Source organism: Chionomys nivalis, chromosome 5, assembly GCF_950005125.1.
Source record: "Chionomys nivalis chromosome 5, mChiNiv1.1, whole genome shotgun sequence".
NCBI lineage: Eukaryota > Metazoa > Chordata > Mammalia > Rodentia > Cricetidae > Chionomys > Chionomys nivalis.
This window is the reverse complement of record NC_080090.1, coordinates 51042509-51103456: the sequence shown is the minus strand read 5'-3', so window position 1 is coordinate 51103456 and position 60948 is coordinate 51042509. Positions and strand designations below refer to the sequence as shown.

The following is a 60948-nucleotide window of genomic DNA, read 5'->3' as shown; positions in this document are numbered from 1 at the left end:
GACCAAGGAAAGGGAGAAGAAAGTGTCCTCTTTGGTCATCAGTCCACGTAGCCAGTTGAAGAATCTTTTGATCACTCAGTGAACCTCTTGGTTCTAGGGTTCCCTGCTACATTGCTGACATATTGAAGCTGCCCAGATAGTGCTTGCAAAACCTTTTACAGTCTTCCAACTCTAGACAGTGTCCTAGAGCCACTCCTTTCATTGCTTCTCTCTCTCTCTCTTCTCTCTCCCTCTCTCCTCCCTAGGTTTTGCTGTGTAGCCAAGGATAGTCTTTAACTCAGTGTGTAGCCTAGGTGCTGACCTTAACTTGTCCTTGATTCTTCTTCCTCAGCTTTCCAAGTGCTATAGAAATTTAGGTGTGAACCACCATGGCTGGCACAGCTTTCTTCTTCTGCAAGGAAGTGAGGAAGGCAAACACAGAAAGAACCAGCAGTGTGGATCAACACCTTCCACCATGTTCCAAGTCTGATGACAGCTCTTGCTTTGATGCCAGCTCTGTGTTTCTAAATGGGCAAAAAATAAAAAGTAATGTTTTATATTATCTGTTGAATTTAAACTGGACTTGGAGCTGTAGGCTTTTGGATGAAATATTATTTCCATTTTATAGAATAGAAAAATTGATACTGAGTAGGATAGGGAACCCATTCAAGGCCATACAGCAAATGGTGAGAGCTTGGATTTGAACACCAGGTTCTTGCCTATTGAAATTGAAATTACAGGTGGGTCTATACACTTACAACAGGCATTTATGTGGGTCTTGGGGATCTGAATTCTAGTCTTCACACATGTGTGGCAAATGCTATCTTCCTAGCTCTCCCAACATACACATACACACACAAACACACACACATTTTTTGAGACAAGATCTTACAGTGATGCCTAGGTGTTGTGGTGTACGCCTTTAAACCCAGCACTTGGGAGGCAGAGGCAGGTGGATGTCTGAATTCAAGGCCAGCTGGGCTGCAGGGGACCTTGTCTGGTGACAATACAAAAAGAAATGAAAAAGGGAAGGACACGATGGGGCTTCTGAACCACCAGTGATGTTTTATTTCTTGACTGTGATTATAAGGGCATGCTCACTTTGTGAAATGTTATTAATGTATTCGTTTGTGTTTTATGCATATTTCTTTTTCGAGTCTATCCCCATAACAAAATGTACTAAAAAATATTCAGCCAAACGAGGATGTCATTCTCCCAGTTACTTCTTAAAGTAGTTAATGAAGCTGAGTTATTACTTTCCTTCTTACTGTTTTGTGTAATTCCGTCTCTCTGACAACATAGTTTTATGATGGTAAGAGTTCAGGTTTTGTGTGGCTTACTTCAGAGAGAGTTATAAAAAGATACATTTCTCTAATCACAGAAGGACCTCAAGAATGTCAGTGGAAGCCATTGTCCCTTAATTATTCATAGCAATTATCAACACGGACAACATAACAGTCAGTATGCAACCAAAATAAATGGATGTTTCAAGAGGTCTGGTTGGAAGAGGCAAGTCATCAGTACCTCTCAGCCTAGTCCCCCTGCTGCCTGCCAAAACTTCAATTCTATATTTATCTTCTCAAATCAACAGCACAGCAATTAGTTATTATAATAGAGCTACCAATTTACTGTGCACCGACTTCATGCCAGGAGCTGCATCACCAAAGTTTTCCATACCTCAATTGTCCTATTTGGCAGTCAAAGCCATCCTGGAAAGGAGTTGTTTATTCTGTTCCCCAGTTGAGGAAACTGAGTCTGATAAGGCTTAGAAGTGGGTCCGATCTGAAGTGCTGATGACAGAGGCCGAGGACAAGCTGGGATCGCACCTAGTCATCTCAGGTTTGATGTCAATAACAGGGAAAAGGGGACATGTGTGAGATGACGCGGAAACCCAAAACATCCTTCTTCACACGGTTACTATAGTTACTGTACCTCATGATGTTCTCATTGCCTGCGGAGATGACAAAGGATCCACTGTTAGCCATTGAGGCGCTCAACCCCCATCACTCTCAAGAATCCTCAGGGACATTTTAATAGGCGTAAAATAGCCTTCTTGCCTTGCCATTGTACTTTTTCTTTCAGGGACTCCTGGAACACTGACAGTCTATGCTATGACAGCTTCACAAACATTATCTGTTGCACATTGTGGAAAACATAGGTGGCTGTAGGGGAGGAAAGCTCCTTTTTCTTCTGCCCTTTGTAGCAAAAGACACACTGACAGGAAAAAAAAAAAAACCCGAAACACAAATTTATTTCATATAAGCTTTCTTTGGTGGAGGGAGTCACTGAGAAATGAAGACCCGAAAGAATGATTAAAGCTGAATTTCTGTGTTGTTTGTTGTGTGTATTGATTGTGTGTGCATGTGTGTAGGCAAGAGGCTGATGTTGAATGTCTTTCTGAAAGACCTTTTGTTTTCCTACCTTTTTTGTTTTTAATATCTTTTAAAATTTATTCTTTGACAATTTCATGCATGTACGTACAATGTATTTTGATTAAAATTACAGCATCTGGTTTCTTATCCCCCTTCAGTTAGCTCTGGAATTCTTCCCAATACATCCCCTTTCTGTTTTCATGCCTTTTAAAAACACAAAACAGATCAACTCACCAAGTTTAACTGCTGTTGCTTATATACATGCTGTAAGGTTCTTTATTGACCCATGGGCAACTTGCCGGTGGCTACATTCTTAAAGAAAAATGGTTCTCCCTCTGCAAGCCACCATTAACTACCAATAGCCCCTTAGCTAGGGGTAGACCCTCATGTGCCCCACCCCAAACCATACTGGAAATTTCACTGGTTTGATTGCCTGTGACTAACCACAGCTGCTGTGGGTTCATAGGCGAAAAAGCCCTGTAGTGGCCAGAGCGCAGTATTTCCCAGTAGCTCCCCATCCTGCAACTCTTAAATTCTTTTTGCTCATTTCCAGGGTGTCCCCGAGCCTTGAGGGTGGGGTTTGCGTAGATGTCCTGTATAGAGCTGAGCACTCAACCATCATAATTCTCAGTGCTTTCACTGGTTTTGAGTCTCTGCACCAATCCCCGCCCACTGCGGAAACCAGCTTCTGGACCAAGAGTAAGAACAGCACTGAGCTGTGATCGATGGGTGTTAACATGAACGTTGGAAGGCAGTTCTGCGCAACTTTCAAAACAGCAGTAGATTTCCCGCTATGGCCTATGACCTCTCTAGCTGTGGGCTTTTGATCTGGTTTACAGTACCAAGCATGATTTCCCTCTTGCAGAGGGGCCCTAACATCCAATCAAAAAATGGTTGGCTAACCCTATACCTTTCAAGGTATTTTTCACCAACTGATACACCTTGTTGGCAGGCCTGTGTTGTAAAATGCTGGGTCCATGTCTGAGTAAAACCACTGATGACTTTCCCCCTAGTGGTCTTCATAGGATTTTCCAGAACTGTGAAGTCTAGCCAACAGGATAGTTTCCAGATTAGTTCCACATCGATTTCTCTTACCATTAATTTCTGGTGGGCAACCGAAATGATAGCAACCTATATTGTTAGGGGGCCTCCCTGACCAGTAACTCATACTGAGGTGTCCCATGAGTGGAACTTTTTTGTTTTATTTTTTTAATAATGTGGGAAGATATTATCTACACATGATGATTGTCTCCATTTAAATTCCTCTAAATTTTTTAAAAATTAGTTTACAAGGTAGTGGGTTTTCTTAGAACTTCTCATGCAGCCTTAACTTGGTTAATCCTTCCCCTACCCCTTCTTCTTCCTATTCCATCTCATCCCTGATTAAACCTTTCAAACCTCAGTATTTTCCCCAACTCCATCCTGTCCCCACTACCCCACTCCCACCCTATCCTCAGATTCCCTTTTTACTTACGTATTACTTGTTTTCTCTTCCCTTCCCTCTTACGGCCTCGTTCCCCTCCCACTCTTCTGGGCCTTTCCTAGCTTCTTGACTTCTATGGATAGTCTCAGTTAGGACAGCATTTTCCAGTTCCGTCTAATTTCCTATGAATTTAATGATTTAATTTTCTTTGCATCTGAGTTAAAATTCCATTGTATATCTATTTATCAGCTGATGGACACTGGTGGTTTGAATGAGAATGGTTCCCATAGAATGCTTGCCCCAAGGGGAGTGGCATTATTAGGAGGCATTGTTGGAGTAGGTGTGGCCTTGTTGGAGGAAGTGTGTCTCTGTGGAGGTGGGCTTCCAGGTTTTATACGCTCAAGCTATGCCTAGTGTGGGCTACAATCTCTGCTTCTGCTGCCTGTGGATCAAGATGCAGAATTCTCAGCTCTTTCTCCAGCACCATGTCTGTGTGCACGCTGCCATGCTTCCCACCATGATGACAATGGACTAAACCTCTGAACTGTAAGCCAGCTCCAATTAAATGTGTTTCTTTATGAGAGTTCCTGTGGTCATGGTGTCTCTTCACAGCGATAAAACCCTAACTAAACAGACAGCTAGGTTGATTTCTTTTTCTTGGTATTATGAACCAAGTAAAGTAAAGGTAGATGGGCAAGTATCTCTGTAGCAGGATATGGAGTCATTCAGGTATACATGCTCAGAATGGTATGCCTAGGTCATAGAATGGTTCTGTTTTTAATTTTTTGAGAAATATCCACACTGATTTTTTTTTTTTTTTTTTTTTTTTAGGATTTTCAAGACAGGGTTTCTCTGTAGCTTTTTGGTTCCTGTCCTGGAACTAGCTCTTGTAGACCAGGCTGGCCTTGAACTCACAGAGATCCTCCTGCTTCTGCCTCCCGAGTACTGGGATTAAAGGCATGCACCACCACTGCCCGGGTCCACAATGATTTTTTATAGTGGCTATATCAAGTTAGTTCCGTCATCAGTGGGTAAGGGTTTTTTCCTTTTCATATCTTTTTTTTTTTACTTTCATATCCTTTTCATATCTTTGTCAGAATTTGTTTTCCTGGTGATGGTCATTGAACTTCAGTGAATTGGTATCTTAAAGTAGTTTTAATTTGTGTTTTATTAAAAGCTAGTGAAGTTGAACCCTTAAAGAAAATGTTTATTAGCTATTTGCATTTCCTTTTTTAAAAAACTTTTTTTAATTTTATGTGTGTGAGTTGTGGTTTGAATGAAAATGGCCCTCACGGGCTCATGGGGAGTGGCACTATTAGGAAGTGTAGCCTTGTTGGAGGAAGTGTGTCACTGGGGTGAGCTTTAAGGTTTTAGATGCTCAAGGCAGGCCCAGTATCTCACTCTCTTCCTGTTACCTGTGGATCCAGATGTAGAACTCTCAGCACACCTCTCCAGAACTACATCTGCCTATATGTCACTGTGCTTCTTGCCATGACAAAAATGGGCTAAGCTGCACGCCTTTAATCCCAGCACTCGAGAGGCAGAGGCAGAGGAGTTCAAGTGAGTTCAGTGAGTTCAAGGTTATCCAGGTTACAAAATGAGTTCCAGGACAGACAGATCTGTTACACAGAGAAACCTTCCTCAAAACAAAGCAAAACAAAAATACTAATAATAATGCACTAAACTTCTAAACCATAAGCCATCCCCAATTGCATGTTTTCCTTCAGATTGGCAGAGGTGGCACACACCTTTAATTTTAGCATTCAGGAGACAGAGACAGGCGGATCTCTGAGTTCAAGGGCAACCTGGTCATTAGAGAGAGTGAGTCCCAGGACCATCAGGGCTGCACAGTGAAACCCTGTCTCCAAAAACCCAAAACCAAACCAAACAAACAAACAAAAAATGTTTTCCTTCATAAGATTTGGTCATGGTGTCTCATCATAGCAATAAACTGTAGCTAAGACATAAGTGTTTGCCTGCGTGTATGTATGTGCACCATGTGCTTGCCTGGTACCTACGGAGACCAGTCTCGATCATACAGTGAGTTTGAAGTCAGCTGGACTACAATGAGACCTTATCTCAAAAACAAAACAAAATGAATCCCCTCAGCTAAAGTGCTGTGCCCTGAACTCCACTATAACAACGGTGTTTGACACTGTCATGAAGAACTCCTGCAACTGAGATGGGGGGCACATATGGATGACTTAGACACACAGGCAGGAAGAAGCATGAAAAGGGGGATTTTCAGGCCTGGAGAGATGCAGCCTGAGAGGGGCTGGAAAGAACAGGCAAAGGCAGGGCTTTGCAAGAGAACTTATTCTTTCTAAACTATCAGACATGTGCAGAAGCATTTGGGTTGGGGAAGCAGCAAGAAGGCAAAGCAAGACTGAAAATGTGGGACTGATGTGTGTGGGTTCTAGAGCAGCCAGAGAGGACACTCAGAATTCGCAATTTTCACAAGCCTTCTGCAGGCCAGCTGGTGATGCCGTGACCAGGCAGTTTCGGCGACACAGAAGGCCTGTCAGGACCAGGAAACTTTTTAAAGCTGACATGTGGAGACAGTCACGGGGCTCGAGACAGAAGCCGGATCTTCTGAGTCCTGGGCAGTCTCTGTAATTATGGAAAGTCATAATGGTGAAGAGGCTGATGGCATCCGAGGACACCCACAAGCCTCGCTATCATACCGGTGAGAACCAGATTCCTGTCTTTGGTTCTGTTGCTCCCAGCTGAGTTCTGGAAGCTGATTAAAAGAGAAGGCCAGGAACAGCAGGTAATTAGAAATCTTATAAAAAGGAAAAACACTCTTGTCAAACTTCCCTAAGTGGCTCTGTGGCTGGAAGTGGGGGAGGTGTTGGAAACACTGCTGTTACCAGGTCCCTTCTGCCAAAGGGGTTCCCTGCAGGCTGGGACACGTCTAGGAAGGGCCTGGAACCAGCAACTGGGTACGAAGAAGAGGAGGGGTCTGCTTAAGAAATTTATTTCCGAATTGGAGCAGCTAAAAGGGAACACTTACCAACCTTTCCTGGAGAAACCAGGAACAAAGAGATTGGGGAGAAAGGGGTGCAGGTGGGATCAGTGTGTGTGTGTGTGTGTGTGAGAGAGAGAGAGAGAGAGAGAGAGAGAGAGAGGAGAGAGCAGAAGAGCTACAGAGTGAACATGATTTTCATGCTTGGTTGATGGGGAAACAGAGCTATTCAGCCAAATCTGAGTCCAGAGAATCCACACAATCAGCTGCCTTAGTGGAGCGTCTACCACTGGGGTCCGAAGGGACACCTTCAACTCTGAGGGACTGTGGGAGGTAATGTGAGTCGCCACGAGTAGTGTGGCTTCAGCCCTCAGGTTACTGTCTTGGATTTCCACAGCAGCTTGCCCCCCCCCCTCCGCCCCCATGCTCACCTCTGAGAGAGCCTCCCTGCATCCTTAAGACCTTGCTCCTTTTGGAGCCTAGCATTCTGACGCTCATGTGGCTGACTTTGAAAACGGAAGGGACCTAGACACATTCTTTTTGTGTCATTTCTGCTTCACAGGTACCTTGATGCTCTGAGGTGGAGGGCGGTGGGACTAAGAAACAGACAAAGTCAGGAGAGGAGCTCTCCACTACAGGCAGCTGTTCAGAACATTCTGCCTGCTTTGTGTCTTCTTGGCAGCATTTCATTTGTGGTTTCTTTCCCATCTCCTTAACTTCGTCCTTTTTGCTTTTATTTATCTTTTCTTTTGTTTGCTTGTTTATTTTGCTTCGTGTTGCTTTTTTATGCTTCCCCTCTATGGACCAGGTTGTCCTGGATGAAAGAGGCTCCGAGGGAGACTTAACACGGAATCCAGGCTATCAGATCTCACTGGGAACAGATGATGTCAGCTCATAGGCAGAGTTTGGGCTTGGCAGGGGCAAGGAAGGGGGTTAGTAGAGGGCGAGTAGAGGGTCCATTTTCCGTTTTCCTCTTTACCTCTACTGCCATTATATTAGCCAAGCTGCCAGTTTGGAGGACTGAAGAGTTGTTGATTCCTGAGGCGGCTGCCAGATGGAAGACAGGATGTATTTAGTATAGTAGTTGGGCATACCTGTGTTATAAAGGTTGTTTAGCTCAACTCCAAATTGAACTGAGTGTCCTGTCTTCATTTGCTAAATCTGGCGGTCCACACCGCTGATGAATGGATAGGAGTTACCCGAATGAACAGAGGGAAGGGTATGTCTGCAAAGGAACAGCATGTGCAGACCCGGAAATGGAAGTGGTGGAGGTGGCCCAGGACACATCTAACGAATGGGCGCTGTCTACTCTGCTGGGGTGTGAGGCACCTGGGCGAAAAGAGCAATGCTGAAAACGCCCCAAATGGTCGGATCACTGCCGAGTATGTGCTAAGTACTCGGCACTTGTGTGGCTTAATCCGTTTGTGTGGTGCTGCCCTAAGTCACACAGATGCTGCCTTTCCTTTAGGGAGTTTACAGTCCAACTGAAAAGCAGGGAGGCAAAGAGGGGGAAGACAGCTCATTGCAACTTAACACTGGAGGACCCGAGCCTCTTGGGGGAGGTCAGCAAGTGACAGCATGCTCGAGGGAGAAGGAGGAAACAGATTCAAATGCTAGGACACAGTGTTTTGGAGACAGGGGACTGCAGATTAGTCCATAATGTCCCTGGCATGGACATGTGGGCAGTAGGTCCGAACTGAACTATAAGAGAGGTGAGGGCCCAACCAGAAGGAAGAGGATCAGTAGAGGAGGCTGGACAAGTGACCAGACTATATGCCAGGGGACCAGGTCTGGGAACCACTGCAGGATATGAAGCAAGCAGGAAGACACAGCCAGCTTTGAATGACTCACACCGAAGAGAGAAGGACAGATGGAGGTGTGAGGCAGAGAAAAAACGAGGGAGACCAGCGAGAACACTTCCGTAATGAAACTGTTGGTGGCATGGCCTGGCGCAATTGGTGATGCATAGGCAGGGGGAGGAGGAGAGATGGATTCTGGCTGTGCTTATGGGGAGACTTGGCAAGCCTGTGCTTCCTGGCACTGGGGAGTGAGGGGGAAGGAGGAGCAGGCATGACTCAAAGCTGTTGGTTTGGGCAGATGGTAGGACAGTGGTGCCATTTGCTGAGCTGAGTTGGGGCTGAGGAGGTTGGAGGGTAGTGGGAGAGTGTGGTTTGAAGTTATCAAGGATGAAGCTGGGGGTGGATTGGCAAATGGTGGGCTGTGAGCAAGGAGGAACCACGGAAAGCTAAGCAGTGGCACGTGTGAACCTCCCTTCATGTATCTTGTACAGTGGCATTATCCATGATTTCATCCCTCCCATGTAGTTTTCTAATGTGTAGGGTGGGAAGGGGAGGCCAGTCGATCCTCAGAGTAGGTGTGGCAGCCTGCAGAGTGGGCCCTAAGGACCTTTGCTTCCTGCTATTCACACCTCCCATATTGTAAAAGGTTTGATCTGTGAGACCAAAACAATATGGGCCTGTCACTTTTGAGGTTGGCTTACAGGGCTACTGTCTGGTAGGTCACTTATGCTGAGGATGCTGGTCACCCTTTGTCAGGGGCAGTTCATGTACAAAGAACTAATGCTTTGTGCTAAAAGTCACATGAGTGAAGGGGTGAATTCTCTAGTCTTCTGATGACTGTAACCCCTGAGGACAGTTGAACTGTAAGCTCTCAGCTTAGAAACCACGAACGATAAATAGTTGCTATCAACCCCTATGGTTGACAGAGCTTTCTGTTCCGGCCTGGTTCCACAGCCATTCAGTCCCAAAGAAACACACAGAGGTCTATATTAACTATAAACTGGTTGGCCTATTAGCTCAGGCTTCTAATTAACTCATATTTTACATCTTAAGCCATAATTCTTGCCTGTGTTCACCATGTAGCTTGGTACCTTTTATCAGCAAGGCATTTTCATCTTGCTTCCTCTTGGTCTGGGTGACAACTGCAGACTCAACCTTTCCTCTTCCCAGAATTCTCCTGTTCTCGTCACCCAGCCTCTATTTCCTGCTTGGTCACTCTGCCTATACTTCCTGCCTGGCTACTGGCCAATCAGCGTTTTATTAAAGCAATACAATATAAGTGACAGGGTACAAGACCACTGTCCCACAGCACCCTACATTTTAAGATGATTTGTTACTAAATGAGGGATGACTAACTGTTGCAGAGGATGAAAGCACTGCCATAGGGCTTGGCACATGTTGGGGCTGCCATGCATGCAGGATCTTCCACTCTAGAGGTCAGAAGGAGCTTGGCTGGAGGTATGGACCTGGGAATGTTTAGCTTAGAAACATCCATGAACGTCATAGAAATGGCTGAGCCAGTCTGAGGAGAATGATGCGGAGAGAGTGGAGGTTGCCATTGAAATGTGGGTATAAAGGATGGAAAAAGTGGGGGTAGCACCTCCATCTTTAGAGGAGGAGATACCAAGGGAAGAAAAACAGAGAGCATGGCACTCGAAGCGCTGGGTACCTATACCTCTGTTGAGGCCTGGGTCATGCTTATTCAATTCCAAGGAAGGTCCTACTAGTTTTAGCAAGACTCGTTTAAGTAAGAGGTGGTCCTTATGACCAGATTGAATATTGTGGGTCATGGATTCATAACAGAAAGATGTATCACAAAAGAAAAAGGGAGGGGTCCCTAGGTCAAAGGAGAGGTCTGTTGGTCAGCATCAGATAGAGTTCTGTGGCTGTTTGTCTGGAGAAAGTCGGCAGAGGCAGAGTGGAAGAGCTCATTCTAGGGAGAGTAAAGGGCTAGAAACAGGGATGGACCCTAGGTGGGCATCATCTGGCCAGGAAAGAGAATCCCTTAGCTACCCTAGCTAGACAGGACAGTGAAAGGCAGGTAATTCAATCCAGAGCAGGTAGAGGAGGGATCCTGAGTGCTCCACTGAAGACGCAGCATTCTTTGACATGTGGGACCTGAAGTCAAGCAAGCCACAGTTGGTGGCAAGGGATAACTCAGAATGGGAGGCAGAATCCCATTAGTCAGGTTTGTCAGCTGTGACTTTCTTTCCCCACTTGTCTTCTCACAGCCTGTTGGTCTGGTTCCCTCCTGTAGCATTTGTAGCTGCCACAGTAGTGGCCTCTTCCAGGCTAGCCCAGCCATGGTGCAGACAAGACCATCCAGACTCTCCTCAGCATAACCTAGAGGTTACCGGGAAAATAGAGTTCTAGGAATCACTGGAGAGAGTGTGGGCGCATGGGTGGGGATGTGCCAGCCAGGAGTGGGTGTTCCCCTATAGGCTGGCAACCCTGAACTGTTCACACTAGTTCCCGGGGTAACCATCCATTCTCAGTCCCTAACCAAGCACTCTGGATGGGACTTACAGAAGAACTGAACTACAGAAAGCCCTTAGTCCTAGAGAAGCTGTTTAGATAAACATAGCCATTTCTTAGTTTAAGAGTCTCAGGTTAGCCAGGTGGTAGTGGTTCACCCCTTTAATTCCAGCACTTAGGATGCAGAGGCAGGTGAGTTAGAGGCCATCCAGATTCAAAAAAAGAAAGTCCTAACAAAACATTACCCAACAAAATCCCGCAGTATAGTGAAAAAGTAATATGTCATCAAGAATGCATGGGTGGTTTAACAGTTCAAGACTGGGACTCATTCTCTTGGCACCCATTCATAATAAAGCAGATGCTTCCTAACTCTACAAAGATTTCTCTGTCAGAATTGATAGCCAACCCCAAACTTAGTGACATGTTAGAAGCCAAAGAACAACATAATGATGCCTATTATCACCAGTGGTACTCAGCTCAATGTGCGTGAATTTAATCAGAAAAAGGAAACAATTAGATAAAGACCAGACAGGGGCTGTGAATTGCCACTGCTTTTGGACTGTATGGTTATTTTATTTTATTTTATTTTAGAGATGGGGTTTCTCTGTGTAACAATCCTGGCTGTCCTAGAATTCACTTTGTAGACCAGGATGGCCTCAAACTCACTGAGATCCACCTGCCTCTGCCTCCCAAGTGCTGAGATTAAAGGTGTGTGGAACCACTGCCCAGTTCTCCTTCCTTCCTTCCTTCCTTCCTTCCTTCCTTCCTTCCTTCCTTCCTTCCTTCCTTTCTTTCTTTCTTTCTTTCTTTCTTTCTTTCTTTCTTTCTTTCTTTCTTTCTTTCTTTCTTTCTTTCTTTCTTTCTTTCTTATATTGTTGGACTGGTGGTGTAGTTTAGCACCTAGAGGTTTGTTTAGTTTGTATGGTCCTGACTTCAATCCTTAGTACCTCAAAGACAAGCATCCATACTCCTTGTATTTTTTTCTGACTATAAATACAATATCTACATATTCTAGAAAATAAATAAAATTCAGAAGAACATTAATAAGTAATAAACAGGGACTGGGGAGGTGGCTCAACAGTTAAGAGCACTGGCTGCTCTTCCAGAGGCCCAGGGTTCTATTACTAACACACACATAGTAGCTAACCACAATCTATAAGGCCAATCCCAAGGGATGCAACTCCCTTTTCTGGCCTCGATGAGCACTGCACACAGGTAGCGATCCCTCTATATGAGGATCTATCTATGGTCAGAGTCCCTTCTGGCCTTATATGTTAGGCAGGCCATTCTGTAAATTAATGACTGTGAGGGACCACCTATCCGGTCTTTTGGGAAGTGAAGAACAGACAATTAGAAGGGTAGAGCTAACATCATCTTGTATAAAGCTTCGGAGGCAAGTAAAATACCTGTACACATAAAATTTTTGAGAAAATCTTTAAAAAGAAAAGAATAAGTCACTGATCAGGGACATTCTTAGTCTATTACCTTGGAACATTATGTTCAATGGTTTATCCTTCAAAATTTTGTCATTAAAAAAATTAACATTCCCTGGGCGTTGGTAGTGTAAACCTTTAATCCCAGCACTCTTGAGGTACAGGTAAGCAGATCTCTTGAAGTCAGTCATTACAGAGTGCATTCTAGGACAGCCAGGGCTACACAGAGAAACCTTGTCTCGAGAAAAAACCAAACCAAACCAAACCAAACCAAACACTCCTCCACCCCCCCCCGAAACAAATAAACGATGAAAACAAACAAATGAAAATCAACATTAGGATCTGCATACAATATTTTGTGTATCTGCTGAAGCATTTCCCTGTATCTTTACTTCGTTTCTATTTTCCCTTAGTGAACATGTCAGCGTATTCCTTCATTATGTTGAAGCCCATGTTACTTATTCCTATCAACAGATTTTTGAAGAAAAATCAAATATTAGATATGACCCTGATGATCATATTCATAAAAACTAGATTCTAGAACCATCTAACCAACATGCAGATGTGCAAACCAGGTGAGTCTCATTTCTCTTGTTTTTTTTTTTTTTTTTTTTGTTTTTTTTTTTTAAGACAAAGTCTCATTATGTAGCCTGGCTGGCCTGGAGCTTTCTATGTAGGCCAGGCTAATTTAGAACTCACAAGAGACCTGCTTGCCTCTGCCTTTGAGTGCTGGGATTAAAGGAGTTTCTAAGACCAGTGGTTTTTCACCCGTGTAGAAGTGGACCGCGATCCGATCCGGCTAGCTAGAAGTGAATGGCTTTTGGAACTTGTCTTTGCACGAAGTCCAATTAGTTCTGCAGCCTTGGCCTCCCTCTTGAAGTGGGGACAGTATCCTTGCCAGCACCATCCAGGTCAAACCTCCTCAGAGGCTTTGCACAGGATGATGTTAGCTCTGCCCTTTTACCTGGCAGTTCTTCGCTTCCATCCCTAAAGACCGGATAGGTGGTCCTTCACAGCCATTAATTTACAGAATGGTCTGCCTACCTTTTAAGGCCAGGAGGGGCTCTGGCCATTTCGAGCCTCACATCTGAAAAGCAGGAGCCCCTCTTCCCTAATTCTCCACCGCAGCCCCTCCCAGCAGGATTCGAACTTGTCTTATTTTGTCTATTGGCTGCTTTCTTGAGTCTGGGAGGCTGCTGTCCTCCCCAAGCCCGGCATTCGATGAGTTCTATCAACTCAGGGCAAACAGCGGAGAAGAAACAGCAGTAGAGACCTACGACGGCTGTGGCCCTTACGGAAGGAACCGCCGGCGGCCCGGAGGAGCACAGCCTGGGGCGGGGGCGGAGTTAGGGCGTGATCCGGGCGGAGCTCCTCGAAGGGGCGGGGCTTGGGGACTGCTGCAGAGCCCGCCTGACCACGCCGACCCGGCAGCGCCCAGAGCGAGCGCCCGCCCGCGCCCGCCCGCCCGCGCCCGCCCGGCCTCCGCCCCGCGCCGCCGATAGGGGGCGTCCGCGCTCTCGGCGCCGCGACTCCGCTGAGAAGGCGCCGCCCGCGCCGGGCAGCTGGAGCCGTAACTCCGGGCGCCGGCTCAGTCGTCCCCGCCGCTGCTGCTGCTGTTGCTGCTGCTGCCGCCGCCGCCGGGCGCAGGCTCGCTCGTCCCCGCGCTCGCGCTCTCGGGCCGCCGGCGTCTCCCGGCCGGGTCGCCGTTGCGCTCGCGCAGTGAGTGGGGCGGGAGCCGGGCCTGTGGGGCCGGGGCTGCGGGGAAGTCGGGCTGAGGCGGACGGCGGGTGGCGGGCGCGCGTCCCGGGGCTGGCACGAGCCCGCGGACGGGCCTGGGCGGGGAACTCCGGGGACGCGCGGCCCGGCGCCGCGGGCTCTGGCTCGGGTTCGGGGCTCGGTGCGCGTGGCCGGCCGGGCTTGGCTTGCGGGCGACAGAGGAGTGCGGCCCGGCCCGGGACCCGCGGGTTCTGCGGGGAAAGGATTGTTCTTTGGGGAGTGGCGCTTATTGGCCGCCACTGTCCTAGTTTTAAAGCTTTGCCTTTGGGGTTTTCTGCACAGATTGCAGCTTTCTGCTGGGGTTTTGGGATGTCAGGGCGTTTTAGTGCTGGGTGTCAGAGGTGACCCATGGTGTGGTCGTGAGGAGCCCCTGCAGCACCTGCTGGGCTGTGGCAGAGGAGGCTGTGTCTGGGGTGGGACGGCGAAACGAAACGTGACTGAGATCCTGTTTGGATATTCTGCTGAAGTTGTCACGTTTCTGTCCTGTACACCAGTTCACACAGCAAGTTGATAAACCCAGTTGTAGTATTCGGTGATGCAAGGTGTTTGCCTCACAAGTAGACCTGGGGTGATGTGGCTTGGCTGAGAATGTTTGGGATATCCCAAGCATCTGTCTCCAGCGTATCTCCTTGGCTGGCTCATCTTTTTCTCTATTCTAGTATCGGAATAATGTTGCGGTATCACAGGCCTGATACCGAGAAGTGTTTTCAAAAGAGCACAGGTCCAGGTGGACAGGTAGGTAGGCTGGGAGAATAGCCCTTGAAAACCAGGTGCCCGCACGGTTTTTGAGTTGTGATGCCTTAGATTGAAAGAAAGCCCAATAGATGATGGCATCAATAAGGTTTGTGGTTCGAATTCTCTTAAAGCATATTTGAGCGGAAACACTATCACATAAAGCAATCTTATGTTCATTCGTATGTATCTTTTGATGTGTCTTGGATTTTAATAGCTGGGGTCTATTTTAAATGGAACACATATATTTGTGTTCTGCTTTATCTTGGAGACAACCCTGAGTCATGCTTTCTAGAAGTTCCGAGAGCTCACGTGTCTGTTCTGTCTGTCAGTGCTGGGACATCTTTACGTTTAGTTTTTCCTATTGTAGTCGCTGTGGGAACTCCTGGGAAGAGCACAGGCTCCCTTTCACCTCCATGTTTGCCCACTGTGCCCGACTTTACCGCTCAAATTTTGCTTATGCTTCTAGGAGTAAAGAGCCATTTATCAGGTTCTTACTGTCCGCTGGAAGACCGCACAGTGACTTCAGAACTCCGTTCCTTTTCACTGCCCCATCAGCCCGTTTTACCTATGCTGTGTTTACTTTTGGGAAGGTCATAATAACCCATTTTAGTGGAAACTGAGGGGAAGTGGAATTTCATGTTTGTTTGTTTTTAATTTGACTCTGACAACACTTTCGCTGGAGAGTGTGTATGCTTCTGATTTGATACTTTAGAAATTTCCTAACTTCTTGTAAAAGTCTTCCTACTTTTCGCCCTTCGTCTCCTTTCTTCTAGCCCACATGGTTGAGAGAGGGGGGGGGAAGAAAAAAAATCATCTCTGGTTCAGTTGTCGGTAATTTAGCTTTATAATCCCATTATCCTTGTGCGCCTGGTGGCTTGTGCTGGCCTGCATGTGGACTTTAACTCAGACGACTCCTTTAGATGCCACTGAACCAAGTGCTATAAAAAGTATTTCACTTTCAAACTCCCACGTTTCCCAGAACAGAGAAAGTCAGTACAAAGGCAATTTGGAAGGTAAGTATAGGTGGAGAAAATTCACTGAGTCTTCTTTTTGGGATAGCAGGCACAAGGGTCTCAGTAGGGAAAAAAAAAAAAAAGGCTACCCAGAAACCCTGGGAAGGAAGTGATTGCAGTTGTCTCATTCATTACTCCTTCAGATTTGGAGGTTTCCATTACAGCATGTAGACTGTTGCATGGGAGAAGGACTTTTGCTCTGGGGGCGTCTCAGTCTACAGCAGCAGTAAGTCTAGAATATTTGTGTTAATGTATTGTAGCCCCTAAAGCAGCTTTGCTGTGGTAAGAAGGATACCACTGAGGGTTCTCACATGCTTTTAAGTTGTTAGCTTACTGAATTGTGCATTCTTCAGATTCGCTAGGTCAGTAAGTTCATAATTTCTCTTAGGCTTCTAGGAATTCTTCAGGATTTGTTTTTCGCAACTCCGTGCTAGCCTCCTGTCAGAGTTCCACACTAGTTATAACCTTTGAAGCCTAAGCATGGGGACCTCAGGGTTGCCTTAGAGTCTTTGGGACGTGGATTTATTTATATCAAAGGTCAGATATTTTCAGGTGAACTGATTTTGCAAAGTTAGAAATCCTTTCTTTGAACTTTATAGTTACTGTTTAGTTGTGGTCACTGCCCTAAAAATGATCTTTAGCGAGGGAAATACCTTTAAAGGAATTTTATGAGGAATGTCTCACAGATTTTATGAAAAAGTATTTCTTTATTTACCCCTCAAGTAAAACAGGCCTGTTTGATGCCCCACTTGAAGGTCTTCTGTTGCCTGGCTTGTGGTTATTTAAACTTCTCATTAAGTCCTCCACTGGATGGTTTCGGATGGGAGAGAAGATGAAAAGGAAATGAATTGTTAGCACCCCTGGGAAAGGGTTCATTGGAAGAGACCAAAGCTGTTCTGTGAGTTCTTGAGTTGTGTTTTATTGCGTCCATGTCTGAGATGTCCCTGATAGTTATCAGTTCAGAATGCGACTGTTGGAGAAGCAAGAATCTTGCCCCTCCCTGTCTCTCTAGATTTTTGTAGAGATGCTATGCTGTAGCAGGTGTTTACAAGCGAGGTGTGGAGATCAACTTTAGATGAATCAAGATTGCCTTTTATTGCTCTTTGAGTTTATTAGTGAACAATTTATTATTACTGTTTTTAGGTAGCTTAGTTATATTGGAAGTGACTAGGAGTGACTCTCATTTTATTTTCATGTATCTTACATACAAGTATAAGGCCTTGAGGTGCTTTTTAAGAGACCTGGGCTTAGATCACGGATCTAGCTCCTTAGTAAAGGCACACATCATGGCATGAGGGCCCCAGCCTCTAACTCCCACACACAAAGGGAGGGAGGGAGGTAAGGACGGAGGGAGGTAAGGAGGGAGGGAGGGAGGGAAGAAGGAAGGAAGGAAGGAAGGAACGAACGAACGAACGAATGAACGAACGAACATAGGTTCCCATGACTGCTTTTCTAAACTATTAAGCTTGAGGTTCGTTATGTTTGTAGCCAGACCTTGACTTTTGCTGTGGAAGAGATTCGAAACGTCTAATTTTTTTGCTTGTTTGTTTTAATGTTTTCACAAGAAGTTATCTTGTTTTGATTTAGAAGTGAAGACATAAATATGCAAGGTTAGTCCTGGCATATAGCGGTGGCATTGCTGTCTGATGATTTTCTTCCGGCTTTGGGCTTCCATTCTTCATTAGCCATTTGAATGTTCCCGAACTGGAATTCTTCCCGTCGCTTGAGATGGGGCAGCAGCCATTAGTCACTAATGAGCAGGGTCTTGCCATTTTTATTTAGTGGTAGAAATTTTTTTATGACTCATTATGACTGGTTAATTAGCCTAAGTTTTTGTGAGGTTGTGAATAAAGCGCCAGTTGGATGGGGTTAATAGCCGGCTATGGGGAGTATAAAGTTGATGCTCTTCAATTTGTTGTTTGGATTTTGCTCTTTGAATTTCTACTCTAGGAGGTGCTTTTGGAAAAATCTTGACCAGGAGTCAGAAAACACAAGTTCTTGTTCAGGCATCCCTGCCTCTTTATTGTATAACTGAACAGGGTGTGCTCACGAGCAGAAAGACTGCTATATCGGCTTGATTCTGGAATCCCTGCTCAGGTTGGGCACATTGTCTTCCGGTGTTCACCGAGGAGCCCTTCTCTGAAGCCCGACATTTTCCCATTTGGAGTCTAGGTCTCTTCCTCCTGAGGTCTCCCCAGTCTGTCCTGTTAATGGCAGGTTGGGATTATATTGTGACTTCAGCTGTTGCACGCTGCCTCCCTTTGTGGACTGAAAGCTCCACGAGGTCAAGGTTCACTATCGTATTCCTGTGTATCCGTATTTCACGTGGGCTCCCCTACCCTGTGATACCGGACCTAAAATAAGTTTGGTTGAGTGATTATTGAGGCCATGGGGAAAGAATACTTTGAGTTTGGGAAAATGCCCTTTAACTCACTGCATCATGGATTTGTTGTTATCGGTAATGAAGCCAAAAATTGCTAAAGCTCGTGTCTTCCGTTTACATCAGATGGGGTTTGTGGAGTGAGTCAGAGAGAAAAGGTAAAAGGCCTCTGGTGTTACTTTTGTTCCGTCTCTCTATAGTACGCTGAAGGCTGACCGTATGTACCCTATGGCTGAGAGTAAAGAATGACAGCCGCCTGTGTCTCCTCGGGTCCACATTTTAGCTTGTTTGCTTTGAAGAATTTGTAAAGGTAGAGAAATAGCTGCTGCCGGCTCTGATTTCAGCCCCTGCTGTGCTATGCAAATGCTCTCGACATGCCTGAGTGACCTTTTGAGAAAGAGCCTTTGTGATCTTTTGTAGCCAGGGCTTGTTCTTGTCCTGGAAATGAGGACCAGATTCCACTAAAAGTGGAAAAATGGGCCTTCAAAGGCCACATACAAAGCTGGTGCTTTTCCAGGGGAAAGGACCCATAGGTATGTCCGTGTTTCTTGGCATCTCTGCTAGTGATTTTGAAATTGGCTCTGCAGTTTGCTTTGCAGGTTGATTTGGAGAACAGAGTGAGTGAGAGGGAACTGACAAGGCAGCTCAGTCGCTGGAGAGCTGTGACATGCTCTTGAATTGGTGGTAAAAGCAGATTGAAGCCGGCATCATTAGTACATGGGCCTTTGCCAGTGCCTAAGACTGGCTCTCCATGGTGCTGCCTGAGTGACCTCAGCCAGGTCTGTGAGGCTCTTTTTGTACCAAATTGCGCCTTACCAGTTTGATGTTTGAATTGCTTCTGTTTGTTTTGATTAATGTACAAAGAGAAATACTTCATTATTAAACTTGATTGGTTTTTTGCACTATAAGGTAATAATATTCTGGTTTTTTTCTCTTGGAAAGTGACCATTACTTTTGAAGCCCATGATTTTAAATGCTTTCTGAGATGCTTAGTTTATACAGCTGGTATGCTGATCCAAAGGAATTTCCCCCTTCCCCCTCAAGTGACCTTTTTGATGTAGAGCATCTTATAGGTCAGAATCAATGTAAGGTTGTAGACCTAATCATACTGTTCTCTGAAAATCAAAAAATTACATTTTTAGAAAATAGTGGCAGAATTTGTCAGATTTTTTTTTATTACCTGTGGTTGTGACTGTGTGTGGAGGTCAGAGGACAAAGGTCAGAGGGCAACTTGTGGAAGTAACTTTTCTCTTTCCACCATGAGGGTCCTGGGATCAAAGTCAGGTTTTCAGGTAAGCTGCTTTACCTACTGGACTGTCTTGCCAGCCCAGAGTGACAGACTCTTCCCTCCTTCTCCAAGTAGGCTAGTCCTTTCTGCCCAGTGGGCTCCAGAGGTAAGGACAAGCGTGGCATGGCTTTCTTCCTCACAATTTCGCCCTGATGTAGGTTCCAATGGGCCACATGTGAGCAGTCCTTGTGAGGTCTGAGCTACTGCATTGGGCAGAATAGCTCTTATTCTCCATTGTCATGGTTACCTGCTTGTTTTCTTCCTCCAGAGTGTTCCTGGTTCCTGGGCTCCTGACGGACCAGTGCTGGAGCAGATGGATAATGGAGACTGGGGCTATATGGTGAGTGGTCCTTGCTGTGCTTGGAAGGCTGGCAAGTCATTTGGACGTCTTTCTCTGCATGGTCATAGGCTTATCTTACAAGGATGAATCTATGAATTTGTGCAGCTCCATCTACTTTGTGTGGATGTTTTCGGAGTGTGGATCTTTATTTGGTTTGATGTTTTAGTGGAAGACTCAGTGCATATTCTCCAAATAACTTAACATTTTTATTTCATATTATTTATTTTAATTATGTGTGGGTGAAGCGGTGAGTGCAGTGTTCTTGGAGGCCAGAAGAGGGCGGGCATATGGTCCCTGGAGATGCTGTGGGCTGCCCAGACATGGTTATTGTAGTGGAGCTTTTAACTCCTGACGTCTCCCTGCCCACCTAGTAGCTCTTTATAACCACTAACGTCAGGTAGACCATGATGTTTTGGTCATTGGTGTATGTTTAAATTCTCTGTTCATAGAATGGAATGTCCAAAGGGCCTGGGGAGAATGGAGTTGTAGTAGTAAAGGAATTAATAGGTAGAAGGATTTTCTTACATGCAGTTTTCACATGTGTCCATGTCTGCCTATTTTCTTCCTCATCAGGTAAGAAATACTTTGCTTTCTTAGAACCTGAAGACTGTCTTTGATTTTTTTCTTTTTCTTAAATAGGATTTCTAAGGCTGGGGTATGTTATTTTGAGAAGCTTCCTTCTCAGAATTAAAGGTCAGATTGCAGCATTAATGTTACTAAAGTGAATATACAATCAGACTATGACATTTGAAGCTGCTGTTAGCCCTTGGGTATGTGGTAGTTTGGGGCTAGAACATAGGCTAGATTGTGTCCACAAACCTTATATTTCTTAGTTTAGTGTTAGGAACTTATTTCTCGGGCACGGGTGTCCACAAACCTTATATTTCTTAGTTTAGTGTTAGGAACTTATTTCTTGGGCACGGTGGTGCAGGCCTGTCATGTCAACAGCACTTGGGAGGTAGGCGCAGAAGGTCTGTGCATTTTTTACTTGCTTTGTCTACGTAGTAAGATGCTGTCTCAACAACAATAAAAAGAAAAACCAGAAAAGAAAAAGGAATTGTTGCTTCCATTAAAAAAAATTACTAAAATTAATTCTAAATAAATTTTTGTCTTTAAGATACATTTTGGGACTGGGGGGTGGTGGCACACACCTTTAGTCCCACCACTTGGGAGACAAAGGCTGGTGAATCTCTGTGAGTTTGAGGCCAGCCTGGTCTACAGACTGAGTTCAAGGACAACCAGGACTGTTACACAGAGAAACCCTTTCTTGGGGGCGGGGGCAGAGGGAGGATACATTTTGGAGTTGGAGAGATGGCTCAGCAGTTAAGAGCACTTCTGCTCGTGCAGAGGACCTGGGTTTGGTTCCTAGCATCCAGCCTAAGAGTCACAATCACCTGTAACTCCAATCCCTAGGCAATCCATACCCTTGGCTTACATGAGGCGCACATACATACACGCTGGCAAAGCACTCACACACATAAGTACATACATATATTTCACAACTGGGTGTGATGATGCACTCCTGAGATCTTAGCACTGCGGAGAGGCAGGAGGATCAGGAATTCTAGCCCATTCATAGCTACATAGTGAATATGAGGCCGGTCGAAGTTATGTGAAACTTTGTCTCAAAAAAAAAAAAAATTACATCTCATGACTCCTTTGAGGAAAAAATCCCAAAGTTCATTATTGCTACACTCTCAGATTACTTTTATTCTAGCTTCTGTTAAATTTAAAAAATCTGAAGGTCTTGTCAAGTGAGGTGGCACACACCCTTAATGCCACTAGGGGAGGTAGAGGCAGGCAGACCTGACTCAGAATCTCTTCAGATTCTGGACTTGACTGTATGACACTAAAGGTCACACCCAGCAGGAGTGGAGTAACTTTTAAAAGATTGGATTTATTTGATTTGAAAGCAAATGTTGAAGGCCTTCTCCTGGTGAGTTATTATTGAAAGTAAGACCATTCCCTCTCTAGAACTGCCAAATACATTACAGCGGAAAGGGGTCTTATGCTGGCTGATCGGTATTGATCTTGTTAATTTGTCGAAGTAGCGATTTTATGGTTTCAGGTGACTGTTTCTTTGATTTCAGATGACTGACCCAGTCACGTTGAATGTAGGCGGACACTTGTACACAACGTCCCTTACCACACTGACACGTTACCCGGATTCCATGCTTGGAGCTATGTTTGGGGGGGACTTCCCCACAGCCCGAGACCCTCAAGGCAATTACTTCATTGATCGAGATGGACCTCTTTTCCGCTATGTCCTCAACTTCTTACGAACTTCAGAATTGACCCTCCCCCTGGATTTTAAGGAATTTGATCTTCTTCGGAAAGAAGCTGACTTTTACCAGATTGAACCCTTGATTCAGTGTCTCAATGACCCTAAGCCTTTGTATCCTATGGATACTTTTGAAGAAGTTGTAGAGCTGTCTAGTACTCGGAAGCTTTCTAAATATTCCAATCCTGTGGCCGTCATCATAACCCAGTTAACCATCACCACCAAGGTCCATTCCCTACTAGAAGGCATCTCAAATTATTTCACCAAGTGGAATAAGCACATGATGGACACCAGAGACTGCCAGGTTTCCTTCACCTTTGGACCATGCGATTATCACCAGGAAGTTTCTCTCCGGGTCCACCTGATGGAATACATTACAAAGCAAGGTTTCACAATCCGCAATACTCGGGTGCATCACATGAGCGAGCGGGCCAACGAGAACACGGTAGAGCACAACTGGACTTTCTGTAGACTGGCCCGGAAAACAGACGACTGATTGCCAGTGCTGGGGAGGACTTCCTGTAAGCTCACGTTTGTTTGGGGACATGGAAGAGACTGTTCTTGTTTTCTAAATCATAGTGTACCCCCTTTTTAATATTTGTATTTATTTGAAGGCCTCGAGGACCAGAAGGAAGTTCTGTGTGTGAGCAGCCTTCTTGTTTTGCTCCAAATATGCATGTGCCTGTTCAGAGTCTCCAGAAACCTTTTTTATAAAAAGAGAGCTGAAAATCATTATGATATATAATCCACCCTTAACAGTGCTAAAATGATTTCTGGTAACGTGGTCCCTAACTCAACTGGAAGGCTAAAAATACAGTAATGAAAGATTAAGCAGAGTATTCATGTCTTTGAGGAAAATCAGAATATCGTGTAGGGTGTCCTCGATTCCAGACCAATAGGCAGTAGTGTATTAAAGGAAGACTGGCCAATCATCTGCCGATCCTTGTGAGGACTGTTTCTTTCTATGCATATAAATCAAGCAACCAAATATCTGTAGCCATTGAAATGTCTGACTAGAAATATTTATATTGGATTCTCAATACAAAATGTCCCTGTGGTAGAAACCTTATGCCTGGTACAGTTTCATTCCCAAGTGTACTGTCTACCAGGAAAGAAAAATCTAATAAAAAATGGAGTATGAACATTAAGGGTTGTATTTATTGCTATATAAGGGGAAAGTCATATTCTCTGTCAAAAGTATGCATTGCTTGTGTCTCAAACTGCTTATAGCACATTTGTAATGGAGTTGCCAGAACTCAGTGGAACCTTAGATTTTAGTTCATAAAGCCAGCTGTGCCATCAGAGATAAGCAGTTTTGTCTAAAGAGTGCAAAGACATTTTCAGATAGGATTTTTAGGGAATATTACAGGGTTTTCAACTGCCACAGCTATGACTATGACTCACTCCAGCTTCTGATGCATGTGGGGGACAAAATGACTCTAGCCATCTTATTCTTATGTATTGTGGTAGCCACAAATGTATGTTTGTCAGACATAAGTTCAACTCTGAGAAGAAATAAATTGCAGTGAAGGATCGGAAATAAGAGAAAATGTATGTACATTTGCTTATTTCATTGTTGTCTTGTTTCAGAGTTGATAGAATTCTGTTGCTTGAAAGTTACTCATAGGGGGCTGGAGAGATGGCTCAGAGGTTAAGAGCATTGCCTGCTCTTCCAAAGGTCCTGAGTTCAATTCCCAGCAACCACATGGTAGCTCACAGCCATCTGTAATGGGGTCTGGTGCCCTCTTCTGGCCTGCAGGTATACACACAGACAGACTATTGTATACATAATAAATAAATAAATAAATATTTAAAAAAAAAAAAAAGAAAGTTACTCATAGGAAGGAGTGTGTTAATTACGGTGAGACTTTCTAGTTTGTGAGCATCGGATAAAAACGCCCCTGCTTTAAGGGAATAGTGAACTTCTGTGGTTTTGGCCTTATGGAGACGAAACACTCTTTTCCTCTTCTCTGAGACTATTCCAAGATTCCCCCTTTGGAAGGAAGATTAAAATATTTACTTATATATCTCTTTGAAAATTTAAGATTTGACAAATTACACACACACACACACACACACACACACACACATACACACACACACAAGAAGCCCGTAGTTATCTCATCTTCAAACAAGGATTCTTCAATATTGTCGACAGGTTGCTGTAGTTTCATTGTATTGATGGACAGGTGAGAAGAGGCTACTGTTAGAAACATTGGCTCCTGTTGTAAATTGATCTGTAGTTTCCTAATAAAGACCCAGATCAGTCCTGTGCTATGGAGCTAGCTGAAGCCAACATGAAGTAAGATGATTTGGGTTCAGAACTCTTGTGGAGGGCTCTTGGTTAAGACCACTTGTTGCTCTTGCATAGGAATTTGATGCCCAACACCTACATCACCGGCTCACAACTGCCTGTAACGCCAGCTCTAGTTAAATATATATATATATTTTAAAGTTGTAAAAGTAGGAGTAATACTAGTTTTAAGTTTAGGAAAAAGGAAAACTTCTGAATTTTCTTCCTTGTCCCCATTCTCCCTAAAGGGAAGGTTGCTTTTGGCAAATTTTCTCTGGTTTACTAATTATTAGCAGGTAAATGATTGCTTATTTGAATAAAAGCAGCCAGCAGGATTTTTAAGGCTTTTTTGTTTTTTCCCTCACTCCTGGGGATCGACCTGGGTATTATTCATGTTAGGTAAGTGCTTGTCACTTAGCTGCAGTCCATGCTGTAACTGTTTTATGTTGTTGTGGAGTTGAAAATGAAATGAAAAACATCATTTGGAGGGGCTGGAGAGATAGCTCAGAGGTTAAGAGCACTGGCTGCTCTTCCAGAGGTTAGGGGTTCACTTCCCAGCAACCACATGGTGGCTCACAACCATGTATAATGAGATCTGGTGCCCTCTTTTGGCCTGCAAGCATACATATGGACAGAATTTGTATGTATAATAAATAAATCATTCAAAAAAAAAAAAGAAAAATGTAGTTTGGTTATATTTGGATATATTGAGGCAATTCTGTCTCTTTATAACATTTTAAATCATTTTTACTGTGGAAGAGCTGACTTTTAAAAAATAATATGTTACATTCTGAGCCTTTATATTTTATTTAGATTATAGCACATCCAGGTACCTTTGAAGGGCTGCATGTGTGTCTTTAGCATTTTATGCTAAAGGTAAGTTGTGGACCACGAGGTAGCTCCATGATAGAGTCCCTGCTGACATCCCTCAGACTGGTCAATCCCAGTATACCCTAGATAAATACACCACACAAGTAGTAGCTAATGCGTTTATTGGCTTTTGCTACACTTAAAGCAAAGTTCCAGCATTTAACCAAATATATGCTATAAACAGACAAAAGGAAATTCCAAACATACTCAAAAGCAGAATAAAGTGATGAACATTTCATATATGTACCAACTTACTAAGCAATTTGAAGAACTAGTCACTCCACCCTTTGCTTTGACTTTATTTCTTGGTCTGTATATGCTGTGCCACCATGATGCTTCTTGATCCTGAGTACTGTTGGCTTTTCACAGCTTGGGTCTCCAGCTTTGTAGCAGTGGTCGGATATATTTCTCATAGGCAGGGTTTTTCTGTGTTTATAGGAATCACATTATTAGAAGAATACTTCTAGAATTAATGGCTTCACTTTAAAAGAGTAGCATTACCTAAGATCCTGTTTTGTTTTGTTTTTTGAGACAGGGTTTCTCTGTAGGACAGCTTTGGCTATCCCGGAACTCACTTTGTAATTTGTAAAGTAAGATGGCTTTGAATTTACAGAAATCTGTCTGTTTCTGCCTCCCAAGTGGTGGGATTACAGGCATGTGCCACTACTACCTTTCAATTACCTAAGATTCTTAATTTTTAAAATTACTTTTAAAATTCATTTTGTGTGAACATATGGTAAACACATTTCCAACAAGCCTCCTTTCTTAGGCAGATTTTAAACTGCATGCAGGTGGCTGATTAAGAGAAAAGTGTACAGCTTATTTTTTTTTCAGAATTTAATACAAATGAAATCCTTCACTTTTTGAGATTCTTTGAAATTTTGAACACGAACCACAAAGCAAGCAACCAGAAAGTAGAATCAGGTAGGCATATTCTGTGTCCAAATCAGCTTTCCCATCATTCTCTAGTGCCGTGTCTGAGTTCTTTACTTCATAGCTAAACTCTAGTCTTCCATACTATTTTAATTTCTTTTATGGTAAAAGTATAAAGTTCTTGGAACTGGAGAGATGGCTTAGAGGTTAAGAGCACTGGCTGTTCTTCCAGAGATGCTAAGTTTAATTTCCAGCAACCACATGGTGGCTCATAACCATCTATAATGAGATCTGGTGCCTTCTTTTGTCATGCAGTCCTACATGCAGAATACTGTATACATAATAAATAAATAAATCTTAAGCAAAAAAAGCCTGTAAGGTCCTAACATAGGTTTACACCCTGTTCTCCACTGTTTCTTCACTGCCATTGCACAGTAATTGTTCTTTGAATGAATGAACTAGATATGTTTAACACTTCTCACTATTCCTTGGGCATATTTTTACAATATAGTTATTGAGAGAATAGAACTGGGTGTGATGATGTACACATGTAATCCTGGCATTTTGGAGGTAGGAGTTGAAGGCCAGTGTGGGCCACACAAGGCCCTGAAACAAGCACTAAAAAAGGGGGTTCTTGGTCTAAAATAACTCACGATTATTCCTCCTTGTTTTATAAGGAATCGCTTGGATATGATTTCATGGGGTTGGGGGGATCTTCTGTGGCAGTTTTCTAGATCAGTCAGCTCAAAGCAGACATCACAGAGTACACCAGCGTAGTGTGTCATCCTGATAGGAGAAATCTCAGCACAACCTGCTGCAGACAGGAGAGACTCCTGTGGAGCTAAGAGGTGCAGCCTAGCACATAGCACTTTACTTCTGGCATGAGAACAGTGTACATATATTCTCATTTGTACTTTTGTGTCCGCAGGGCATGTTTCAGTATAGCTGCTGTTTTAACTTATTTAAAATACCCACAATGTGCCTTTTTCTATTAAAATGTCTGCTGCACCTCAGAACTATTACAGATCAAAAAAAGAGACTTTAAAAATGTTGAAGCTTTTCAAAGGAGCTTAAAGTATAAGATCATGTGGCTGTATGTTACCGGTCAACCAACTATTGTTTTGACCCCCTTTCCTAAACTGCCCTGCATGAAAAAACCACACCTGTGACTTAACAAGGTCACATAAGGCCGGTTGATGAGTATCTGTCGTGACTGCTTTCGTATTGTTATGTAGGTCATAAGAAGCTCTATCCTTGGTCAAGTAGAAGGAAGTAGAGACAGAAAAACAGTTTGAAGTATGTTAGCATTTTACAGAATCAGTCACGTCTCGTTTCTACAAACCTGCTATGGTTTCCAGATTAAAGTGTTTAAGAATGAAGAAAGACGGGCTGGAGAGATGGCTCAGTGGTTAAGAGCATTGCCTGCTCTTCCAAAGGTCCTGAGTTCAATTCCCGGCAACCACATGGTGGCTCACAACCATCTGTGATAAGCTCTGGTGCCCTTTTCTGGCTTACAGACATACACACAGACAGAACACTGTATACATAATAAATAAATAAATAAATAAATATTTAAAAAAAAAAAGAATGAAGAAAGACAAGATGGCTCACTACAGTCTTCAGTGACCCTGAGGAATCTGGGGGAGTGGAATATTTTCTGTGTCTCGGCATTTGCCGATAGGTGCACAGGGAGAGGTGGGGCAGCTCTATGGAGCACCAAAGGACGTAGGTCTCTCTCGAGACCATGGAAGCAGGCTGGATTGGGAAGGACTGCTTTGCTTTTATGCCAGGATTTAAACATTAGCAAGGACAGAGAAATGATCATTAGATAAGTAACATATTAGAAGCAGGTTAACCATAGGAGCAGTGACTAGGAAAATTGTTTATATTTCCTTGAGCTAAAACCAGGTCTTCTTGTGGATGGCTCTTGACTGAAGTGAGCTGACCTGTCTGGCAGCTATTCTGGAGGTTATGACTTTAGATGATCGTGGGAAGCTCAACTCTGATGTGTGACAGGATACATACTGCCAAGAGCAAGTCTAATAACTCCTGTAAAGTGTGAGTGCAAGCCCAAGTGCTGGTCACTACATTGTTAAAAGATGCCTTCCTGAAGTTGGACTAAAGAGAAAGTTTCACCATCTGAAAAACATGTTTATAAAGTCTAATATACCCAACACTGTGAAACGCCTTGTGTGTGCCTATAGATAGAGGCGTCCTTAGTTGGGGTTGTCTTTGTCAAATGTGCTCTTTACTACAGCCTCCCCAAATTCAAAGTACAGTACTGACTGATGTTCTTAACTTTGCCCAGTGAGGCTGGGATAACTGGAATTCTCGTCTTCCCTCTGAGGACAGTCTTGCTACCATCCCCCTTCCTGCCCACCTAAGACAGTACCTCAAATTTCCTATCACCTCTGGATCTACATAGGATGGAGCTAAAAGGCTGAAAGTAAGATAGTTTATCACTGCTATGATTTATCTTAGTTTTGCTTGCTGCTGTATGTGTGTGCCTTTTGGGTATGTCAAGCCTTTCTCTTAATGCCCTTTCTACATTCTGAACTGTATATTTTGCTGATTTCAGATCCTGCCAAACTGCACCCCTGGTTTATGTGCCCTCTAGAAGTGTTTTAAACAGATGCTCTATGCCAAGTAATTTTCAACCTAAGCAGAACTGATTAAAATGGGAAAACATGGAGATGTATTTACTGCTTGTTCTTTGCCCTTTTACATAATTTATAATGAGTTCCACTCAACTACCTGATTATTGGCTGGTGACTTCTGAGCCCACTCAAACAGACGTTCGTAGACATGTCCATCATAACAGCCGAGTGCCGAATTTAAACAATTATCCATGAAGTCAAAAGCATCAGTTAACAAGATTGCATCCTTCCTGAGAGAGGAGACAAATTGTGAGCATTTCACCTTAGCCTTAAGAATTGAATTGATCCACAGGAAGTAACTATAGGTTACATCATTATCTGCTGTTTGAACAATTCATCTTTATTATTTGGGCTTTATTTTTTTAGACCATTCTTTTTTAAAAAAACTTTATTTAATTTTATGTTGTGTTTTGCCTGCCTGTATGTGTGAGGGTATCGGGTCCCCTGAAAAAAGAGTCAAAGACATCTAAGCTGCCATGTGGGTGCTGGGGATTGAATCTGGCTTCTCTGGAAGAGCAGTCAGTGCTCTTACCTGCTGAGCCACCTCTCCAGCCCCCTGGGTTTTATTTTTTTATCAGTTATGTATGCACAGGATAAAGAATCATTAAGTTCTTTAAGACTTGTTATTTAAAAAATCAAATCTTGCCTACTGGGTGTAAAGTTCAGGATACAATTCCTAACACTGGATAAAAAAAATAAATGAAAAAAAAAAAGGCTAACCTCTTAGTGTACCAGTTAATTTTTGTCAACTGACACAAACTAGAGCCACTTGGGAAGAGGGAGCGCCAATTGAGGAATTGCCTCCATCAGATTGACGGGTAGAGAGGTTGGAGCATTTTCCTGATTAATGATTGATGTGGGGAGCACAGGCACTGTGGGTGGTGCCAGCTCTGGGCAGGTGGTCTTGGGTTGTATAAAAAAGCAACTGGAGCAATCCAGTAAACAACATTCCTCCATGGTTGCTTCAGTTCCCGCCTCCAGACACTGCCTTGGCTTCCTTCAATGGTTGACTATGACCTGAGAACCAAATAAACCCTTTCCTCACCAAGCTGGCTTTGCTCGGTGTTTTATTACAGTAGACTGCACCTTGCTTCTCCATTCCTGTCTTCTCCTTAGAGACATAGCTGGTCTTTTAGCTGATAATTACACAGATACCTCCTTTTTTTTTTTTTTTTTTCTGTAATGCTAGTAACTTCTTGATGCTTTGGTTTTAGATGATACTCACTGTAATAAAACCGAGAATTTCCTTTTGGGCAAGTAAAAGGGAACAAATCTTACCATGCAGTCCAGGCTGGCCTGGAACTCTTTGCATCCCTGGCTGACATGCAACACTCCTCTCAGTGCCCCACCCCCAGGCTCCTGATGCTGGCATCACAGGCATGTTCCACACACTTGGCTGGACTGAGCAGTTTTCTCTTCGCTTCTGTCTCCTCATCCCCAGGTTTCTTCCCCTTGGCTTTCTGGCCAGGTTGTAATTTTGACAAGGTTAGTTAATGTTCAGTGTTGACATTATGATGACTGTGTGACATCAAAACATTTGAGGTGGCTAGGATAATAAACCTAATTATATTTTGTATTTTAAAATTTTGTTTTGTTTTGAGGTAAGGTCCTGTGTCAAGTCTGGTTGATCTGAAGGTCTGTGTAGATCAGCTTGGCCTTGGTTGTGTCACTGTGTAGTTCCGGCTGGTCTACAACTGTGCAGTCCTTATGGAGGTCAGAGGACAAAATGCAAGTGAGTTCTTCCACTTGTGGGTCCCTGGATCAAGCTCACATCGTCATCCTAGGGATTGAACTCACGTTGTCAGTATTGGCTTCAAGTATGTTTGCCCGTCAAGTCATCTTGTTGGACTTTAATACTGTTTTGACAACTAATGAGCCTTCTGGGTTTTTTTGTTTGTTTGTTTGTTTGGTTGGTTGGTTGGTTTTTCAAGACAGGTTTTCTCTTTGTAGCTTTGGAGCCTGTCCTGGGACTCACTCTGTAGATCACGCTGGCCTCGAACTCACAGAGATCCACCTGCCTCTGCCTCCTGAGTGCTGGGATTAAAGGCTTGCACCACCAGTGCCCAGCAAGCCTCCTGTTTTAACAAGAGCTAATGAGCTGTACTTCTTATTTAAAGTCTGTTAATGACTCTGATGGTCTCAGTTTTCTCTGTAGTCAGCTGAAATTCCATGGGCCATTATATTCTCCCCCCTGAAAATACATTCAGCAGTTTTTCTTCTTTTGCCATGCTGATGTAGAGCCCAGCTCACTCCTTGTTTGTAAGGATTTTCTGCCACCACCTGTGTGACTATATGTGGCTGGAAAAACCAGCCTACGCTGCTGTCCTAGGAGTTCAGGCAGCTGAGCCACATGGCCTAGCAATCGCGCTCCATTGCTTCGCTTCACCGACTCACGCACCTAGTGATTTTTCAGTCTCTTCCATCTTCAAGTCTACAGCACCCATCTCCCCTTCCTTCCCAGAGTGACTTTGCATCTTATTTCACTGATCAGGTGGAAGTCATACGGGTTTCCCATAGGCTCCCACCCTGAGCATTTTGCACAGCTCTTCTTTACAGCTGTCAGCTCCATCTCCTGCTTCTGGTCTACCCAGTCCTTGGTCCGCTAGATTCTTCTATCCCTTACCTACAGGAGAAGGATACATTTTCTTTCCTGTGCGGTGTCAGAAACCCTTTGGGGTCATTCCATCGGTGTTGCTGTCATCTCTCTTAAGACAAGCTGGTGGGGGTTGCTGGAGAGATGGCTCAGCGTTTAATAATACTTGCTGCTCTTAGAGGACCGTGGTTTAGCTGACAACACTGGGTGACTCACAGCTGTCTCTAACTCCCCAGGCATTGTGCACTTACATCTATGGAGGCATGTTTGTAAAACTTTAAAAAATTTAAAAGCAAACAGGCATTTGGCTCCCCTCATTTCCCTCGCCCACCCTAGATCTTGGCTTCTCTTTTCACTGAATTTGGGAGTATTTTGTTTGTTTATCTCCAGTTCTTTTGCTTTTTCTGGAGGACTGGATTCGTTTTGCTCTTACCTCAAGCACTTCCCTGAAATAACTCTTGTCTATGTCTCCTTACTGTTTTTGGAGGGTCCTAACCCTTTTCATTCACTCACTCCTAAATGACATCATCTTTCTCATGGCTTTAAATATCAGCCACATGACTTCCAAATTTATCCCTCCTTTATGTCACCTGCTTGCTGGCTTCTGTATTAGATTGTTAACAGGCTTTTTAACTGCACTGAATTCCCAAAACAAACTCCTGATCTTGTCTGTCTTATCCAAACCTGGCCCTCCTATAGATTTCCCCTTTATGATAAATGGCCTGACTTTTTCTTTCTGTCTTGTACCATATCTAATTGTCAGCAAACAATGTTCTGTTTTCAAAGCATGTCCACATTTTGTCTCCTTCCCACCACATCAGTCAGAGTTGCACTCTGGTCCAATCTGTGGTCATCTCTCTCCTGGATTATTGCATTAGCTTCTAGATTCATCTCCTTGGTACTATTTATTAATTTACTTTTTAATGATTCATTTTGGGGCCGCAGGTTAAACCAATGGCATCCTGCACACTTAGCAAGTGCTCTACCTCAGAGCTGTACTCCCAGCCCCTACTTTATCTTATTCAAATATATATATGGCGGTGGCTCGGTTGATAAATTGCTTGAGGACCTAAGTTTGATTCCTAGAATTTATTTGTTTGCGTGTGTGTGTGTGTGTGTGTGTGTAGGGGGGGGGGTGCTGAGTGTTATGTTGAGTTTTTTTTTTTTTTATTATTATTTTGTTTTGTTTTGTTTCTGAGATAGGGTTTCACTGTGTAACAGCTCTGGCTGTCCTGGAACTCTTTCTGTAGACCAGATTGGTTGAAAAATCACAGAGATCCACCTGCTTCTGAGTACTGGGTTTAAAGGTATGCACCACCATTTAGCATGGGCGTTTGTAATCCTAGACTGGGCAGGTGGGGACAGGCAGATCACTGCTGGGCTCAATGGCCAATCTATCTAGCTTGCTTGTGAGTTTCAGGCCAGTGAGAATATGGGTTTTCTTTAAAATATATTTTAAAAATTTTTATTGCTTGGTCCTCTTTTTAAAAATCATTTTATTTTACTTTTGTCTCTGACTTTTTCTAAGGTCGCCACAACTCCATCTTCCAATCCATCCACTGATGTTTCATTTATATCATCATTTTCAAAATGTCAGACCCTTTTCTCTGCCCTCTGACTGCTGATGGCAGTATCTTGGCCTTCTTAGCTCTTTGAAGATATTGGTGATTTTTAAAAAATGTTTCTTTTCCGTTTTTAAGTTTGATTTTTTTCCCTGCAGGTTTATTTGTATCCTTCACATTGTCTTGTTCTTGTGTATTTGGGTCTTCTTGCATGGTGATCCTGGGTGTCCGATCTTAGCAGATAGTGGGGTGTTAACTAGCCACACTAGGAGAAGCTTGGGATTACTTTTTAGTGGGGTCACTGTGGGGTGAGCTGGATGGATTATAAGTGGTTTGCATCTTTAGCTCCTTCTCTTGAGGGACACTGTCTTGTCATCTTTGTACATACAGGCTGCCAGCCTTCAAGGAGCCAATGGGAAATGTGCTGGGAAGGGCGTGTAAAGTGATTTTGTAGGATGGTCTCATCCTCGGCTGTGCGCAATGCTCTCCAGTCTGCTGCCTTGCTATATACTCTTTTAGCAGAACTGGGTCAAGAGGAAGGAGGAAACTGGGAATCCAGTACATTCTGTCATTTCACCTTTACCCCACTGCCAGAAACACACTGTCCTTCCAAGTTCTCTGCTGAACCTGTCTGCCAGTCTGTGACCACATGTCCTCTGACTTTCCTGTTTCTTCTGTCTTCCTCTTTGTGGGTGGATACCTTTAAGTTTTTGAGTGTTTTCAGGGCTAAGGGTGTAGCCCTTAGCTCAGTTGGTAGAGTGCTTGCCCAGCATGTGTGAAACAAAATCCTGGGTTCAAACTGGAGCACTCCATAAAAACTGGGTGTGTTGGCTAATGCTGGTAATCCCAACACTGGGAATATAGGGGCTGGACCACCAGAGGTTCAAGGCTATCCTTGGCTGTATAGCAAGTTCAAAGCCGGTGCTACATGAGATGCAGTCTCATATCAGATATATAGTTGATGTTTATCCTGGTGTTTTAGTGGGGCTTCAGAAATGAATGTGTGTGTTGAATCTGCCACCTTTACTCAGAAGTCCCTAGTGGAGGTTTTTAGCACCACTTTAGGTACTCCGACTGAGCCAGGCAGTTCATTGGCCGCACACTAAGAGCTAGTTTTGGTGCCTCTCAGAATTGTCCTGTCCTGATTTGTCATCCCTTAAAGCTGAGGGCGATAGTGACTAATCTAGGCAGAGAACCGTGACGCTGAACTGATGAGAGCGTGGGTCTGTTTCATAAATAATTCCTGCAGTAGGAAAGGAAACTTAGGACCCAATGTAAATAAGTCAGTTTGTGGTTTCGAGGTGTGTGTTGGGAGCTTATGTCTGTGGAGCCAAGGCACGTATGCGTACACGCAAGCACGCACGCACGCATGCACGTACCATGCTTATGAGGTGTTATGGTTGTTACGGTTCTCTTTTATGTCTGATTATCACCAGCCAGGCCCAAGTGTTTTGTTTTTTCCGTGTGTTTTCAAAATGCTAATCATTTCAGAAAGACAGGCAACTTGTCCTCTGTAGTACTAATTATACCCTTAGAGGTCTCATACTGGATCATCCTGCATTAAGATAAATTTAACACCTGGTATAAATGTATTCAGTGTACATCTGACCATTTTTGTTGGTATTATTACTTGTTTATTTTGGTGGGGTTGCTATGGTTTGTGTTTGGAGGTTAGAGGATGCCTTTATAGAAGCTGGTACTAGCCTTCTGCTGTTTGGGATCAAACTCAGATTATCAGGTTTGGTGGGGAACACTTTGACCCACAAGCCATCTCTCTGGCCCCATATTTGATGGTTTAATTGAACAAACATTTACTGGTGACTAGCTATCTGTCAGGTGCTGAAATATAGCCACAGGGGCGTGTTAATACTGCATTTTAGAAACAACAACAAAAAGCATTTGATTGAATTTTTTAGCCTCTTATGAAACCCTGCACCAATTTAAAATCTTTTTACTAATAATGAGAACCACTGAAGGTCCCAGGAGAAAAGTCACTTCCCTCCACACATAAAAGGCATCATATTTTTTGCACAGAAAGGTTTAAAAAATATTGCGTTCTCAAGTTACCTTAAAAATATGCATATATATATGACATAGTAAATAATTCATAGTGTTTTAATACCTGTTTCTTCTAGTTATCTGGTATCTGGTCAGGACAGACTTTAGTTTTGATGTGTTCTTAAAGCAATATTTACTTTATGTATAAAATGGCAGGATGAATGTCACTAGTATTCATGACTCTAGATTGTACAGGGTCAGCTCTACATTTAAAAAGTATCATGTATTGCTTTATAAAACAGTACATAAATTATTGAGACTAAAAAAGCATCTTTAAAGGATGTAAAGGAGTAATAAAATACATTTATGAAACTTGGTGAGAATTTGCTCAAGGAAAAGTCAACAAAGACCTGGATATGCATACCACACACATAATAATAAACTACCCAGGCACCTTACCACACAGGTGAAGAGAGCATGCCCAGTGGCCAGAAGCTCTGAATGTTCCCAGCTCCTCCTCTGCCTAATCACGCAAAGGTACAAAAGTTCACTCTCATACACCTAAGCTTGCTCAGTAGCACAGGAAGATAAAATCCAATTCAAATGCTGAATGAATTAAATGAGATGATGCATATAAAAGCTCCTAGCACACAAATCCTCATTAAACACTGCTTATGATTAAAATTGTTATTATAAACATGCCCATATATAGGAACCTTGATTTTATTCACATTTCTTAGACACTGATCCTTGCCAATGTTGGAGAGTTCGACTGAGGTAGCTAATTTATTCTTTAGCACTTTGATTCTAATTTTCTCCTAATTCCTCTATTGATTTTTTTCATTAAGCTCAGTACTTTCTGTTGGTATAATTGTGCTGGACACTAGCCTGTCTAGACCCCAAGTTTACAAGGTCTTAGAGTGGGAAGCAACCCGAACACCAGGGTCTAACATGAATTCAAGTCCCAGTCACTCACCGGATCACAGGAAGCAGGCCGAGAAAGGCGGATCTAGCCATGTCCACCTGGGCCCCAGACAGGAAGCCATCATGAAGAAAGTCACCTGAGGTAGTCAGAATACCATGTAGCGCATAGAGATCACAGAGGCGTTGGAGCACCCGCTGAATCTCTGGTTCGTTGCCTAGTTTCTCCATGGCTTCCTTAAAATTCCTTACGGTGATGTAGTAGCAGTGGGCCTATGAAGACACAAAGATGCATAGGCCACCAACTCTCATTCCCAGCTCCACGGGTCATTCTAGAGGCCTGGCAAGATGTTTGGAGTAAGTGTGCCTTCTAGAGGGCTGGTGGCTATTTTTTGTCTGATGGAACCTTTTTGGTGGTGTGAATATGCATATCTGTGTATGTGTACTGGGGACGAGGTGGACTGTGAAACTGGGCCTTTGGATTCCTCATTTACGTGAGATACCTTTAAGAACATTAGAAAATAGAAAGAAACACCTGGGCAGGTAGGAGAGCTGGCCCCGTGGCCATAAGGCCAGGAGAGCTGTCCCTAGCTCCCTTATGGGGAACCAATCCTCCAGCTGCCCAGGCTCAGACCCAGGGTTATGACTTGGCCTGCCCCAACATCTACCCCATCTATGATCTGCTGGAGCATATGAAAGATCTGACCCACAGACCCAAAGCTGCAGGGTCTCCACAACACAGAGCACTAACGGGTGTCCAGGAAGCATCCTGGTGGGGGCCCAGCATCAAACAGGTAGTGAACCCAGGGGCCTCAAACCAGACCAATGACTCTTTGCAATGAACACTTAGAGGCAGAGATGTATGGACAAAGGGGTATACATCATGACTTGTTGGGTCACAACTGCACTGCAGCTTCTGTGACGAGATTTTTAATTTCTTCCATATTTTTATTTTTCTCATTTTATTTTCTTCCCTTTTTTCTCTTGAATTTCATTTTATTAGGGGGTGCACAGGGATTGAGGGGGGATGCAAAAAAAGGGGAATGAATGGGATCAAGATATATGATGTGGAAAACAGAATAAAGAAATAAATGAAAAACAGGAAACTGAGAAGGAATAAATTGCCATGTTTTGATATTTTGTTAGATTCCTCTTCTCAAAGCTCGTCAGGAAGGTGCTTAATTATATTACAAACTGTAATGGTATTAAGTCTGAGAAAATTCAAATAAATATAAAGTGCAGCAATGCTAGGAAATTTCACCAGGGTCAAGATCAAACCAGCTATACTCCTGCTACCTGTAAGAGTTCCATCACTGATGTCAAGTGTGTGATTATGTCAGAATCACTAACTCTACAACAAAGAGTACCCAGAATGGGCTTATTCATGGCTTAATCTTGAAAAATGCATTTAAGTGATTGATTCCCTTTTGACATTTAAAAAAAAGAACTGTTGTTTACTACAGAAAACAACAAAAGACATTAGAAAGACTATAGGAGGATTGAAGGCTAGCCTGGGGTACCCGGAGGGTGTCAGCTCCTCCCCCTTTTCTCAAGAAAACAGCTACTTACTGTCTGCCATGTTAAGGCAGTGTGTGTGCACATGTGTGCACTGAAGAATGTATGTGTGAAATGTATACTAGCGGGCATTGTAAGCAGTACTGTTGTTCACTCGGCCGTGGTGCCGTGGAGGAGGCCTGACTCTGTGTTTCTTAACCACTTAATGAAGAGTGGGAATCAGTAAGCAAGATGACCACTACTAACCTTAGCCATTTGAGTGTCTTCCCTGGGGTTCCCTCTCTCCTCACCCCAACAACTAGTGTGCTGCCTGGCTCTGTGGGAGGTCGTCAGGACCCCTGTTGTTTGTTAAATGACTGGAATATGGGGCTGCTGCCAGGAGGAATCCCTTTAGGAGGGAGGATGGCAAAGTTCTCCTAGTCCTTTCTTCCAGTGAGTTCTACCAGGGAGTGAGAGGCCAGCGGCAGGTCTCTTCCTGGAAACTTCCTGAGGACGGACATATCTGTGCCTCCGTGGCACATGGGAAATGAAGGTGTCTTGGCTCCACTGTTTCAGTCCTTCACCTTCGAAAGGATTCTGTTAGCCTCCCTTATGCTAACTGATGGAGTCCTGGCTGGTGTGTTTAAAGTCAGAGCACTAAGGTTTAAAGACAGACAAATGAACACTGGGCAAGTGTGTCTCCTTTCCTGTGATCTGGCTGACCCTGTGGTTGGTAGGGGTCTCAGCACAGCGGGTTGAAGACTACGTGGAACTCCCGATGCCCAGGAGCGGTGGTCTGCAGGGTCCATGCCAGCCCCGGTTGCGTGTGATTGAATGCTGGGTCGCCAGGTGGCGCTCGTGCTCAGTCTGCCTGTCAGCCTGACCTAGGCGTGCCTCTGCAGGTACTTTTCAGGACTCCTGTTCTGAGAGAGCCCTTTTCAGGCCTGGACTTTGACAATGGGAATGAACACTTCCCATCTTCCAGTTGTTGATAAGCGAGACGTCTCAGCTGCCTCGGCTTAGGAGGCATTCTTACTGCTTCCCACCCCGTGACCTTGAGTCCTGTAACCTATGCCCTGTATCTCTGCATCTCTCCGGTTTTACTCTGTCTCCACCATGCTCATAGTAGAGTCACCCTCAGGACGGACCATACTGTCTCTGCTTTCTTCTGATTGGCTTCCAGCCCTTTCTTTCCCCTGCAGCTTGCATGATTCTTCTAGAAACTCTGATTACTCCTTCCAAGCGTGGCACTCTCTCCCTGCAAGGGAGGGAAGAACCAGCCATCCTACCAAGCTCCAGAAGGCCTAAGGCCTCAGGCCTCACCCCTCTCCTCCTGCTCTTCCTGCTCTGTCTGCCTCACCGTAGCTCAGTTCTCCTGCTTTGGCCTCCTGGCCAACTAGCCTTTCCTACCTGCTTTGATGATACCTGCGCTCTTTGCTGGGAAACCTCTCCCAAGCGGCCACAACCCTCAGACAGCCAACTGCTGCTTGAAATCTTAGCCCGTGTACCCCTTTCTTCTGGAGAATCTTTTGGGCTCTGCAGGGAGTGTAACCAGCAGCCATTTCCCATCCCATCCTCATGCCTCCCCGATTATAGCTGTTTGTGGGTGATGTCTTTGCTGTTTAGTATCCAGTGCTGGTGAAGAGTAGATGGTCAAATATTTATCGACTGGTGGCGAAATACGCACAAACACAAAAGAGAATGTAAATTGGATCAGACACCCTAGGATTGCCCGTGGGGCTAAGGGGAGACTTGAGCTGCTTTTCTCTCTGGGAGGAGCTATTTGAATGTCCTGAATCAAATCCAGTAGCAATGCCTCATTAGATTTTCCTAAAGGCTGCCAGCAAGATGCTTTGGAGTTAAGTCCTTTAATTAAAATTCTCTGGACTACAGCCTTGGATGCAAGATGAAGGCAGTCTCTGAGGAGCAGGTGTGGGTAAGGATGTGAACTTGAGTTTTCATAGCACAGTGGCCTACCTGGGAAACAGAACAAGCCCCTCACAGCTGACAGACATCTCACCTTAGCAGCCTGGAGGTGTATGGCAGCGGTCTGGTTCCAGGCATCATGCTGGTCAACCCCAGATCTCATGAGGGTCTGTGTGTGGTGTGCCGCATCCTTTATGAGCCTGGGAACCAAAGAAAAGAGGCTCAGTATCCTGAATGAGCAGGAAAGAGAACTGATGGGCTACTGGGGTCTCTCAAAAATGGAAATGATCTCACTGATGTCTTATATGCCATAAAGCTATAGACTCATAAACATCTCTTTAAGGGCGGGCATTCCCAATTTACAGTGGGAAAAACTGAGTCCCAGGGAGGTTAATTAACTTGCTCAGGATCCCACAGCTAATAAGGAATAGGGCTAAGATTTTTTCCCCCTCCATTGAGACAGTATTGCTGTATAGCCCAGAGTGACCTAGAACTTTAAGTCCTCTTGCTTTAGCCTCCAGGAGTTTTTAAGCCCTTGGATCTACTTCAGGCCATCCTGTTGAGTGACTTCTTATGGCCAGAGCAAGGAGAAGGTTTATTCTTCTAAGGCTAATCATCTGCAAATTCCCACGTGAGGTACCTAGATACAACAACAGAGACCCACCTCCTGACCTCTGAGCATTAACTTAGCCGTTTGCCGTTATAATAACCTTTAGTCTGTTTTCTACAGTGTTTATCTGGCCCTTGGAATTTCGGCATAAAACAAACTGTTTATTAAGCAACACCGAGTTTGCTTTGTAAGGGACTTGATAAGCAGATGGTACATTGAGTTCCAAGGCAGGAGATGCAGAATGGCCTTTTAATTCCCCAGCAGCCTGTTTTCCCTTCCCCAACCTTCCCAGCCCTGTGTGTCCTGTGTGTTTATCAGGTTAGCTTACAGATAGATCCCTGTTTCTAAACACAGTACCTGGCATGCTACAGGCATTTAAAAGTATTGTGGAATGAATAAGCAAATGTCTCAAGTTGCCTTTGATCCTAAGGAAGCTGCTACCCTCCTCGGGACACAGGTTGGAATGTAAGCTTTCTTGGTAAATGCTGGAAATGTTTTCTCCAGTTTCTGGCTTTCCATTTTGGGACAGAGTTCAGAAAGTTCCCTTCTAGATAGTTAAATCTCTTCAGTGATGGTGTTTGTATTTGGTTGGTTAGGGTGTGTCTCTTTTTCCAGTCTCTGGAATACTTAGTCATTTCTGACACATAGTATTTGGTGATATTTGTTAAATGACAGAATGGGTATATTTTTTGGGGGGAAGGGAGTTTGAGACAGGGTTTCTCTGTAGCTTTGGAGACTGTTCCGGAACTCCCTCTGTAGATCAGGCTGGCCTCAAACTCACAGAGATCCGCCTGTCTCTGCCTCCTGAGTGCTGGGATTAAAGGCGTGCGCCACCACTGCCTGGCAGAATGTGCACATTCTTGGGTGGTTTGGTTTTTTTTTTAGTTTTCTAAGACAAGGTTTCTCTATATAACAGCTCCAACTGTCCCAGAACTCACTCTATAGACCAGGCTGGCCTGGAACTCACAGAGACCTGCCTGCCTCTGCCTCTTGAGTGCTTCTTGAGTGCTGTAATTAAAGGCCTAGCTGTTTTTTCATAGAATTCATGTTATAGGTTGGAGAGATGGCTCAACAATTAAGAGCACTGGCTGCTCTTCCTGAGGATCTAGGTTCAAGTCCCATCATCTGCATGGTAGCTAACAACTGTTTGTAACTCTAGTTCCAGGAGATCCAGTGCCCACTTCTGGCATCCATGGGCACCTCTTGTTTATGGTGCATAGATATACAGATAAATACTCAAACACATAAAATGAAAATAAATAATAAAAAAATTAATGTTTTAAGCTAGGCATGGCATTGCACACCTTTAATTCTAGCACTGAGGAGGCAAGAGGCAGAGGCAGGTAGATCTCTATGAGTTTGAGGACAGCCCAGTCTACCCAGTGAGTTCCAGGCCAGCCATGACTACATAGTGAGACCCTTACTTAAGAAAGGAACAACAAATAATATATGTTTTTGGGCTGGAGAGATGGCTTAGCCATTAAAGGCTAGGCTCACAACGAAAAGTATAATATATATTCTTTCTAAAAAGACATGTATTTTCATGTATTTTGTACTTGTGTGGGTTTATGTGTACCACATATGTGCAGGTGCCCATGGAGCCTAGAAGAATATGTCAGTTTCCCTGGAAACCAAACCTGAGTCCTCTGCAAGAACAGTAAGTTTTCTTAATGGTTGCGCCATCTCTCTAGCTCTGAGTCCTTAGTTTTGATCATGTGCCTTGGACTTGACTAGACCCTGACTACAAACCAGTTCTGTTCTGAGGTATAACTACACTTCTGAAAATTGCCTTTATGCTTTCTTTGTTTATTTAATGTGTATGATATATATATGTGTGTATGTGTGTGGCATATATGTACATGTGTGTATGCATATGTTAGTGGGTACATGTGCTTGCACAGAGTCTAGAGGATGTCAGAAATCCTCGTCTATCAATCTGTGCCCTATTCCCCTGAGATAGGGTCTCTCAGTGTACTTGGAGCCAGACTGGCAGCCAGCAAGCCCAGTAATCACCCTGTCTCTGCCCCACACAGTGTGGGCATTACTAGTATTACAACTTGTGCTTGCCTGTTTTACACGGGTGCACATAGCTACTTGACTCTGAAAATTATTATTAGATTGTGGGATAGTTCAGACTTAAAACACTACTTGATGGCACTGATTTGTACATTTGTTCATGGACAGTGATTTATGTATGAGTGCATTTGTTAGATTGGAACTCACCATAGGCACCTAAAGGTTTAAAGGCTTCCTCTCACTAGCCAGAGAGGGGATACATTTCTACCACTGTGACTGGGATAAAGAAACGGTGGTGGTTAATGGCTGAAGGGTAAGGTGTTCCTTCTTCTACACCCACAGTCATAGGAGCTGGAGGTCTGGAGAGGCAGGGGATGGCAGTGGTTGGTAAAGCACTGTCTGCTAGTGACCATCCAGCTGTCCTTGTGTGGGAAGGAGCCCATCATGAGTGGGATGCTGACTTCTCTGTACTGGCTTACCTGGTGGATACATGTGCCCAGGCTGTGGTATAGAGATCGGGGCAGAGGAAGTCAGCTGCTGCCTGGGCTGCACACCTGGCTGGCCCTGGTATGGCAAGATACCTAACAGACGGAGGGAGAGGCTTCCGTGGTGTGGAGTTTGCGGACACCTGAGCCTGCAGGTAGCTCTTCATCAGAAACCTGGGAGGTGAAGGTAGACACAGATGAGGAGTGTGTGACTCTGTGGGACCCTCAGCCCAGCTCCCTCACTCCCAGGGTCACACACATTCATGCTGTGCTCCAGTGGGGGAGAGCCGGGGGCTCCAGGCCTCTGCCCAACAGTCACTCTCTTCTGTAGGATCCTCAGTGAGATGTACCCGAAGTACTAGTTCCTTTAGCAGGTGACAGGAGCATGCAAAGCTGGGCTAGACTCCCTTAGATCCTAAACACAAGTCCTTTTGAGGTTTGTGCCAACAGACGCGTTGCCATCAGGATAGAGTGGGGACTTAGGATGTAAGTATAGTGTCTGTGGCCATCTAAAACAGTCAGATAAATGAAAGAGTACTGACATAAGGAAGAAGGAAAGTGACTCCGGGCTGCTTCTGTGTGCAACAATCCAGGGGTTACAAGTTCTGTACGCGGACAACCCTGGGCTCCCATTAGCTCTTCTGACACCACTGTGGGATGCTCTACAATTGTCTGCGCTTCCCTAGGCTTCAGTTTCTTCATGACAATGGGAATGAATTTTCTTGTCTAGCAGGGTGGATGCGTGGAGCTGAATGAGATACTTGCAAATTGCTTGCCAAATGCCGGGTGCAGGTTACCTAATGCATGCTTATTGTATCATTTTTATAACTTGAAAAAGTAACCCTGCTAAATGCTATGTGTCATATTTGCCAGAGAGGTCCTTTTTTCTTGGATGCTGAAGCTGTTTAGTTGCCAGAGAATAAATGAGTATAAAAATGTCAGTCATCAAAGGCAGCTGGCAAGAAGCAGCCTATTTGGAGGAGGCTGGTGAGGCCTAACTGTCCCTCAGGGTACAGCCTGTTCTGTGTTTCCTCAATGAGCAAGGTGGAAAAGTCTCTGCCCTCAGGGAAATCCTGGTTTAACTAGGAAGCAGAACCAAAAAGCTAAGCATAAGCCAGGCCACGGTGGTACACGCCTTTAATCCCAGCACTCTGGAGGCAGAGGCAGGCGATCTCTGTGAGTTTGAGGCCAGCCTGGTCTACAGAGGGAGTTCCAGGACAGGCTCCAAAGCTACATAGAGAAAGCCTGTCTAACCCAGTCTTGAAAAACTGAGAAAAAAAAAGCTAAGCAAAAAGTTGTGGACAATTATGGATTGTGATAGCGTCCAAAGGAAATATGTGGTTTTGAGTGGCAGGGGGCAAAGGAAAGAAGAGTATGATCAACCGAGGCAGGAGGACCTGAGAGCAGGGTTGGTCAGGTGGCATCTGGATTATAAGGGCTGAAAGGACATAGTATATACTGTGCCATTTTCCTTCAAGTAGAGAGAAGCTAATAAACCATTTTAAACAAGACAAGAGCCCCCTGTGCCTATGGAGAAGTGGGGACAGGAGAGAAGCAGGATCCCAGGCAGTAACCTGATGCTATTTTCTGGGTAAGACAGAGGGATGGCCTAGCTGGGGATAGCAGGGAATTTGGGGGAAGTGGGCAGATTAGGGACACACTGAGATTTGGGCAGCCCTCAAATGGTACTTTTCCAAAGCCTACTTCTTCCATGGCATCAAATAGAAGCCTCCGTTAAAGCAGAAGCTTAGTGGACCCCCAGGGTAGGGGCAGAGATCTGGACAACTCTGGACTTTACCTGGCCACTTGCAGGTAGAGCACTGTGTTCTCGCCCTCATAGGTGCAAGAAGCTGTCACTTGAGTGACCAGTGTTGGCAGACCGCTCAGCTTCGAGTAGCCGTGACCACCGCAGGCCCTGCGACATATCTCTGCCCCCTGAGTACAGAAGTCTGAAATCATGGCCTTCATGCCAGTGCTCAGTGCATGGAGCTGCAAGAACAAAGCAGTGTAAGGGCCCTATAGAACCGTCCAGACTTGTCACCTGGTACCTGCTACACGCTGGCCACTGATTCTCAGGGTATCAGACAAAGCAAATAATCAGAGGTTATGGCTTGTGCAAAGTCACACAGTGTGACTGTGTGACTGTAAGAATGAAGGAAAACCTGCCCTAGCCAGTGTCTCCAGGACCTTCCCGGAGTGGGTCCACCATCCTACAAGAGTCATGGGAGCTTGCCAGCAGGCAGAAGTTTGGAAAGGTGGCCAAAGAAGGCCTGCATCTTCCCAGGTTGTAGGAGGGTGCCATGTTTCAACTGTCTATCCCAACTCCTGTTGAAATCTGAATCCCAGAGCAATGGTGTCAGGAGGCAGACCTTTGGCATGGATGGGGTCATAAGGTGAAACCTTCATGAGGCATGTTAGTGGCTGCAATGGCTGGGATGTCTTCTCCAAAACTTCTGTTGAAGTACAATTGAACAATTGCTACCTCTGAAAGCTTTCATTCCCACCCACCATCTCTGTGTCTGTGTGTGGGGGCGGGCACAGTGTATGTATGGAGGTCAGAGGACGGCTAGCAGCAGCCAACTTTCTCTTTCTAGCATGGGAGTTCTAGGGATTGAAATCAGGTCATCAGGATTGGCAGCAAGCACCTTTATCCATAAACCATGTTGCTGGTCCTATAGTTGCCAACCTAACTGTTTTAAGAGGTGACTGGGCCATGAGGGTTCCTGTGTTATGGATGAGTTCGTGCCCTTGTAGGACTGAGTTCCTTATTGTGGAAGCTGCTTTGCTATAAACCTGAGTTCCCTTTCTCAGTGCCTTCCCGCTCTTTCTCTTTTCGTATGATATCCTTTGCCATGCTACCACACAGCAGGAAGGCCCTTACCAAACAGTAGCACCATGACAGGGGCTTGATATTACCAGAAGAGTAAGAAATTAGTTTCTGTTGTATACAAGCCGCTGGCTTCATAGACGTTTGATAGAACAACTGGGCAGAAGTTGTCAGGCAGTGGCTTAGTTTAAGGTTTTGGTTCTTGAAAGCCCCCATCCGTCTTTCAGACCTTCGCATCTATGGGAGGAAGGCCTCCTTTTCCCTTTCCGTCTCAGTTTCCTTGCCAAATAAGAATGTAAATGGTGTATACTATGGAGAGGGTTAATGAAACAATGCTTTAAGAGCCCAGCACCTACACAGACGGAAGGTGTGTGAGTCACAGCCTCATCCTAGACTCTGAGAGTATTGAATCAACGCATAGCTTGGACCATGGTGCCCTCTCTGGACCTTATACAATTTTGGGCCTTTGAAAGGCAAAGCAGAGCCTCTGACGTGTGTTATCTTTCCTGGTTGAATACATAGATGGTTCTGTTATTTTGTGGCCGGTAGAATAAATCAGGTTAGTTCAGTTCAAACTGTGCCATCAAATGAATTTAGTTGACTTTGTCTGGGGTTGTTTTGGTTTCTCTCGTGCACTGGGGATTGTGGCTCAGTGCCCCCTACACTCACATTACTGCTAACGTTCTTGGAGCGCTCTAGGGGCCGGGTGTCTGTGGATCTACATATCATGGTATATTTCATCCTGATGTCCTGGGGCATTGGGAGACAGAGGGCCTATGGGAGCCGGGCTGTAGCCACTTCCCAAGTGGAACAGCCTTAGCCACCCGCCAGGAGCAGCTCTCGGCACACAGAATACCTCAGGCAGGAGGCTGAAGTCTCTTTTCAGAATGGCACTGTAGGCACCATGGAAGAATTCTAAGAGGCTGGTGGCCACGAAATGAAAGGCGTAACTCATGGCAAGCTGAGGAAGGAGTTTCTGCTGCTGTGTCTGGTAGTCCAGGATTTTTGCCTCTGGCTCACTGAGGGGAAAAGAAGCAAAAGGTTTAGAATTTCACTCCAAGCCATCTTTCCATATTCCTAATACTGTCAAAGCCGAAAGGAACATTGGACCATTGAAAGGCCAACATGAGGTTACTATGTTTTAAGCCTCACCCATTACCAACATTCACTCAATTTCCTCTAAAAATACCCTCAGCATATACATCCAATATCTTATCTGAAAATCCGAAAGGTTCTGAACTCCAAATCGCCTGGACACAAAGGCCAGGTGAAGGGGTGTGGCCCTGCCCCACTGATGATTAGAGTTGGTGACCTTTCACTGCCCATGACCAGGTGCTTGCTGCGTGACGAGAAATGCATTGAGCTTAAGAACTCTTAGGGTATGAACTTCGGCCCGCGGATATGTAAGAAAGGAACTGTGTCTTCCCTGTCCGTTGCTGTGTCTTCAGCACCTGGGGCTACCTCCAGCATGTGGAGACCTGAGTCATGGGATTGAGAGAGAGTGTGTGCGTGGAAAGTCTGCTGAAGTTGGTGGGAACCTGGGATCTCTTCCTCACACAGCATGCACTCATAGCCAGCCTCGGGACCCTTCCAGACAGAGGTGCTATCACCTCTTGCCTCCGGTACTCAGTCCTCCAGGGAAGATGCGCCCCGCCTGGAATTCAAAAGCCCAGGCCTCATTCCGAGGCTGTTGCGAGTTTCTAAAGGGCCTCTGAGATTCAAGCTTGCTACCCTTCCCATATTCCACCCTTACCGCCACCCTGAAACTCTGCCCCTGTTACCTCTATTTTGCAGACGTGGAAGCTGAGGGAGAAAGAAGTGTGTGATGCCCAGGTCTGCCTGGCATCTAGTCCTCAGCGTGTTTATGGCAGGTTGGGACCCTTCACGTCAAGTAGCACCAGGCCTGGGGCTGCGTGTTCTCAAGCTCAGACCTGGAGACTTCACTATGCACAGGGTGTGACATGAACCTGGGAGGGCCTCCTCAAGCCCAGGCCAGTCAGTAGGGTGGGAATGGAAACTCCCCTTGGCACCATGGTCCGTTAGGCTATGACATGCCCTGTTGCCACTTCCTGTTCTCAGTGCAGTTTGCTGCATCTTGAGAGCGTGTGTCCATTTGGGACCTATCCCAAAAGACTTGTTTCCCTGGATTTAAATTTAACTAGTGTATTCTTTCTGGAAACATACACATATACTCTCAGATGTCATATAGCAACTCTTGCCATTCTATGTCATAGAATGGAGGGGATGGGAGCCAGATGCAACAGACAATGAAAAGAAGGGGTCTAGACTTAGCCTTCTCACAACTAGGCACCGAGTTTGAGCCAGGCAACACAAGTTTAGTCACGTGCAGACTAGGGCAATTGGCTTTTACCAGACACAACTTGACAACAACCAACCAGCTTCGACAATTGGCAGACACCAACTCACTAGCTAAGTCACAGTCATGCAGGACAAACTGGAACTCAGCAAATGGCCTGAGAAACAGCAAGTGGCACAGGGTAGAAGACATGGTCACTCAGAGCCTGATGGGGTCACACACTGATAAGAGACTAACAGGTTAGACCAGCCAGTGTAGTGATGGAGTAGAGAGAACTAAAGACCCTACCTGGACTGCATGCATGTGTGTGTGTGTGTGTGCATGTGTGTGTGTGTGTGCATGTGTGTGTGTGTGATCTGCTCCAGCACCAGGGCTCTGGCAGAGGTGGTGTCCGAGCAGACACCATGGGACTGAATGTCAGCCATTTCTGTCAGGGTCAGCCTTCGGGTGCTCCTTGCCTAGGCCGAAGAGGGGACTGGTGGCGTATGACCGAGTAGCGCACAGCAATGACACATGACTTCTGGAGGTAGGGTAGGATTCCTCTTAACAGCAGCCACACCCGTGTCACCAGCATGGCTAGATAATTGCTCTGTGGTGTCCCGAGCCTCCGGTAGGTACCATCTGGCAAGACCTGTGTGTAACAGAGACAGGTGCTGGGTTGGAGCCGAGGCTCCCAGGCTGCACTTCCATGAGCCTCCATCCCTGCAGGCTTCCCGCTTTTGCTCACCGAAAGCAGACCCCTTGTGCAGCATGATCTCCAACACGTGAAAATGCTTACATGAGACACCCCAGAAACCCCCACCTTTTACACCTCAAAAGGTACAGGCTGGCTAACTGGGGACTTCTGCCAACACCTGGGCCATACCTGTTCTGCGACTGATTGTAGGGAAACAGCATGTTCACCCTCAGCTCCTCCCCTTCTGGGGATCTGCTCTGAAAACCATGTGGTAAGTATTTAAAACCATATTTAAGTATGGGGAGTCTGAGGCTTAAAATGACAAGATTTCCCCAACACTGTTGTGCTCCTAAGCTGGGTCTTATCCTTATCTGTACGACCCCTAAGCCTCTTTCTGGGGGAAGGGGCTTGGGGTCCAAACGCAGCTTTACTGAGGCAAACCAGAGCCTGTGGCAGTTATGCAAAGGGTAAGCGCCTAGGTGGTCTGGGGCCATAACCTTCCCAAGATCTAACCTCTGCAAAGCGACTCAGCATGTTCTCTCTGGGAACCCTCACGTGGTTCAGTCTCAGGAAGCCATTGTCTATGTGTTCCAAGCCCATCTTGGGCCCTATGTCCCCAACTGTGATTCCTAGAAGAGGGTAGAGATGAAAAGGCCTGTCAGTTGAGTGCATGCAGTATGCCAGACACACAGACACAGGTATTCACACACACACACACACACGCACATGCACAGGTACATACACACAGGGACACACACATGCACACACAGAGTATACACAGACACACACTAAGGTGTACATACAGGCATGCATAGAGACACATATAGGCATGCACGCAGAGACACAAAGGCACACACACACACACACACACACACACACACACACCATGGTATTCAGGCTTCAGGTAAGCAAGCCAAAGGCAGATGCTGAATCTTGTACTAGTCAAACAGCCAGCTCATATTATATTAGCTCTGTCAATTGGATTCTTTCTAGCCAAGGGAGATACGTCCTAGCTTCTGCACATCTCTTGAGGGATTCAGGATGGGGAAAGTTGTTAGGAGCATCTTATAAGGGGGTTCTTTGAGGAAGCAGTAGAGCTTACCTGGCAGTGGGGTATGATCCTGTAGGCTCCGGATGGGCACAATGAAGGCATGCATACCATGCTGGGCTCCTGAGCAGATCAACTGGGCAAAGACTATAGCATGGGTGACTGACCGTCCCACTGAGCAGAAAGATAAGAGGCCCATCACAGGAAGTTTATGTACCTTGTCTTGCCTCTGCTTCCTGGGCTTGGGGTTGCTGATAGACACCTTTGAGTTCTTAGAAAGTCACTGATGACAGAAAGAATTGCCACCAAAAAACTTAGCTAGAGAAAACAGTGACTTGTCAAGGGAGTTTGAAATGAACAACAAACTTTTAAAGAATTTCTGTACCCTTCCTACCATGACAGCTAATGAATCAGTCTGCTTGCTGTCAGTCAGTCCCATACTGACTACAACCATCCCCTATCAAAACCCGGCTAGGGCCCAGCTCTTGGCTGAGGTCTCCTAGTTCTTGCAGGGCAGGTCTTATTTTCCAGATAGGGAAACTGTCACTGGCCTGGAGGAGGAGAGCTGGAATTCAAATCACATCAGCCTGATCTTAAAGATGGATTTCTTTCGCCTGCAAATTTGATATTGATCACTTAGTTATCTTTGTTTCCCTGGCCCTCTCCTCTTTCTTGCCTTGCTTTCCCCATTCTGCTCCCTGCCCTGCTTTAGTTGAATTCAAATAATTTGTTTATTCAATGCCCATACCAGGCATTCTCTCACTGGGTCTCCAAGGGCTACAGTGAAGTCCTTAGAAATTATTTCTCAAAGGGATCTTCAGAAGAACCCTGTCTTTGAGTTCACAGATGTTTGTGTGGCTGCCACCTGATATCCATGTGATTGGAGCTTGTCTGAGTATGGAGTGGCAGGGGCAGGGAGGATGTTTAGCCACTAACTAGGACCAGGACATGTGCTTTGGTAGGTAACAAGCTTATTGTTAACTTGGGAGGCTAGAACATAGGATGTGTGGGGATGTGTGTGTATGACTATCAGTATATTGTGTATATACACACGTGTGTCTTGGGAGGGCAATATATGTGTTCTATACATGGATGAGTGTCTATGATGGGGCAGTGTGCATATTTTTGTGTACATGTTTCTAATAAAGGCAGTGTCTGTGTGTTGTGTACGTGTACAGATGTGTTTTCATGCTGTGTACCCACAAATGGCTGTCAGTGTAAGTTATGTACATACACATTTGGGGGTTTGTGTGTGTGGCATGTATATGCATAGATGTGCCTGCATGAGGACAGTGTGTCTTGTGTACATGCATGTATGTGGAGGAGCAGTATGTGTATGTTTGCATCTACATGGTGTCTATGCATGAGCAATGGTGTACATGATGGTAAGGGCAAAGTTTGTGTTGTGGGGCAGTGTGTGCTGTGTTTATCTGTGACTCTAGGGGGCAGTGTGTGTTTATGTATGTTGTCTGCTTGCATAGCTCTCTGTGGGATAGTGTGTGTGCTGTGCGCATCACACGTGTTGTGTGGGGCAGTGCATATGTGATATGTTCTTGACATTCATCACCCACAGGTTGAGTGCATTTCCTTATCTACTCAAAGTTCCCTTGGGACCTTCCAGTCACCTACTAAGTAAACTCTTCACATCCTACCTATTTCAGTCGGTTTCAAGGTGACCAGCCTAGAACAGAAAATCAACGTGATGCCTGTTGGGCACCAATGTTAGTGCTATTCAGCCCCAGCTTTGTCTTCATGCAGGGAGACAGGGAAGTAGGGAGGAGGATACTCACAGTCCCCAGGCCACCACTTGGTGGCAGTCATTGTAGGGCTGTGTATCACAAACTCCTGGGTGGCAGCATCATAGGTGGCTTCAGTCTCCAGGCCCTTCAGGTATGTCCCTTGGGATCAAGGGGGAGAGTTAGACTGTTGGGCCAAAGTGGGGTACTCACTCGGGAGTAGCTCCTAGGTAGGCCTGGGTTCAGTGTGGGACAAGGTGAGCTCCTGACTGATGGAGGAGGGTCATCTTTCTATCTGTTGCTTTCATTGGTTAATTAATAAAGAAACTGCCTAGGCCCATTTGATAGGCTAACCCTTAGGTGGGTGGAGTAGACAGAACAGAATCCTGGGAGAAAGAAGCTGAGTCAGGAGTCGCCATGATTCTTCCACTCCAGACAGACGCAGGTTAAGATCTTTCCTGGTAAGCCAGCTCGTGGGGCTACACAGAATATTAGAAATGGGTTAGATCAATATGTAAGAGCTAGCCAATAAGAGGCTGGAACTAATGGGCCAGGCAGTGTTCAAAAGAATACAGTTTCCGTGTAATTATTCCGGGTAAAGCTAACCGGGTGGCGGGACGCAGCCCCGCTGCTCCCACTTCAACACCTGACTGCAGCCCTTTCTGTGGACTGTATGAGGACATAGGAATGCATACTGATGCTTCCAAAAGGAATGTCTTGCTCCTTTGGTAGCTCATGCAACGTATGTGTACACATTAGAAAACGGAACTCCTTCCTCGAGACCCGTGACTGCCATCTGCTGGGGTGTTTCCAAATTAACATGTATGTCTATGAGCTATGAATGGGCCCCCCTGGAGTTGTGCAGTCTGAACACTGCATGCAGCAACTCTGGCTCACCATGTCCCAACTCTGTCTGGGCATATGTTGCGATGATTTGGAAATCTTTGCCGAGTTGGCCCCATTTAGCAATCTGCTCATCTGAACCCAGACTTGTGAGAGTGTTCATGGCAATACCGTGCAAGTTTAAGTTGGTATATCCAGCAAGTGCTCTGTGGGGGAAGAGATACTATAGATGAGTAGCCTGTTGGAAGATGGGTGCATAAACCTTCAAACTGGCTGGGGTGTAGGAGGGAAGGGGCATCTGGCACCCTAGGGTTCCAGTAAGTCCTCCTTTGCTGAGGGAAATGTCTTTTGGGCTTGGGGGTTGCAGGCAAGCCTCTCTGGTGGGTGGGGCTACCCTGGATGAGCACCTGTTAGCATAACTGCGTTCAGGACTGTCTTCTGACCAGCCCAGATGCCGGGCTAGCATCTCAAGGTGGAATGTCTTTTGAACTGCAGCCTCATAGAGCTGGTCTTGGTTCATGAAGTAATGGTCTTTCAAGCTGAACACCGGGTCACTTTGGAGGATGCTCTCTGCAGCAGTGAGAACAGAGGACTTCGGTGGCTTGGATAAGGTTCCGGACACCTTCAGATTTTCCCACCCACTTGCCTCATGGATTTGGGAAGGAAGTCAGCTGTCACTGTCATTTAACAGCTGAAACAGGTGAGATCCCTGAGGAGAGAAATGTGCTTTGCCCACTATGCTCTGGTGGAACCAGAACCAGGATGTGGATCTTCTGGTGTCTGGTGTCAAGGACCAGTTTGCTACTTGAAAGCGAGACTAAGCTTATAGATGGAGCTCATTTGGTATAATGGCAAATGATAAGAATGCACAGAGCCCTGGGTTTGATCCACACCACCAGTTCCCCAGTACCACAGAAACCAGGCACGATGGCTTACACCCTCAATCCCAGCATTTGGGAGGTGGAGGCAGGAAGATTGGAAGTTCATCATCCTTGGCTACGTAGCAGTTTGAGGCCAGCCTGGGCTACAGATGGCCCTGTCTCAAAACAGCAAGCAACAACAACAGCAACAGCATTAGTTAAAGGACCATTAGTTAAAGGGGTACAGAATTAGTTAACGGGCTGTTCTAGAAAAAAACATATGGGTTCAAAGCCAGCTCTTGACCTCATGCCTCTGCTTACCAACTTTCCTCCTCAGCATAGTGTTTTGGACGCCTCCGTCAAGGATGTTGGTGAGCCGATCCACACTGAAGGATGGTGTGCGCCTTTCGCTGTCTATGTCAGGGTGCACTTGCCTGCTCCAGGTGTCCCCCAGTGATACTCGGTGCATCCGGCTCCCCATCCTGGATCTGCCTGGTGTCTGCCTTGAGTCTCTGTTCTGAGCACTAGGAGGGGCCAAGAACCTGCATGCAAAAGGCATTGCCCAGGGCTTGGGTCAGCCAGAAGCCGACTTGATTACCCGAAGGTCATCACGCTCGCACTCTGTCCTCATGGCTGCTGACTGTGGTCCACACGTTGCTCACGAGTGAATGCAGTTCATGTTGCTCTGTCTGCAGTAGCCAAGATCAGGATGATTTGACCACAAAGCTCCTATTCTGTTCTCTGCGGCTTGTGTCACTGCAATGCCTGGGACAGTCTTCATGAAAAGTCAGTGGGAACCAAGCAGAAGAGAACAGTCCTAGGAAGGTTGAGCAAGTGGCTACCACCAGAGGTGGCTGAGAACTGGCTGGGGTCTGACATGAAACATATTCCCTGTTCATACTTTACCGTACTGGGAGGCTCACTGCAGGGACTCTGTGGTCCCACTCATCTTTTATCTTTATTTCTGTGATACCCAATGAGCACTGTGGAATGGGGTCTCCTGGCATAGGCCTGTAATTCCATCTACTTGGGAGGCAGAGGGGATCAGAAGACCTACCTGGAGTACAGAATGTGTTCCTAGGATGGTCTGGGTAATTTAGTGAGACCATGCCTCAAAGTAGTAGCAGAATAGTGGGAGAGTGTTTGCCTAGCCTACACAAGGCCCTGGATTCAGTTCCCATTACTGTAGATGAAGAGGGTAGAGGGGAAGAGGAGGAAAAAAGGAAAGCTTATGGAAGGAAGAAAGAGAGGAATAGAGCTTGCTCTCTTCCTGTGAAGTGTTCCCCTGGAGGCCCTGTAACCCCCGCAGCTAAGGTAGCCCCTGCCTCCTTCACACCAAACCCATGGCCTTTTAGAAATCCCCGTTCTCCCACCACAGCGAGTCAACAGTTAGACTCATCCATTTACCTTCTTTGAGCACCCTAATTCCATGTGTTCCTTGCTATCTCCTTGGCTACTGCTCAGCCACCTTCACGTCTCGCCTGGTCTCAGTCTCTCTTATCGTGTTTTCTTTTCTTGCTTGTAAATGGGTCCTCAGTGTCCAGTTTGTAGAAAGGAGTCCTTGCACAACCACACACTTCCCACCAGCTAGCCCCCCTGCTCTGCCACCTTAATCCCAATGCCCTCTTTTCCTGACCTTTGCCCTGCTATTCCCTCTGGCCAAGGCTCAGCTTCCCAGTGCCCTAGTGTGAGCTCCAGCCTCTTGTGACTGTACAATAACTCAACTCTCCCAACTGAGCATTCCTGTAGGAACTGGGCATCCCTCTGGTACACTCTTGCCCAAAGCAGTGAGGGCTAGGAAGGTGACACTGTGTCTCCCTGATCTCAGAGCGTGGCTGTCCACCTTCCTTCTGTTTTCCTTTCCTTCCTCTCCTGAGCCTGGAACCTGAGAATACAGTAAGGGCCTAGTCATTTCCTAGTGAGGACAGGACTGAGGAAGGAAGTACCCTTGTCAGGCCACAGCTCAGGCAAACTTCTGAAGTGGGGCTGTGGGGTACTGACGGGTCTGGCATGTACAGGGAGCTTGTTGTCTGCCTGCCTTCCTGTGAGGCTTCCTAGCTGCCTCTTTTTGCCTCTACCTTTTTTTTTTTTTTTTTATGTCAGATGTTCTTGCTGTTCCCCAACTGTCCAGCCTTCTGCCATGTCCAGCCTTCACCAGGGCTCTGCCTCTGCCTGGACACCCTTTCCTCAGATGTCACTGTGGCTTCCTCTGTCTCACCTCGGTTTCAGGCCTCAGTTAGGCTCCATGCACCCCCTTTAACAGCACAAGCTCCTGCCTGCACTGCTGATACCCCCTCCTTTCCCTAACCGTCTAACAGGCAGGACAAATAACTCATTGCCTTTTTATTGCCATTACCGGTTTCCCCCTGCCGAAATGTAAACTGGCTGCCTATAGGAGGTGCTTGTAGATAAGACTGAAGGGAAGAAGGCAGCGCTCAGAGTCGTTAAGGACGCCTAAGCTCCTCCTGAACCCTTGCTAGGGTCTGTCAGTCCTCTGGGACTCACCTTGTCTCACTTCTGTCCTGGGGCAGCTCTGTAGGCCCGGCCTGGCGTCTCTGCTACAAGCCCAATCTTTAGACTGTTGGCCCCACCCCTTTCTCCTCCCCCAAGGGCTGGGATTTACCGGCCGAGTTAGAGTGCAGTTCCAAGTCCTGCCCTTTCCTGGCAGCGCCCCAGGGCCAGTAGGGATCCCCTAGAGGTGCTAAGACCTGGTGGTGTTCCCACAGGAAAATCCTGGGTCCTAGTGGCCCCTACTGTCCTGTCTGCAGGGAGGTGAGTTAGTCACGTGAGCGGAGCACGTAAGAACCACAGGGAAAAGACTGCTCTGTCAAGTGAATGGCTTCGCTCTAAATGTGGCCTTGTCTGTGTCCTGCTCACCGTTGGTGTACACGTGTGGACACCTACCCTGGCTCAGTATTTGAGGACTACTGCAGTATGTTATTTCGGGTACCTAGGAAAACCGGTCTCCACAAGTGAGATTGCCCTATACCTCCACCCTTTGCCCGGGGAGGTAGGTTGGAGTCTTCCTGCTCTGAGTGAAGAAATAGGTAATTCCGTGTGCCCAGGTTGTGCAATAAGTAAATCACCAGCCTGAAATTTGAACCAAATGTCAGGTGGCAAAGATGAACTCTTGACTTCATTTGTATATTATTGGGAAAGAAGGCACAAGAGCCAGGTCTCCTGGCAGGACTTCAGAAGCCTGATGATTCTGGGTAGGTGTTTTCCTATCAGGGACCTTGTCCATTCTCCCTCTCTGTGGTCATACATGTGCATGTGTGTATATGCGTGAATGTGTTCATATGCATGTATATTCTCACACTAAGGGACTGTACAGCTCCCCAGTGTATCCCCAAGATAGCGTCCAGTTTGTTATACAGGAAGATGAAGTTCCCTGTGACCCAGGGTCCCCTAACCTGTCATATTGGGACTGTGTGGCCTGGACCCCTGGCTGTAGGTGGTAGCTACACAGGAGTGAGGGTTTCAGGTTAGATAGTTTTGACCAGGACTAGTGGAATGGTTCAACAGGCTGTTTTTCCAGAGATCCTATGTTCAATTCCCAGCACCCAATTGCTCTCAATCATCTGTAACTTCAATCCTACAGTGTCCAAAATCCTCTTTGAGATCCAGCACCCTTCCCTGGCCTCCATATGCACTAATTGCTTATGGTGTATAGATATACATGCTGACAAAATGCCCATACACATAAGAATAAAATAATATAAAAGAATTGAGTGATATTCCTCTCGCTATATATTTATATTTATTTATCAACCAACGGGGTATCCAGGTTGATTCTGTATGTTAGTTGTTAAATATTGCTGTAATGAACACAGGAATGTTTCTCTCTGTTGAACAAGTATGTTTGGTTTTTATTTATTTATTTTGATAATGGATATTCTAAAAGGTAAAATTGTACTTCATTATAGTTTTAATGTTTCATTTTCCTGATGATCAGTAGTGTCAAGCATTTTTCAAATATTAACCATTTCTATGTCACCTTTTAATATTTTTCAGTTTCTTTCCCCATTTGAAAATGAGTAATTTGTTTTTTTGCTACTGAATTGTACTGTTTTTTATATATTTTATATATTAACTGCTTATTAGATATTTGATTCACAAATATGGTCTCTTATTCTGTTATTGTTTTTCCTTCTGCTCTTTCAGAGCTTTTTGGCGTGATGTAATCCTATTTGCTTTTTCCCCCTTTTATTGGAAATAGATTTTTTTTCATACAGTATCTTCTGATTATAGTTCCCTTCCCCCTGTTCCTCCTAGTTCCTCTCCAACTCGCCTCCCATCTGAATCCACACCCTTTCTGTCTCTCCTTAGAAAACAAATAGGCACCCAACGAATAAAATAGGATAAATAAAATAAATAAAAATATACATATTGGAATATAACAAAACAAACAAGAAAAAGATCCAAAGCAAAAGTACAGGAAGCACATGTAGACATAGAGACACATTCACACACAGAGAGATCTCATAAAACCCTCAAACCAGAAGCCATAATATATATCCAAAGGATCTGTAAGTTAGAAGTAAAAAAAACAAAAACACAGACAAAAACAAAATAGTGCTCTGACTTAGCAGTGTGACACAAAGCACCTCCAGAGATGCCTTTGAGTTATTGTTCATTGCTCAGCCTGCTTCCTGTAGAACCGAGGACCACCAGCTCAGGTATGACACCACTCGCAATGGGCAGGGCCCTCCCACATCAATCACTAATTAAGAAAATGCCCTACAGGTTTGTGTACAGCCTGATCTTATGGGAGGTGTGTTATTGTCCCCACAACCCCCCAGAGAGTTTTGTTTTTTTGTTTTTTTTGGTAGTCCTGGCTGTTCTGGAACTAGTTTCATAGACCAGGCTGGCCTTGAACTCACAGAGATCCACCCGCCTCTGCCTTCTGAGTATTGGGATAAAAGGCATGTGCCACCACTGCTTGGCTGGAAGCATTTTCTTAAGGTTCCCTCTTTTCAGACGGCCTTCGCTTGTGTCAAGTTAATGTAAAACCAGCGAGCGTAGAAGCTGAACAAGATATGGATCTTTGAGGATAGCAGAATGTCTTTAGGAGTCATTTTATTGCTCCATTCTTGGTTTTCTCCTAGGTCCCTGGCCTATCTGGTCTCGGTCTTGCTCACTCAAATGGTGTCAGGTATGGGTTCCATTTCATGCCGTAGGCCTTCACTTAAATGGGATCTTGTTTGGTTACTCCCACAAACTTTGCACCAGCGTATTTTGCTGGCAGGTCACTCTTGTAGATTTAAGGGTTGGTATCTGGGTTGGTGTTTATCTTTCTTCTTTGTTAGAACGCAAAGTGCCTTCTAGTACCTTGAGTACAGGGGTGAGGGTATTCATTCACTCTCTTAACTTAGAACCCCATCTGGTACAGACCTGTGCAGGCTCTATGGAGGCACTAGCTCAGCTTCTCCATGTTCAGTGAGTTGTGTAGGTGCTTTCTTCAGCAATAGGACCTTACTGTCAGTTTGTGGAGAGCCTTGGAAATAGTCTGGTTTGCTTGGAGATTTCCATGGGACTCCTTTGGCCAACAATTTGATTGACTATAACTCATTCCTGGTACTAGAAGATTCATTTGGTGATGAGAGATGTCTAGTTGGAGCTCTGTCTCCCCATTATTTGTCAATTTCATTTAGACCACCTTCATACATGTATATATTACAGGAAGCTTGTACTATGTTAGATTTCCATACAACTCTTCAAATAGCCCTTAGCTTTAACGGCTCCTTCCTTTAACCCGTTCCTGGCTCCCCTTCCCTCCCTCTCTCTATTTGATCCTTCCATTTCAGCCTTCCCCACCTCATCCAACCATAACTATCTATTCTAGTTCCCTTTCCTAGAGAGATCAGAGAGCTCATCCCTCCCCACTACTTCCTTACTCCCTACCTAATCTCTGTGCTTCTACAGATTGTAGTTTGCTTATCAATGACCTGACAACTAACATCCACATATAAGTGAATATATATTGTGTTTGTCTTTCTGGGTCTGAGTGACGGGTCCAGGAACAGGAACATAAAAATATAAACCGAAAAGAAATGGCAATAGACCATCATCATCTTTGTCAGCAGCAAGGGGTTAACGTTTAACCATGGCTTTTAAAAACCTTACAGCTAGCACCTCTGTCAACAACCAGGGGTTAACTTTTAACATAACCCCCTGCCACTTGTAACTGACAACTGCTGTCGACCAAAGTTAACTTTTAATAAAGTTTTGTGCGAGACCCCACCCCATAAATTTTAGCCAAATATTCCTATGTGACTTTCGACTTCACATTTTTTTTTTTGTATCCTTCCCTGCTATGGGAAACCTGTTGTGCCAGAAAACTTGTGAAGTTCTTTACAAATACTATTGGCTGTGAAGAAAATCTGCAGGCCTCTGTAAACATCGTTTAATTGAAAAAAATTTTTTTTTTTTTGATTTTTCGAGACAGGGTTTCTCCGTAGCTTTTGGTTCCTGTCCTGGAACTAGCTCTTGTAGACCAGGTTGGCCTCAAACTCACAGAGATCCGCTTGTCTCTGCCTCCCGAGTGCTGGGATTAAAGGCATGCGCCACCGCCTGGCTAACTGAAATCTTTTTAACAAAAATTGTATATCTTAAAATGCAAAATGTCTCTAAACCTCGAAGTCATAAAAATTCCTTTGCCCATGTTTAACGCTTACTTTTTTTTTTTTAAATATTTATTTATCATGTATACAATATTCTGTCTGTATGTCTGCAGGCCAGAAGAGGGCACTAGACCTCATTACAGAGGGTTGTGATCCACCATGTGGTTGCCGGGAATTGAACTCAGGACCTTTGGAAGAGCAGGCAATGCTCTTAACCACTGAGCCATCTCTCCAGCCCCTAACGCTTACTTCTTGTTGTAAAGAGGGGGTCAGAGCCCAGCCCCATCACCACAGTTTCAAAGCCTGAGCTCTGGCTGTGGTCTCCGCTGATAAGCTTTTTGTGCCCTGCAGTGATAATTTTCTTTTCTGGAATAAAGTTTTCTTCTGGTTTTATAGACTTTGGTGGTCTGTGCCCCATCATTGCATGACCCTGGACCCAACATGAGTTACTCACTCAGGATATTTTTTTTTTCTAGTTCCATCCATTGCCTGTGAACTACATTCTTTCTTTCTTTTTTTTTTTTTTTTAAACAGCCAAGTGATACTCCATTGTGTAAATATAACATCTTTTCTTGACCCATTCATCTGTTAGTGGATATCTAGGTTGTTTCCAAATTCTGGCTATTATGAATAGAGCAGCAGTGAACATGTTTGAGCAGAGTTTCTGTAGTAGGATAAAGCAGCCTTTGTGTATGTTGCCCAAGAGTGCTGTTTTACTTAGGGTTTCTATTGCTGTGAAGAGACACCATGACCCCAGCAACTCTTATAAAGAAAAACATTTAATTGGGGCTGTCTTATATTTCGGAGGTTTAGTGCATTATCATGAAGGCGGGGGAACACAGTGGCATGCAGGCAGATGTGCTGGAGAGGTAGCTCACAGTTCTGCATACAGATTGGCAGGCGGTAAAAAGGAAAGTGAACCGCTAGGACTGGCTTTAGCTTCTGAAACCTCAAAGTTCATCCTCCAGTGACACTTCCTCTAACATGGCCGAACAATAATGAGTCTAAGGGGACCATTTTCATTCAAACCACCACAAGAGGTACAGCTGGATCTTGAGGTGGATTGATTCCCATCTTTCTGAGGAACAGCCACACTGATTTCCACAGTGAGTGTACAAAACTGCACTCCCACCAGCAGTGGATGAGTGTTCTCTCTACTTCACCTCCTTGCCTGCCTTGCCTGTCATTTGTTTTATTGATCTTGACCATTCTGATTGGTGTAAGATGAGATCTCAAAGTGGTTTTAATTTGCTTTTCCCTGATGACTAAGGATGTTAAACATTTAAGTGTTTCTCAGCCATTTCTGTTTCATATTCTGAGAACTCTGTTCTGTACCCCATGTTTTACTTGGGTTATTTGTTTTCTTGATGTCGTTTTTGAGTTCTTTATGTATTTTGGATATTAGCATTAGCTAATTTTATTATTTATTATTTTATGTGTATTTGGTAAAGGTCTTTCCCA

The 60948-nt window shown here is 45.0% G+C and overlaps 2 protein-coding genes across 8 annotated transcripts; one reads left to right on the top strand and one right to left on the bottom strand.

Moving 5' to 3' along the window:
- The first annotated feature begins 6208 nt into the window (after nucleotides 1–6208).
- On the top strand, nucleotides 6209–25169 carry Kctd6 (potassium channel tetramerization domain containing 6). Of its 7 annotated transcripts, none has more exons than XM_057770404.1 (4): nucleotides 14220–14957; nucleotides 15937–15970; nucleotides 19907–19978; nucleotides 22069–25169. In XM_057770404.1, exons 3-4 carry the CDS (start codon nucleotides 19952–19954, stop codon nucleotides 22753–22755), a joined length of 714 nt encoding a protein of 237 aa, XP_057626387.1. In that variant the 5' UTR covers nucleotides 14220–14957; nucleotides 15937–15970; nucleotides 19907–19951; the 3' UTR covers nucleotides 22756–25169. The 7 variants fall into 7 exon arrangements, with proteins under 7 accessions (XP_057626386.1, XP_057626388.1, XP_057626383.1 ...); XM_057770402.1 differs by adding an exon at nucleotides 16726–16868 and having other exon boundaries at nucleotides 14220–15970; XM_057770403.1 differs by lacking the exons at nucleotides 14220–14957; nucleotides 15937–15970 and adding an exon at nucleotides 6209–6460.
- A 369-nt stretch (nucleotides 25170–25538) lies between these two features.
- On the bottom strand, nucleotides 25539–55429 carry Acox2 (acyl-CoA oxidase 2). The gene is made up of 15 exons (XM_057770068.1): nucleotides 55370–55429; nucleotides 53186–53406; nucleotides 52412–52574; nucleotides 52059–52210; nucleotides 51216–51323; nucleotides 49480–49599; nucleotides 48891–49006; nucleotides 48160–48332; nucleotides 46241–46403; nucleotides 44356–44546; nucleotides 42552–42731; nucleotides 39541–39646; nucleotides 36082–36299; nucleotides 29050–29182; nucleotides 25539–25848 (listed from the first exon to the last, which is right to left on the bottom strand). The coding sequence occupies exons 2-15, from the start codon at nucleotides 53343–53345 to the stop codon at nucleotides 25786–25788; spliced, it is 2046 nt and encodes a 681-aa protein (XP_057626051.1). The 5' UTR covers nucleotides 53346–53406; nucleotides 55370–55429; the 3' UTR covers nucleotides 25539–25785.
- Nucleotides 55430–60948: the final 5519 nt, after the last annotated feature.

What these genes read in the sequence shown, in the direction of transcription:
- Kctd6 (XM_057770399.1), top strand. Translation starts at nt 14,811, where the DNA reads ATGTTTGGGATATCCCAAGCATCTGTCTCCAGCGTATCTCCTTGGCTG. An exon ending in GCACAGGTCCAGGTGGACAG is followed by an intron (nt 14,958 to 19,906) that starts GTAGGTAGGCTG and finishes TTCTTCCTCCAG; the next exon opens with AGTGTTCCTGGTTCCTGGGC. An exon ending in ATGGAGACTGGGGCTATATG is followed by an intron (nt 19,979 to 22,068) that starts GTGAGTGGTCCT and finishes CTTTGATTTCAG; the next exon opens with ATGACTGACCCAGTCACGTT.
- Acox2 (XM_057770068.1), bottom strand. Translation starts at nt 53,345, where the DNA reads ATGGGGAGCCGGATGCACCGAGTATCACTGGGGGACACCTGGAGCAGG. An exon ending in GAACGCAGTTATGCTAACAG is followed by an intron (nt 52,211 to 52,411) that starts GTGCTCATCCAG and finishes CTTCCCCCACAG; the next exon opens with AGCACTTGCTGGATATACCA. An exon ending in CCAGACAGAGTTGGGACATG is followed by an intron (nt 51,324 to 52,058) that starts GTGAGCCAGAGT and finishes CTTGATCCCAAG; the next exon opens with GGACATACCTGAAGGGCCTG.